The following is a 71445-nucleotide window of genomic DNA, read 5'->3' on the forward strand; positions in this document are numbered from 1 at the left end:
GATGTGGCCATTTTTTCAGATTCATGGCCCGAACACTTAGAATACCTGGAAAATCTTTGAACGCATCAGGCAGGCAGGACTAACTGTTAAGGCCAACAAGTGTCAAATAGGCCAAAACAGAGTAACTTACCTGGGACACCAGGTGGGTCGAGGAACCATAAACCCCCTACAGGCCAAGGTGGATGCTATCCAAAAGTGGCCGGTCCCAAAGTCAAAGAAACAGGTCCAATCCTTCTTAGGCTTAGCCGGGTATTACAGGCGATTTGTACCACACTACAGCCAAATCACTGCCCCACTGACCGACCTGACCAAAAAGACCCAGCTGAATGCAGTTAAGTGGACTAATGAATGTCAGAAGGCCTTTACCCAGCTTAAGGCGATGCTCATGTCTGACCTTGTGCTAAGGGCCCCGGACTTTAACAAACCATTCCCAGTAACCACAGATGCATCTGAGCGTGGTGTAGAAGCAGTTCTAATGCAGGAAGGACCGGATCACAACTTCCATCCTGTCGTGTTTCTCAGCAAGAAACTGTCTGAGAGGGAAAGCCACTGGTCCATCAGTGAAAAGGAATGCTACGCCATTGTCTACGCCCTGGAAAAGCTACACTCATACGTTTGGGGATGGCGGTTCCAGCTACAAACCGACCATGCTGCGCTAAAGTGGCTTCATACTGCCAAGGGGAACAACAAAAAACTTCTTCGATGGAGTTTAGCTCTCCAAGATTTTGATTTTGAAATTCAACACATTTCGGGAGCTTCTAACAAAGTAGCTGATGCACTCTCTCGTGAAAGTTTACCAAAATCCACTGGTTAAAAATATAAAAAGTCTTGTAGTTTACATTCTTAGTAGTATATGTAAAGGTGCATGTGTTGTATTAATCTGTTTATTCTAAAGTTCTAGGAAGAAATCACCGCCAGTGAGGTTCCGCACTGTCTGCGATTTGGGAGGCGTGTCATAAACAGATTGTTAAGGGTTAATGTCTCTTTAACCTGTAAAGGGTTACAAGCACTGAACCTGGACCACCTGACCAGAGGACCAATCAGAAAACAAGATACTTTCAAATCTCGGTGGAGGGAAGTCTTTGTTTTGTGTTTGTTTGTTTGTCTGTTGTTCTCTCTGGGTTCTGAGAGTGACCAGACATACCTACAGGGTCTCTAATTTTCTATTCAAATAGTAAGTACCGGTAGAAGGCAGTTTAGTCTTTTTGATTGTTTTCTTTATTTGCAAATGTGTATTTTGCTGGAAGGATTTTAATTTGTATTTGTGCTGGGCGGAAGGCTTCTCTCTAGTGTCTATAAGCTGAAAGACCCTGTAACATTTACCATCTAAATTAGAGACCACTTTTACTTTTTTTCTTTCTTTTATTAAAAACTTTTCTTTTTTAAGGCCTGATGGATTTTTTTCCCGCTTGTTGAGGCTCAAGGGAATTGAGTCTGTACTCACCAGGGAACTGGTGGGAGACAGGGAGAGAGAAGGGAGGGGGAGAGGTGGAATTTCCTCTGTTTTAGATTCACGGAGCTTGAATCTGTATTACCTCTTGGGGAGGGGAAAAGAGGAGGGGGGAAGGTGCATTTCCCTTTGTTTTAAGATTCAAGGAGTTGAATCACAGTGATCTTCCAGGGTAACCCCAGGGAGGGAAAGCCTGGGAGAGGCAACGGTGGGGGAAAGGGTTTACTTTCCTTGTGTTAAGATCCAGGGGGTCTGGGTCTTATGGTCCCCAGGGAAGGTTTTGGGGGAACCAGAGTGTACCAGGCACTCCAAGTCCTGGTTGGTGGCAGCACTACAGGATCTAAGCTGGTAATTAAGCTTAGAGGAATTCATGCTGGTACCCCATCTTTTGGACTCTGTTCAGAGTGGGGATTTATACCATGATACACCTGGCGGAAAATTATCCTTAAATGAGACACTGAATGGGAAGAAGAAATCTGGGAAGCAGGAATGGGTGAAAGAGACCAAAATGATGAGGGTTTACAGAAAAGCAGACAGGAGCTACAGTGTGATATGGCAGCAAAGGTTTTGTGCTGCACCTATTGAGGCACCACATCCCAAAGCAGGGAGAGATTAGTTCCTTTCTATAAAGCTGTAATGCAACATGAAGCCTCCCCTGATGCTGTTTATACAAAATCACACAGGTTAGTTTGTACATGATTCAACAGCTCAAGGGCAAAGATACCTCAAGGTGATGAACTATAGAAAGAAAATAAGAGAGAAAAAACTACCAAGGAGATGAGATTACATTTTGTGAGAACTGTTCAGTAGCAGCTCTTTTTGTATAACAATTCCCAGGAGGAAGTTATTCAACATCTAAGTCACTAGTATGAGAAAATGAAATAATACAAATCAAATGAGGCCTCAAGGAAACAACAACTCTTGCAGGCATCAGCTGTGCGTGTGACCCTAGCAGCCATGAGCACTGGGAATGCTACCCAGCTACCATCAGTCCCGTGACAGAGACTGGGCAACATTGAAAATACAGGGGTAGGGCGATGAACAATGACAGACCATGCTGACCACTTGCAACACAAATGAATACAATCATTTTACTGTTGCAACAAAATCTCAGGATCAGCTGTTTCAAAGGTCATGGAATGGGCCAACAGAGAGCATAAGACAAAACACCACTCATTTGTCATTTGAGAGCCACACAGCTCATGTGTTATAAACTGCATTAAAAACATTCTTTACAAAGTAAAGCAAACTCTCATAATCCTGTAAAACACTTAAGTGTTTAAAATGACAAAATGTAACAGACATCTATCCACCTCAGACGGCAAAAGGAGATGCACCAAAAGATAAGCAAAAAGCTATGCAAGCTTTAGGCCTGGTCTACACTTAAAAATTAGACCAAACAAGCTGTGTCACTGAGTTCTGTGAAAAATTTTGCACCCTGTCTGTTGTAGTTAAGTCAACCTATTTTTCCCTGTAGATGTGGCTAGGTCAATGGGAGAATTCTTCTGTCAACCTAGCTACTGCCTCTCAGAGAGGTGGATTAATTATTTTGACAGAAAGCCCTCTTCTGTCTACACTACAGCAGCACGGCTGCAGTACCATAGCCTTTCTGCTTTAGCAGTTGTATTGTAGACATACCCTCTGTGTGGCTCGAGGGCTTGTCTCTCTCACCAACAGAAGTTGGTCCAATAAAAGATATTACTTCACTCACCTTGTCTCTTTAATATTCTCAAGAGTCAGATAACCCCAGCTACTGTGCAATCCTCAGAGGCTATGTCTTCACTACAGAAAGCTGTGGTTTTGTATTGGGAATAGCTGTTGTGATGTAAAATTCTAGCAAAGGCAAGTTGAGTTATACCTTGATATAACTAGTGCAGGTTAACCCCATGCCCCTCTCCCTGCCTGGCTTGATCTCCACTAGGTACATCAAGGCAAAAACTACAGTGCTTTCTCTTCACTAGGATTTTACATTGCGATGGCTATGTGAATGGATGAGCATCATGGTACCTAACTTTTAGGTGCCTAGAAAATTACAGGCAGACTACTGGGATCCACAAAGCCTGAATTAGGCACCTAGGTTTCTGTACAATTAATGGGGAGATACGTACCTTAGAATGTGATCCACAAAGCCACCACAGTAGGCAGGGAGTTGCTTAAGCTAACCAATGGGAGACACTGACAAGTAGAGTATGCTAAGCCCTGACCCTCTCTCAGAGAGGGGTGCTTAAGTACAGGTTTCAGGGAAGTGCTCTCTGTGATCCATGAACCAGGGGAAGATAGGTGTTTGGCTCCCTAAGTTGTATTCTGGGCGTGATAGAGTATATGTACTGGGAGGCCATTTACTAGATTGGGCCCTTCAGGCAAGTTCATATACAAGTGAGGAGGGAGACCCCATCCCTTATAACAGTGATCCCCAACCTTTTTAGCTGGCGCGTGCCAGCCGAAGGACCACAGCGGCGGCAGAGCACTCGCCGAAATGCCGCAGCGGCGACGCCTCTCGATTATGCCACTTGCTGTCGACAAGCGACATCATTGAGAGGCGTCCCCGCCGAAATTCAGGAGCAATGCCTCTCAATGACGTCACTTGTCAATGACAAGTGGTGTCAGCAAGAGGCGTTCCCACCGAAATTCGGTGGCGACGCCTCTTGATGACATCACTTGTCGACGGCAAGCGGCGTCAGCAAGAGGCGTCCCCGCCGAAATTCGGAGGCGACGCCTCTCAATGACATCACTTGTCGGCGACAACTGTCATCATCGAGAGGCATTCCCACCGTGGCATTTTGGTGGGTGCTCTCCCGGGGGCCAGGATGCGGGCGCATTAAGATGCCCCCGCTGGCGCCATGGCGCCCGTGGGCACCGCGTTGGGGACCACTGTCATAACATTTAGTCAAGTGAAGAAGGTATTCATTCTGAATGTGGGAGGCCCCTCATTCAACTACCACTTCCCCCCCCGTTTCCAGAGCAGGAGAAAGGATTTGAACAGGGATCTGCCCCCTGTCAGATGAATGCAATAACCACTAGGCTATGGAGTCATTCTAATTCTTTGGCCCAGTTAATGTGTCGCACTGGCTGGAGTGTCTCATGACCATGAGTGCCAATCTCAGGACAGACTATCAAAAGGCAGGGCAGAAACCCCAGACTGGTGGTTCATTCTATAATTGTTTCACCAACCCAATAAAAAATGTGAACTCCAAAAGCACTGTAGCAGTTTTATCATGAAGCCACAGACAGTCTCCTTGAACATTCCAGTTCATCTTGCCACCCGGGTAAGATGGATTATGTGATAGATGGTCACTTTACATCAAAAATCACATACATTTTTATAGTTACAGAGCAATCATTTATAATATGGGATACAGACATTGTAAGTGGGATTAGTACATGAAACATCCCACAAGTGTTCCATAAAATCTAAACGCATTGTCTTAACGCTAATATCTGTTTTAGTAACCTAACACACAGGTAAGCAACACTGGTTTCCAGCTATGTATCTGTAAGGGTTCAGTGAGGCCTAACGACCGTGGCCTGAGCTGGCACTGGGTATGCCAGCATCACATAATTATTCTATTATTTAAATAAAGTTGAACTTAAATAACAGCAATTGAGGGAGACCCACAGCAGAATATGCCATAGCAAAGAGCTCTGGACACACCAGCTGGCTGGGTCCTAGAGTCTACTTAGAGCTCAAAGATGCTCCACACAGGGCTGAGGTCCAGGCTCCATTAATACTTCTGAAAGTTGGAGGGCGAGGGGCGGAGATGACTTGTGTTGAGTTTCATGGTGTTCTTTTTCAACAGAAAACTTCATTCCCTTATACTGTGGCTCCCATCCTCCACCCCAGCACTGCGATTTGTGGAGGGGCTGGGGGACAAATCTCCCAAAATGCATGAGACTGCCTTAGGTGTGTAAATAGCTCATTGTGCATGTGCTTGTGCAAACTGCAATATATGCACACATCACAGTTAGTGTATGAACTCTGGAGGGCTCCTGGCCCCAGTGACATCGCCTGTGTATTTCATAGGGCCAGGATTTCACTTTTGGCCTTTAGTCTCTTCATAGTTAAGGTTCCAGTCTAGGCCTCATTTTCACGTATTGACCTAGAACTCCGGAAACATTCTTGGCCTTAACATTTTTGCCACCACTCACAGACTATAGTAAAGATTATTTCCCTTTTTCCTTTTAATTTATTTCATTATTATTTGTTTTAAATTACAGGACTTTAAAAATTAGCCTTTTAAAAAATCTGGGTATGTTACTAATGTTTTATGTCTAACATAAACGGCATTTTCACACAAACATTCTGTACATTTTTATCTATAAAACCAAAAATAGGCAACTTTTAATATGAAAATGTTAAAAACAAGTTTATTAGCATCCTTAATCAGTATAATTAAAAAAAAAAAAGAGAAGTGAACAAGTGAAACTAAAGAATCACCAACAGGCCTTTAATAATCCTTGATATCTATATCTATCTCTCTGTCTATCTACATACACACTCCAAATTGTAAACTTAAGTAAGTTATGCAACCCGTGTTCCTATTATTGGCAACTTTATCATTCCCCTCACCATGTGGTTTGTTCCACACCCTCCCACTACATCTTGTTCCAATTTAGATGGGAAGTGATTCAGAGCAAGGACAGATCTGTTTGTGCAATTACAAGCAAAATAGCACTCCAATCCTGACTGGCACCTCTGGGCATTATTGGCATATAAACAAACCAGTTTCTCCTCCCGAAGGCCAGCATGAAAAATTTTCAACATGGTGCCACTCCATTGTTTAAAAGTGTAGATGTGAGAGGGGTTTGATGGGAAACACTCTATTATGTTCATAAGACTTCTGAGTTTTAAGTTTTCTGTGTGTCGTTCATGTTTGTGACATCTTGTGGTATAGGGTCATTGCTATGTTGTGACAACTTGTGATTTAGAGTCACTTACTGGTTAGAGGCTTATGTCAAATATTTAGGTCATAGTTAATTTAGCTAAGCAGTTGTTTTACAGGCCTCGGGCCTATGTTACAACATTAATTCTTATATTTCACCTCTATATACTAAATATACCTGGTATCTTTTATCCTTAGCGACACAGGGAAAGCTGCTAATCAAATGGACTCTGGCAAACATTGGACATAAAATTGCATGCACTGAGCAAGCCCCCTGCTCCTCATTGCCACTCTTCTCCTGTGACCCATAACTCTGGTGCTCCTAGTCTGTGCATTCCCAGTATATGCAGAGCATTTTTGCTCTGTATCTGTCCATGGTTAGCTTAGCAGCGCTGCTGGCAGCAGAGCTGATGTAAAGAGCAAAGACCTTGGACTTCAGATGTCATTTTAGATAGTGAAGGTGGGAAACAAGGCAGGCCACCTGATGATCAGAATGCCTTAAGGTGTCAGTTATGTAATGACATCTTTAATCATATACATTATACCAACAAACCTCTACCCTTATGCAATAAAAAATACTTGGGTATGAAGACTCACACAGATAATATTTTGTACAAAAGACAATCAGCTGAAAGGTGGTTGGTCTTCCTCCCCATAAACTGCCACAAACATCCTCAGCCAATATAAAATTTGAAATGTTGAGTCCTCACCAGGATTTGAGTCTGGTGCAGGTTAAAGCTCCATGCCTTTCACTTCATGTACAGAAACTACTGCATGTACTCGATTCACTAGGAGGAGCACATTACATTGTTTGTACCTGAAGAAAGGAGTGTCCACTTAAAATGAGGGAAAAGCTAAGACCCTCCAACACAAAGGTTTATGTCCAGTATTTCATAGGCTCATAGAGATTAAGTCCACAAAGGACTATTACACCATCTAGTCTGACCTCCTATATAACACAGGCCATTACATTTCACTCAGTTACCCCTGTATTGAGCACAATAACTTATGTTTGGCTAAAGTATATCTAGCATTCACAGGAATCCAAGTCAAAATTGTAAATTCAGCAGAAAAATTATAGTTGCTTTTAACACCTACAACCCATCTATGTGGAATTAGCAAACAGCGCAGAAATTCAAGAGGCCCTTTCAGCAAGAGTTTTATTCACATTTATTCTTTTTATTTATTATTTGTATAGTGGTAGCACCCAATGGCCCCAACTGGAATCACTCTACCGTTCTACCTCAAGCACACAGGAGGACATCAAACATGCCCTGAAGAGTTTACAATTGCATCAAAATTTATACACTGAATTCTTTTCAGTACATAAAGACTTAGACATATACCCCTTTACACACTGAAAATAATTCATTTAAAGTCTCGTTCTGACACAAAGTTTTATCCACATATAACTTTATAAATGAAATCAGCTTAAGCTCCTAAAGTATCTTCTGCTGCTTTCTTCCTCTCTCCCCCTCTCCCCACCCCCGTCCTCCAAAAGGACATTTTCAGCTAAAAACTTTAGCTCAAAGTTAAGGTTGCCAGATAACCTAAGTATTGCTTAAGCTATATGCCACATATGTTAGTTAATAAAACAAAGTGTGGAGATAATCTGTTACTGTAATGCAGATACAGGATGTAATCTTTAGGTATTTCTAATTTGCCTCTCACTATAATGTCCATTTATAATATAAAAATTCATATTAAACCATCCAAATATCATACATACATTGATCCTTTTTTCTCATTGCTCGTTCTTTCTGTGCTAGGTGACTAATACCAGTTTAATATTTTTGGTATGGCAGGGAACTCAAGTGTCCCAGGCTTCTACAGTGCATTTTGCTTTCTGCCCCCCTTCTCCCCTTTCCACCTCCCTTCTAAGGGGGTGAGAAAAGCCTCTAAGGAAACAAGCCCAAAAGGATGCCCGTGGTTGTTTTGGGTAGGCAGAAGGGGGAGAGCAACTGGGTATGATGATACATTTTTACAGAGGGAGGCAGAGGGGAAAAGGCAGAGAGCGGAGTAGGACTTGAACTGCTGTGCTCTTCACAGGCTAATAGGCGCCATTCTCTCTTTACTCCCTGCTCTCCTCCTGTGCAAGATGCATCGGTCCCATGCCCTCCTTCCCCAACCGCAACTATCCGCTCCAGGGCAGTTAAGTTCCCACTCTCAGAGGCTTCTCTCTGCTCATTAAGGGTAGAGGGAGAGAGGAGCAGAGCCTGAGGGCCTTGTGAGCCTCAGGAAGGCATGTGCTGGTGAAGGCAGTAACAAAGGAAGCTAAAAGTAGGGCCAGCTTAAACCAAGTTAATTCGGAAGGGGTGTCCACCAACATTAAGTGAATTTGGGGACCCTTGGCAGGAACCATCCCTCTTTCTCCAAACCCTTATCTTTCCATGAGATGCCCAGGTAGGGACCCACTACCCTTCTCTAACAGATTGGTTTATTTGATTCACTCAGCAAGAAAATGTCTTTAACATGTTTTAGTTAAAAAACATTATCTACCATCAGTCATGGCACAGCATGCAACAAAACACAGGTGTTCCACATTGTGGTTATTTGTTACACATTTTGATGTCTTCTGGGAGATGTGTGATATGGTGTAAGATGTTAATTTCATAACAACAAACAGAGCAGCCGAGGTAGGTATTCTGTACGGAGCATAGAATTTGCCCTGACATAGGAAGAGAGATGGAATATATGAGGCTATATCTGAGTTAAAGCAGTTCTAGGTAAAATGTTTATGTACTGTCTAAATAATGTAGGAATTGTTAGTCATGTTCAATTAGAATGGGTGGGTGGAAGATGTCTGGCACTGTCTGTCTGATGGGGTTTGCTTCAATAATTACATCTACTGGTGATGTGTTTGTCACAAGTAGAGATGGGCCAAGACCCAATTATCTGAACAGCTCAGCTTCAGCCCATTGCTCAGACTTGGAACAGAATTAAACCACATCAACTCCCTAAGAACGTTGAGGAGATCCAGACCCAAATCCAAACTATCCAGATGAGAGAACAGCTGTATCTAGTGATTATATACTTAAATGTATGCAGAGACTACACCTTATCTGACAGGGCTGAGAATTTCCCTTCCTGAAATGCTGAATGGCAGAGCTGTCTACTGACAGTTATTATTCCAATAGCAGCCACAGGCCTGAGCCCCATTGTGTCAGGCACTGTATAAACATAACAAATATGGTTGCAAGAGTACAGGATGAGAGGGCCTAGCCTAGGTCACCTGGAGCCAACTCCTCTGGAGATGTCTGTAGTATGCACACCAGAAAGTAAGCTGCCATAGAAGTATGGATTTTTTTGACTGCAACAACACTTAACTGGAGAGAATGAAAGCTCTCCTGAAAACACTAGTCTGAAATCCTTTCCTCTACTCCTGCAATGCCAGGGGTGTTCTAAAGAATGATGCAGCAGCACAGATCATGAGGGGAATTAGCAATTACCCATCTCACCATATGGGGCACCTGAGGAAGTGGTGCAGGAAGGGGTGCTCGCTTCCAGTACTACAATTCCAGCATCTCTCAGCAAGAGGTACAGGAGCACAACAGGGGACGCTGCCTGCATACAATAAAGAAATTGCCTAGTAGTCACTCCATTCAGTGCATATTTGTCACTCACAAGGGGCAAACCCATGTTTGAGATTTAAAGTTCCCTCTGTAGAACAGACCTAAAGTTACCCCATTTTTCTTAATGAACAGGAATAAGCGACAATGAGATAAGGAGCCTTTCAGCTCCAGAGCACCAGCCCATGTCAGTTACCAGCTGAGAGTTATTTGGTGAAATCATTTGATGGTCTCAGTCCAGTTGCTTCACAAAAGATGGCCCCCACAGGATCAGATGGCATAGTTAGTAGAGAGGGCAAGGATTTAATGAACCAGAGACACTCTCCCTGTTAGAGGTGGTCCTTCTAGGTCAGTGTGAGTGCTGTTTGTCCTGCTGATGCCTGTACTGTACCTGTTCTGCAAACTGAAGGCCTGCAATCTCCAGGCCTATCAACATGACTCCTTTTAGCAGCCCAGAATTCACTTACATTCCTCAGACAAATTTAATTTACAAGCAGTTACTGAGGTTAGAGTGGAGGAAATTGCAAATCTCCTTTAAGTGCTGAGACTTCCCTGGTTAGCGTGCCTGCAGTCAGGATTGCAAGGAGAATCAGTTAGTGGGAATGTAGCCTGAAGAGGACAAGAGACACACAATTCAGGAGGGTTATTTTTCCAAAGGAAGCTTTATTTGAGAAAAATGACAAAATCCCCAGACAAGTAATTACAGGCAATTCTATACAAGTTCCCAGTGTCTGTTGCCCAGTCCCCATACCACAAGAGCTAAGAGCAGAGACAGAGGCTGAGCAACATCAATGTGACTACAGAGCAACAGTCACCTGGGTGTAGTGCTAGCCTCACAACCTCATTTATGTAAGAGATCTCAGTGTGCCAACATAGCAAAGAGGTTAGCAAAAGCAGAGACAGGAGAAGTGCCTCCAAACATTCTTTTCATTCTCACCCTTTTTAAGCCTTAGCAGATCTGCTAGAGGCTTCAGACTGTGGGAAGCTAAGCTCCCTGTAACTATCTCTTCCAGCTCAGTCCCATCCTGAGACATCTTTGCTGTGGTGTTGTAACAGCTTCCCAGTGCTTAAAGGGATAAAGCAAGTGGGCCTTGGGTTCTGAACAGAGCTGTTAAAAAAGCAGAAATTAAAAACATCTTGGGCACTTGCAGGTGGAACTAATAAGGTCAGGATCTTGTAGATGGGGGAGGAGGAGGAGGGGCTAGTGAAGAAAGAGCAAAAAGCCTAAAAAGATACAAGATTTCTGGACAAATGATACAAAACTGTGACTTGTCTAATGGATTTAGAAGACAATAGAGGGTCTTACTTTCAATTTTCTCCTCTTCCTTCCTGGCTGCCTGTGGGCTTTTTTTTTTTTTTTTTTTTTAAATAGCAGAAGGATAAATTCAGACTAGAAAAACATTTCACAAAATAATTTCAGAAAACACAAACACCACAAACGCTGCTTTGTCTGAATGGCAGGGAGACCTCTGGGCTGGAAGGACGAGGGGCGTGTGATCAGGGGCTAGGCCCTGATGGTCTTTTTGCTCTAAGGGAAGATGAAAGAATTTTCATAATTCTGCCCAGAAACCCTTGTGGGATAAGTCCAGGAAATGAATCTACCTGGTCTGTTTAATCCAACATTGTGCTAGGGGCAGTAGGACTACAGAGGGCCTCTCACTACATACAGCACAGCTGCTCTCACCAGTTTAGGGAAGACATTTCTGCCATTGTCACATGTGCTCGTCAACTCAGAGACCCTCAGAAGGGGCACAACCGTGTTCCCATTGTGTACTGTACTCTGCTTCATCTGCACTCCCTCGGCTCCTCTGAATGCTAGCCGGGAGGGTGTCCCACACATCCCCAGAACACAAAGCAGGGCATGTCATGTATAGGGAATGAAGGTCCAACCAGCTACACTTGGCATTAACTCTAGCAGATGAGAAGAGGGCCTCACGAAGTTCCCAACCTACCATGCTCCCATTCTAAAGATGGGCCCAAGCCTGCATTGCAAATCTGAATCGGAGCAAGGCCTTCTACCTCCACACAAAGGTCCCTCAGTGACCAAGGCGCTTTCAGGGAACTGCTGCATCGTTTCAGAAAGAGAAGCAAATCCAAGACAAACACATGGGGACAGGGTGGGGCTGACTCTCAACAGCTTGTTTGAGTCAGGCAGGCTTCTCTTCAAGCTCAGCAACATCTTGCCCAGCCTGTTAACTCCCCATTCTCCAAATCCAACCCTTATCTGCCTGAATGCATCGACCCATCATCATAAAGATTCCAGCTCCCACAGGGAGAAACACCAATGTCTATGACAGAGGCTAAAATTCAATGCCCCCTCCCTGCTAGCACTGCAACCCCTGTCACTTTGCACCAAGCTCTGTTTGCATATGGTTGGGTTCCAGAACTTTGGAGTTCCCCCTTCCCCAAATTCTAGCTGCATGGCACCTAATGAGCTTAGCTGGTTCAAGTGGCTCAGAGTAACACAATGGTCACAGACAGATGGGAGACACCAAGCTTAGAATATAAAAGGAGAAAAGACAGCGTGCAAAACCAACTGCAGCTGTCACAGAAACAAATTTTATTTCATCACTGCCTCCGGAGTCCCCAAACCCATCACAACCTCCCCCGCCCCTACCATCCAACAGGAGGTCAGAAGCCCCTTTGTAGTCTCCAGTGCTTATACTCCCCTCCCCTCTTAAGGGACAGTTCCTGCAGAAAACCTCCACTCAGCATGTATCATCTGCAAGATGGCTCTGGAGGGCCATGGCTGGGTCCCAGCGATGTCCAGCTGGGTTTGAGAGGAGGGGAAGGGGAATTACCCCTTTACTCAATCAGCTTCTTGGCCTTGAAGAAGCGACGCAGATAGAAGACCTGCCAGGTGGCCAGTCCGATGAGACAGAACATGGAGAAGATGCTGAAGTACAGGACCCTGATGTTAGTCGACTCTGAAACAGACAAACCAGTACAAAGAAGCTCTGATGCCCAGAGTCAGGATAGAGGATCCTCTTGAGGGGAAGGTCTCCCAGAAATCATCTTCCCTCAGCTCTGTAGAACTTCAGTGGTGAAATTTCAGATTTGAGGGTGAGGAGGAGGGAACTGGGGGCTGAGCTGATGCAGCACCACCATGAGGTTATTTTCCCATGGTAGAATCATGAGCATTGTGTGGGAGAAAAGGAATTGACTTCTAGAAAGGGCTGGTTGAGCATCCCCCTCCCAGAAGTTTAAAGGTCTCTTGACAGTGTACAGAACAGACAGTGATAGCTGTAATTGCCTAATCTCCAAATTCTGTCCCATTAACCCAGACGTAGTTAGAGTATAGATCTTACAGCTGCAGTCCTCCCTGGGAGTACATGATCTCTTACCATTGGTGTCCCGCATCTCCTCCTCTCGTTTCTTCATGTAAGCAAAGTCATTGACAATAGACTCAGAGAGGTCCTCCAGGCGCCGCAGTTCCACTTCCAGAGGCTTCAACTTCTCCACTTTAGCAATCTGTTAAGGGGATAATCAGTAAGTCACTGAGCTAGAAGCAGCAGCTCTTACATGGGCCTAGATCTGGGACATCTCTCCACTAGGACAGTGCCCTCTGCAGGCCAGAAAACCACAGGTAACTCCAAACAGCGAGGTTCTCCACACTGTTACTCCATCTACCCCACCAACTCCTAGCAAGACACCTATAGCTGCTCCGGCTCACAGCAGGAACATAGCATGGGTGCTCATGCATGCATGTATTTAAACACATTCCCTTCTGACTCTCCCTAGTTCTCATTCATTCAGAATTGGTTTCTGGGGTTTGGGCTGGTAGAGTCTGCCACGTGGCAGAAAGTTACAAGAAAAGTTACATGTTCTTGTGTGGGTGGTGTGATAACTCCATGCCGAAGGCCTGCACTCAGGCCCTCCCCACATGCCACAGGAAGGATAGAGAAAAAAAAACACAGGAAATTCAGTTACAAAGCCCACTTTGGTACTGCAACAACTTCAGGGATGAAAATGTAAACACACCGACTCAGAAAGTTCTAAGTTCCCCTTCCCAGAAGCACCGTAACTTGACTATATTGCATTTAAATCTAAGGCATAAACACGAGCGCACTCAATATGTGAACATGACATAGACGGGGGCTGCTGGGAACATGGAGGATAAAAAATTGGTTATTGTTTTAAAATAAAAAAATTCAGATTTTTAAAATTTAAATCTGATTTTAAAAAAATGTAAATACAGGTTTATTTTAAAAAATACACCCATTTAAAATTAAATTTGAAATTATGATAACCTATATTAAGGCCTGAAGTTATTATAATCTATTAAAATAATTTAAATTAAATAAATAATACTAATTAATATGCCTGGTGCCAATTTAAAAAAAAAAAAAAACCACTGAATTTATTGAAGTTACTGGCTAAGCACCTGGAGTCAGCTTTTGACTGCAATAGCCTCTTCTGCAGGTGCAGAGAGAATATTTTCTTCATTTCAGTTCATTCATCTAGTTCAGGTTAATGACTAACTCCTTACAAGTTAAGAAACCAATAGGAGTCAAAACAGCAGAAAAACTAGTTTCTCCTTTTTCATCTATAGGTATGAGAGAATGAGATCTATTAGTTCTAAAATCCTGACGGACAGAGTGACCAGAAAAAATCACTTCAATTTATTAACTACAGATAATATTTCCTTACATAAGAATGGCCATACTGGGTCAGACCAAAGGTCCATCAAGCCCAATATCATGTCCTCTGACAGGTGCCCCAAAGGGAATGAACGGACAGGTTATCATCAAGTGATCCATGCCCTGTCACCCAATCCCAGCTTCTGGCAAACAGAGGCTAGGGACACCATTCCTGCCAATCCAGGCTAATAGCCATTGATGGACCTATCTTCCATGAATCTAGCTAGCTATCTTTTGAACACCATTATAGTACTGGCCTTCACAACACCGTCTGGGCAAGGAGTTCCAGAGGTTCACAGTGTGTTGCATGAAAAAATACTTTCTTGTGTTTGTTTTAAACCTGCTACCTATTAATTTCATTTGGTGGCCCCTTGTTCTTGTATTATGAGGAGTAAATAACACTTCCTTATTTAATTTCTCTTTACTACTCATGATTTTATAGACCTCTATCATATCCCCCCTTAGTCACCTCTTTTCCAAGATGAAAAGTCCCAATCTTGTTAATCTCTCCTCATACAGAAGCCGTTCCATAGCCCTAATCATTTCTGTTGCCTTTTTCTGAACCTTTTCCGATTCCAATATATCTTTTTTGAGATGGGACAACCACATCTGCATGCAGTATTCAAGGTGTGGGTGTACCATGGATTTATGCAGAGGCAATATGATATTTTCTGTCTTATTATCTACACCTTTCTTGATGATTTCCAACATTCTGTTCCCTTTTTTGACTGCTACTGCATATTGAGTGGATGATTTCAGAGAACTATCCACAATGACTCCAAGAACTCTTTCTTGAGTGGTAACAGCTACTTTAGGGGGGAAGGGTAGCTCAGTGGTTTGAGCATTGTCCTGCTAAACCTAGGGTTGTGAGTTCAGCCCTTGAGGGGGCCACTTAGGGATCTGGGGAAAAATCAGCACTTGGTCCTGCTAGTGAAGGCAGGGGGCTGGACTCAAGGACCCTTCAGGGTCCCTTCCACTTCTAGGAGATAGGTATTTCTCCATTATTATATATTATAGACCCCATCATTGTATATGTATAGTTAGGATTATGTTTTCTGATGTGCACTACTTTGCATTTATCAACATTGAATTTAATCTGCCATTTTGTTGAATTTCATCTGCCTTTGTTTAACAAATTAGTTACCATATATACTCATTCATAAGCTGAATTTTTTTAGTAAAAAAGGGAAGCACCAGAGAAGGGGGTTGGCTTATGAACAGGTAGAGAGGGGGAGAGGTGGGACACAGCCCCTTCCCGCAACAGAGGGAGCAAGGAGAGGCAGCACAGCCAACAGAGCCAGAAGGGAAGAGGCAGGGCCAGAGTCTCTCCGCTTCTGGCCACGCTGCTCTCCCCCACCAGCCTCCAAAGCAGCTGCAGGTCCGGGTCTCCAACCTCAGAGCACGCTGTGGCTGCGCCGCCCAGCCCAGCCTGCTGAAACATGCTGTGGCTGTGCTGCCCAGCCTACCAGAGCAGCTCCAGCCAGGTCAGAGACATCCTCCTCTGGCCCTTCCCAGATAAGGTGGGATGGGATGGGATAGGGAGAGTGTGGGGGGGTCCTGGCCTCAGGGTGGGGTCATGTGGTGGTGGTCACAGGGGTTACTCCCAACCTCCAGCTTCTCCTCCCCAAAAAATTTCCCCACCAGTTGCTGTCCTGGCCCATCAAGGTAAGCAGCTGGCGCACCGGGACACTTTGTCTGCTTAGGTTTACCTCCATGCCTGCGGACGCTCGAGGTAAACAAACCATCTCGGCCTGTCAGCGGCTTATCCTGATGGCCCGAGATCCAAAGTTTGCTGAACCCCTGAATTATAGTGTCGGCTTATGAACGGATCATAAAAATTTTCCATTTTTACTTATCCGTCTTGGGGGGAGTCAGCTTATAAACGAACTGGCTTATGACCGAGTATATATCGGAGATTTAAGTGTAACATGTATCTTGATAAACTTTCTTCTTATGTATTCAGCACATTTAAAATAATTTTAGTTAAATAAATTAAAAAAAAAATACTGTTTGTGTATTTTTAACTGAATTTGAATTTTTATCCAAATAAAGCTGGACAGAAATTAGATATAAAAAATTAATCATCATCTGGGAAATCAGAAATGCATCATTCATTTTCTAACATAATGAAAATGTAAAAATCAATACTCCAAATAAATATAAGTTCAGCTATATAATAATTGCTTAAACACATGTATAAATGCAATGTATGCTTCCTGGTTATTAAAAAGTAGCAGCAAATTTAGTATAAAGTCTATATTTATTGGAAAACCAACATGTTCTAATGGTTATCAATGAGAATCAATCTTTCTTTAGGAAAATAACTAAAAAGTAAAAATGCAAAACATGATTAAAATTGATGATTTAAATCAAAGTTTTCTGCTAATTTAAATAATGATTTAAATCAATCAGCTCTGGCTTGAAAGCAGATTACATTTCTCGCCATTGCTACATTTAAATTCTCCACCCTAGTGTAGAAGTAACACAGGTTCCTGCCCCGAATTCACCATTATTAGTATTGCCATCTGCTCTGTGGAGCCATATAGATGTGCTGATATACCTAGTAAGGAATTAATTTGTCAAAAAAATGTTTGTGAATCTTTTTTGATGTCTGTATTGTTACAGACATACTTGCTGACAGGTACTTTGAAATACATTACCAAAACAATTGAAAATCGTGTGATTATATTGTTATTTTGACAAATAAAATATGCAGAATTTTTTATTTTTTTGGCACAGAATTCCCTCATGAATACTATTTGTTTCTGCAAGTAATTGAGTCACTGTGTGATTAACACCACACAGCGTGAGTGTATCCCCATTGAAACAAATGCTTTGCCAGACTCGGGCGTTAGTGAATGACATAGCTCATATCCAGCGTAGTACTCAGCATGTCATTGTACAATCACTGGACTAGAAATTAAGACAATAGATTGGAAGTGCAATGGAAGTGGAAGCTCCAGCATGGCAGTGGGGAGCGCATGCCACTGGCTGCAGAGCTGGGGGATCACCCTGACACCCACACCCCCTTTGGGACATGGACTTGGCAGTGGGGCTGCACCCGACCCTAACACAGCGCAAGGGCCAGGCCTGCCCCACCCCAGAGCCCTGTTCCTCTGGGCCAGGTGCATGCATTAGCAAGCAAGAGGGGGATACTCTCATGCACACCCAGATCTGCCACCACAATCCAGGTGTGGGGCAAGCAGGCTCAGCCTGCCAGGAGCCAAGTGTGGAAGGGTTAGTGTGAGGGAGCCAGGTGTGGGGGATTGTGTTCTGTGGGGAGCAATCTGAGTGTGGGCAGCTCAGTGGGGGGGGGGGTGTCCAGGTGCAATCTGGATACACAGGAACTCAGTGGGGGGTTCCAGGTGCAGGGAGAATAGGTCTCGGGGGGGGGGGGTGGTGGTGAAGGGTGGGTGGTTTGGGCTCAGCAAGGAATGTCTGGGTGTGGGGACCATGGGGCTTGGAGGGGAGGGGGGGGAGTTAGGTGCAGGGAGCTCAGCAAGGAGGTCCGAGTGCTGGAGGAGTGAGGCTCAGTGGAGGTCTGGGTGCAGAGGGCTCAGCGGGGTGGTGCAGGTCAGCAGGGTGGAGGGTTCAAGTGCAAGGGGCTCAGCAGGGGATGGTCTGGGTCTTGGGGTGGGAGTCTGGATGCAGAAGGGTGGGGCTTGGTGGGAGGGTCTGGGTGCAAGTGGAGGGGGGGGCATGTGTGTGTGGTCTGGATGCCCTGGAGGTGGGTCTGACCCAACCCTGGCCCCAGGAAGGCCCGTGCAAGGGAAGAGAAAGTCCTTTCCCTCCCCTCCAGCCCAGCTGGAGCCCAACACATGGTAGGAGCCACTGGCTGAGGCATCCCCAGCCCTGCCATTCCCTTGCTCTGGGCACACCACGATACCGAGCAAGAGGGACAAAGTCTTGCACTCACGCCCAGCCTCCTGAAGCAGTGTTTTGTGTCTCCCCCGGCTGCTCCCAATGCCCAAACCAGATGCGCCCACGTGGGACCGCTGCCTGGGACAGGTGCATGAATTAATTACACCTCTACCCCAATATAACGTGGGTTTGCATACAACGCAGTAAAGCCCTGACATGCTGCTCTGAGCAGCGTGTTAAGGGTGCTGGGCCAGGCCGGGGCCAAGGGGTTCAATAAGGGGCACAGGGTCTTGGGGGCGGTCAGGGGCTTCCCCACCTGGTCTGGGGAGCAGGAGCTGTGGGAGGGCACTTTTGGGGGCCCCACAGTGGCCCGGGGGATTAGCAGGGGGCCAGAAGCAGCCCCCTCTGCTTCCCTCGCTTTGGCCCCAGCCGTGTTGCTCAGGGGAGGGGGCTTGGGGGAAGGGATCCTCCCCCACACTCACCAGCGGCGGTGGAAGCGGAGCAGCCCGGCCCCAGCCCACTCCACTTTCCTTGCCCCGGACCCAGCCGTGTCACTGGGGGGCGGCTGGGGAAAGGTCCTGCACTCACCTGCGGCAGGAAGTGGAGCACCACAGCTGGGAGCTGGCGGAGTGGAGCTGGCTGGGGCTGGGCTGGGCTGCTCCGCTCCGCTTCCCGCCGCCGGTGAGTGCGCAGGGCGTCCTTTCTCCAACCTCCCCGCACTCACCGGCGGTGGGAAGCAGAGCAGCCCAGCCCAGCCCCAGCCAGCTCCACTCCGCCAGCTCCCAGCTGCAGCGCTCCACTTCCCGCCGCTGGTGAGTGTGCAGGGCGTCCATTCCCCAACCTCCCTGCACTCACCGGCGGTGGGAAGCAGAGCAGCCCAGCCCAGCCCCAGCCAGCTCCACTCCACCAGCTCCCAGCTGCAGTGCTCCGCTTCCCGCCGCCAGTGAGTGCGCAGGGCGTCCTTTCCCCAACCTCCCCGCACTCACCGGCGGTGGGAAGCAGAGCAGCCCAGCCCAGCCCAGCCCCAGCCAGCTCCATTCCGCCAGCTCCCAGCTGCAGTGCTCCGCTTCCCGCCGCCAGTGAGTGCGCAGGGCGTCCTTTCCCCAACCTCCCCGCACTCACCGGCGGTGGGAAGCAGAGCAGCCCAGCCCAGCCCCAGCCAGCTCCACTCCACCAGCTCCCAGCCGCAGCGCTCCGCTTCCCGCCGCCAGTGAGTGTGCAGGGCGTCCTTTCCCCAACCTCCCCGCACTCACTGGCGGTGGGAAGCGGAGCAGCCCAGCCCCAGCCAGCTCCACTCCGCCAGCTCCCAGCTGTGGTGCTCCACTTCCCACCGCAGGTGAGTGCAGGACCTTTCCCCAGCCACCCCCCAAGTGACAAGGCTGGGGCCGGGGCAAGGAAAGTGAAGCAGGCTGGGGCCGTGTCGCTCCACTTTCTGCTGGTGAGTGCGGGGGGACATCCTTTCCCCAACCTCCCTGCACTCACCGACGGTGGGAAGCGGAGCGCCACAGCTGGGAACTGGTGGAGTGGAGCGGACTGGGCCCAGGCTGCTCCGCTTCCTGCCGCTGCTGGGGAGTGCCTGTCAGGGGGCAGGGGTGTGGATAGAGGTCGGAGCAGTCAGGAGACAGTGGGGTTGGGTTGGGGGTGGGGTCCTGGGGATGATTAGGGACAGGGGTCTCTGGAGGGGCGGTCAGGAAACAAGGAACAGGGAGGGGCAAAGCAAGTTTGATATAATGCGGTGAGATTTTTTGTCTCCCAAGAACTGTGTTATATCAGGGCAGAGGTGTACTCTGCAGGAAGAAAGTAAAATCTGCAGGGAACAATAATTCTGTGCTTGCGCAGAGGTGCGGAATTCCCCCGAGTAAAATGGACAGCACAGCGTATTCTGCTCAAGCTGTTTTATGGGCAGCTAACGGGGAGATCAAACCTGGGGATTCTATAAACAGTGGCTTTTAAAAAAAGTAGGAGCAAGAGAGAATAGATTTAAAAAGATATTTAGAGTCAGACCAATATTAGCTAATTGATGATTTCAGTAAAAGGCTTTACGCATACCATGCCGCCACCTCCTCAATTAATCCCCTTCCTATACAGGGGCCCACAGCACACAACCTTTCCTAGTAGCTTTGGGTACGTTTACACTGCAATAAAAAAACCTGCAGCACCAGGCATCAAGAGCCCTGGTTAATTGACTCTGGCACAGGCTGCAGGGCTAAAAATCGCAATGGAGAGTTTCAGGCTCAGGCTAGAGCCCAAGCTCTAAAATCCCACAAGGTAGGTCTCAGAGTCCTGGCTCCAGTCCAAGCATGAACCTCTCCACTTCAGTTTTTAGCCCTGCAGCCTGAACCCTGAGACAACTGACCCAGGCTCTGAGACTGGATGCCACAGGTTTTGTCCTGCAATGTAGACATACCCTCAGTGACTAAATCTCCGGTCAGGCACCTGATGAAACAAGTCTGGAAGTGAGTGAGACTCAGATGACTTCCTCTACGATGCTGCTCTCCACATCCAGAACTGAAGGATGGCGAATGGGAAGGCTCTGCTGGGAAAAACCTAAGCTTCTCACTGGGCCAAGCCCAGAACACCCCTTTACATACTTCCAGGACTGAAGGGGGTTAACAGGTCTCCCTTTAGTGCAGCTAAAGGGAGATCTGTTAATCCCCTGCAAATATACCCAGGGCTTCCAGGGCACCCACCTGTCCGCCATCATGCCACTATTCCATTATTAACCAGCATGGTGTTCTGAGGGCTTGTCTACAGTGGGGTTTTTGCAATGGTGCAGTTACACTGGTGCAAACTCCTACCTAGCTGTGGTGTGAAAATGACTTGTACAGGTGCAGCTTACCTGGTTTGAAATTGGGGTAAGTCACACCAATGCCAATCACTTTTTACACTGTTGCTACCCATCTATAACAGGAACTTGCATCTTTCTGAACGACCCTCTCCCCCTCTAACCCTGCCCATCCATCCAGAGAAGAGCAACAAGAATGATTAAAGGTCTTGAGAATATGGCCTGTGAAGGAAGGCTGAAAGAACTGGGTTTGTTTAGTTTGGAAAAGAGAAGACTGAGAGGGGACATGATAGCAGTTTTCAGGTATCTAAAAGGGTGTCATAAGGAGGAGGGAGAAAACTCGTTCACCTTAGCCTCTAAGGATAGAACAAGAAGCAATAGGCTTAAATTGCAGCAAGGGAGGTTTAGGCTGGACATTAGGAAAAAGTTCCTAACTGTCAGGGTGGTTAAACACTGGAATAAATTGCCTAGGGAGGTTGTGGAATCTCCATCTCTGGAGATATTTAAGAGTAGGTTAGATAAATGTCTATCAGGGATGGTCTAGACAGTATTTGGTCCTGCCATGAAGGCAGGTGACTGGACTCGATGACCTCTCGAGGTCCCTTCCAGTCCTAGAGTCTATGACTCTATAAATCCTTCTCTCTCCCCTATAAGACTTAATCAGCCACTTGTCTTTGTGGTAAGAATTTAATTTGATTCACACTTAGAGGGATACTGAAAGCTGAAGTTTTGCAGAAGGCCTCAACTGGCAGCACATTTCACCATTAGGGGCAGCAATACAGTCCTTTGAATCCAGCTCTATGTAAGTCACAGACTGTGCACTAGGGGGCAATGATCGAGCCCTTCATCTCCTTATATTGTGAATACTTGGAGGTAATGTGCAGTGCCAAGAAAGGAAAGACTCCCTTCTGCAGAAGGGGCCCCAGAAATGTGTGCGGGTACTGGACACCCAGCTTCTTTACTGGCCCTTTCTCTGGGCCAAAGAAAGTCAATAGGGCATAGGAGTTGCTGAATAGGGAGTTTCCCATGTCTGGAGGCCCTGTTTTCACATATTAGAATCGTAGGACTGGAAGGGACCTCTACAGGTCTTCTAGCCCAGTCCCCTGCACTCCTGGTAGGACTAAGTGCTACCTAGACCATCCGTGACAAGTGTTTGTTTAACCTATTCTTAAAGACCACCAATGATTGGGATTCCACAGCATCACTAAGTAATTTGTTTCAATGTTCAGCTACTCTTACAGTTAGAGAATTTTCCTAATGTCTAATCTAAAATCTCCCTTGCTGCAATTTAAGCTCGTTATTTCTTGTTCTGTTCTCAGTGGATAAGGAGAACAATTTATCACCCTCCTCTTTATAACAACCTTTGATGTACTTGAAGACTGTTATGTCCCTCTCAGTCTTCTCTTCTCCAGACTAAACAAAAACATTTATTTTTCAATCTTTCCTCCTAGGTCTTGTTTTTAGACCTTTAATCATTTTTGTTGCTCTTCTCTGGACTTCTCCAATTCGTTCACATCTTTCCTGAAGTGTGGTGCCCAGAACTGCATACAATACGCCAGCTGAGGCCATAGCAATGCTAGTCAAGTGGAATAATTTTTTCTCATGTCTTGCTTACAACACTCCTACTAATATTATGGGAATGCTGCCTCAAGTTCTATTTCAGCCTGACTGTGTAGACTGAGCAAGACCCTTCTCCTCTGCCACTCCAGCTGCTAGCACTTCTCCTTGTCTCTTTTCCTTTGGTTACTCTCCTAAAACAAGTGAGGGACACAAAGTGGCAGGAGGATTCTGTATACTGAGTAAACACCAGACAGTTGCACAGCTCCCTCTCGTCTTAATGCTAAGCTTTGCAGTGGGGGTGACTAGGAATGCCTGCGCACCCATACTCTGCCTAGCATACACCATGAGGTGGTAACATTGGGGCAGACTCTGAGCCTGAGTCTATTTCTCAATGCCTAATCTCTGGGAGCAGAACCTGACCTGCAGGTAGATAAAGCGAGTCAGCACTGTCCACTGCAGTGTGGACAGAAAGGAGGAGCAGTGACTTCTGCTTGTGGGAGAAGGGGAGCCTGTAGGGTAACTTGACAAAAAGCTTCTTGGAGAGCAACTCCTCCAGCTTTCTCTGTGGGTGCTGCCTCGGCCCAGCTGTGCACATCAGGTTCACGGCCTAACTCACTTCCCAGCAGGGAAAAGGATGGTCTTTACTGTAGGTACTAGGCTGAGACTTGGGAGCTCAAGATTATTTTCTTGGCTCAGCTACAGGCTTCCTAAATGACCTTTGGAAAGTCCCTTCCCCTCTCTGTGCCTCCTCTCTTCATCTGTAAAATGGGGATAATACTTAATCTTTAAATACATACACACAATTATAGTCCTGTTATCGTCCCACCTAGACACATTTACCACCAATCCCTATTTTCTCTTCTCCGAGCTCAGTATAATTTGTTAATATCCGGATGGTAGATGCCCAGAACTGACTGTAGTGTCTCAAGAGGAAGGATAGCTCAGTGGTTTGAGCATTGGCCTGCTAAACCCAGGGTTATAAATTCAATCTTTGAGGGGGCCACTTGGGGATCTGGGGCAAAATCAGTACTTGGTCCTGCTAGCGAAGGCAGGGGGCTGGATTTGATGGCCTCTCAGGGTCCTTTCCAGTTCTAGGAGATGGGTATATCTCCAATTATATATTATAAGTACTGTCAGACCAGAGGACAGAGAAGGCCTGTCCTCTACCTGCTCCAGGATGCGAGGTCTTTACCTATCTACCTCAGAACTGCACTATCACTTTTTGCTGCCATCTAACACTGCAAACTCCTGCCTAATTTGCTGCCCACTCTACTCCCTGAACCATTCCTGCTTCCCGGGTACATCTTTTCATGTGGTGTTCAGTTATTATTCCCACTGAACACGTACAAGAGCTTTCCCTAGCTTACGACTGATCTTCCCAGGCATCAGCCCTGCAGGGGTCAAAAGCCAGAAAATATAAGCTTAGAAAAAACCTGGCTAACAGTTTGAAAGAGAGCTACCAAACTTCCCTTCCCTCTCCCTCCCCAAACCAGCTAGTGACTGTCCCAGGTAATTGGTATCCCATGTCCAGGCCCAACACCTGACACAATCCTTCTCCCTGCCTACTGCTCAGCATGCCTCAGCACTTCAAGCCAACCTGCAGATTTGTACTGGCAGCTCTTCTGACTGTGAGAAACACTGAAATTGTCCCTGAAAAGGCAGCTGCCCCCTCCGAGGAGGTTGTGGATCAGCATCTCTTGTGGTTGTGAATGGAAATTATAAAGCTTCACATTTAGGAGGCTTTGCCTTTTCCTTGCATTGCCCCCTGCTGTTGGGGCAACAGAAACTACTGGTGTCAGCCTGTTATTGACTCCAATACCTAAACCCCAGCTGGCTGGCTGAGAAACTTACCTCTTGGGCCTCGGCCCACCCAGAATTAGAGCAGCCAGGTTTTTTTTAGATCTCTACCACATGAGACGCTAATAGAAGCTCCCAGCTGCAGACAGGCTTTCATCACAGCTGGGAAAGCAGTTTCCAATCGTAAGCCCCAGATCCAAACACAGCGTCACGTGATTGCTAGGAAGGAGCTCTGAGGTACCGGCAGCAGGCAAGGGACATACCTCCTCATAGTTCTTTGCTTCCACTCCATGCTTCATGTCCAGGATCACGAGCTGGTCCAGCATCCTCCCCGTTCCTGGAAGTGCATTGAAAGGATTCATTGTGCGCAGCTCTCAGGCTGCCAGGAACTCACCAACTCCCCTCATTGGAGAGAGATTCACAACACTCCTCCCCCGGCGAGTCTCCAGCCAGCTGCAGAAGCAGCACAGTCCTGCTTAAAATCACAGGACCTTCTGAATGAACCCTGGCTGATGGAAGGGCTCCCAGAGACAATGAGAACAAGCTGTAGCTAAGAGCACTAAGCGCACAGGACACAAGCCGCTGCCAGGCACCAAGACTGTTAAAGTGTGCCCAGACTCTGAATAGGGCTTCCCAAGGCAGGAGACACAGCCACCTCCACTCAGCAGACAGACTAGAGACACACATGAGTAGAGCAAGAGCTACAGACAACAGCCACCCCAGGGTGCAGGTCATTGCATATATGAAGGATGACAGCCAAAAAACAAGCTGGGGGAGAACAGGGGAGCCTAAAGCAACAGGCACAGGGCTACAGCCAACTACCACATATGGGAGAGGGCAGGGGGAAAAGATTACAAGTATACAGGATTTTCCAGAGCATCTCATATTTCAGCTACATCAAGCTGCCTGTTCCACCACATCACCCAACTAGGAAGTGTTCGCAGATGAGAGATCTTCCCTATCCAAATACCCGGTAGCCTAAAGCAGGGGTCGGCAACCTTTCAGAAGTGGTGTGCCGAGTCTTCATTTATTCAGTCTAATTTAAGGTTTTGCGTGCCAGTAATACATTTTAATGATTTTAGAAGGTTTCTTTCTATAAGTCTATAATATATAACTAAACTATGGTTGTATGTAAAGTAAATAAGGTTTTTAAAATGTTTAAGAAGCTTCATTTAAAATTAAATTAAAATGCAGAGCCCCCCCCGACCAGTGGCCAGGACCAGGCAGTGTGAGTGCCACTGAAAATCAGCTCGCATGCCGCCTTTGACACACGTGCCATAGGTTGCCTACCCCTGGCCTAAAGGAAGGTGCATGGATACCACCAGTTCTAATCTCACCTCTACTGATTATGCACTTCAGAGTCCTTATCAGGAAGAACAGTCAAGAATTCCTTAGGAGATACTCAGGTATCATTCCCGCAATTTACAAATAAGTTAAAAGCAGAGTTACACAAGGTCACTTCAGGCAGAGCTGGGAAAATATCCCAGATCTCTAATATAACAGGCAAAAGCTTTATTCCCCTCAGCTACACAGGCTTTCAGAATGAATGTGTCAAAGCTAGGTGTCTGGCTATCCTGCCTCTAACCAACCACGCTCTAACCATTAGCAAACACTTCCCTCTCAGAGCCGAGAACAAAATCCAGGATTCCTACTGTCCAACATTCTACTGCTGTCTACCAAAAAGTTGTATAACCCACTGGCAACATGTGTGTCTTGCACACTCTTCTAGCAGCTGTTCCACACTGAGTATAATGTATTCCTTTGGCCCAAGCGAGAGATGTCTCTGCTGTAGATCTGAAAGCCCGGGATTCAAATTTGGGGAGGAGGGAAGGTCTTTATGATTGCACAGGGTGGAATTTTTTGTCTAGTTCTTGTTTAAAAAATTGGTCAATATAATTCACACAGAGAGGAAAGATCCTTAAAACAGAATTAAAAACCATTGTAATCTGCCAGTGACACCATGATACGCAGCAAACCCTGGTGGTTTCACATTTCAGCAATTTGCCACACATTTTGTTTATGTTATGCAGACAGATCTGGAGGCTGAGAGGAAAGGGGGGGAGCTACTGCCAACAGCCACACAAGGGCCTTCAACACAGGCAGATCAGTGAGGGATTTTTTGCATATTATGTAACTTACAGAAGTTTGAGTAGGGTTTTGGGACCCTCAGGCTGAGGTGAGCAGAGCGAGAAGCCTGGTGGACAGGACAACAAACCTTGAAGCATGAGATGAGGGGACAGCCACCACGTAGCAGGAAGAGTGAGAGAGCCGGTGAGTGCAATAGGGGTGGGGAGCAGGCACTTTGTGAGGGGTTAACATTTTCAGGGGCTTCCAGATGGTGATCCCCTGGGAGGCTGCTAGGCCTGAGGCCCAGGGTGGTTTACATTGGGTTCCAAGGATCTTCAATAAACTCCCTGTTCCCTCTTGTAGCTGAGGAATTGGTGGTGTCAAGACATGAAACAAAATAAATGATCCTGGGGTTTTAGAGACTGGGAGTCCTGATTCACTCTGCCCAGCTCCTGCAAAGCCCTTCGTGAAGATGGGGCCTTTCACAGGCCACTTCAGAATAGCTGCTGCAGCTACTCAAAAGTGGGGAGAGAGTAGCTGGGCCTGGGGCAACTTCACCAGGGTCCACACAACTACTCATGTGCCAGCTCAAAGGGGAAACATGCAACTTAACCTGTGTCTCTCAGACGAAGCTGTTAAAGGTCTGTTCTCCCCAAAAAGAAGGTAGGAAGAGAACAGGCTGTTCCAGACAGATAGGGGTTCTGTGCTCCTAACGCAGGGTGCCAAGCAGAGAGGAAGACGCTGCCCCAGGCTTTGGCAGTGAAGTGATGCTCCAATTCCCCAGACAATCCAGCTCCTGCTATTCCATTGCTAGGTGGGATTGTGGCCAGTTCTCCACATGGGCCTTAATAGCAATTCTGACCTGAGCCTTGTAATGCAATAATTGTCAGACCAGGGCAAATGGATAAAGGAGGAGAGACACAGCCTGATGTACACCACCCACACTCAGAAGAGTTGCCAGGAGAGATCCCCATGTCTGGCAAGCTGCCCTGTCCCAGATCCTGGGGCCCTGCACAAGGAGCTGATCTGCCACCTTTCACTTCCTCTTCCCCATTTCTGTGGCTGGGGGTTGAGAAATCCTAGTTGTTCAGAACCCACCTGGCACAACGGCTCTGCGTTTTCTCCACCAACAGTTCCTACTGCCCAGCTTGCCCTCCCAGGAAAGCCACAGCTCTGCTAGTGATGAGCACCTCCCAGGCTGCAGCCACAGCTGGGACTGCTCTGCTCACAGACACCAAAGGGGTCCAGTAGGAAACTCCTTAACAGGGCAGCAGGGAGAATTGTCCAACTGAATTAGCTCAGCAAAATTCAATCAATTCCCCCAGAACTGACATTCCAGGGGAGCCAGGACCTTCCACTCCAAAAGACTCAAGCCTCCAAAGCGATGGGGGACGGTGCTCCTGGAAGAGCCATCTCTTGAATGAGATATAAAATCAAAGCCCTGATTTGGTCAGGATGTTGGTTATAACATCCTGATTCTTATGCAACATGGCACAGGATCTTCAGCATTGCACAAGAATCAGAGTGTTACAACCTACAGCCTGACCAAATCTCAAGCTAGGTTAGCGTCTGCCATTTCAGCCAGTCCTAAGCCCGGGGCAGAACAGCTCCTCCATCCTACACCAAAGTGCCTGCATTTAGATCGGGGGTGGGAGTGAAGCAATCTCTATGGCCAGTCCGTAAAGCTCTCTGGGATCCCGTACGATAAGGCATAAGAGGAATGGGATCACAAAAGGGGAACCATTGCAGAGACTGTGAGAAGAGGGGAGCACCCCAAGTTGAAGTAAGGCTACAGCAGGGATCAGATCAGCCTTCCCCAGATTGGGGATGGAACCCGCATGCTTGCGGTTTTCAGGGTGTTTGTTCTGAACGTGATCCCAGCTATTCAGCAGGGAGTGGCAAATGCGTCACACTCACAGGAAATGGCAGCCCCAGTGCGAGTTAGGCAACTGTCCCTGCAGCACAAGGGCAGGACTGACGTCCAGCTCACTTCCTCTTCCCTCTGTCAAAGGATCACTCAAAGGAAGAGACACCCTGTGCAACCACAGGCAACTATCACAGGGTGCTGCAACCCCTCTGGGAAGGGGCTCCCAGCCTAGCACAGGGCTGCTGCCACAGGGTGCACCCAAAAAAGGGACCACCCTCTACCATCAAAGAGGAGAAGGAAGAAGTGGGCAAACGGGGAGGACAAATGGGTATCAGCCTACTCTGTGCTGTCAGAATTGAGATGTGAGGAGAGGCAGCATGGGAACAGCACTTCTGGGATGCCCACCTGCTGCCCACAATTCCGTGCTGGTGACCCCATTCCTCTTGTGCCTGGGCCTGAAGGATCCCATAGTGCTCTGCAGGTGAGCCGCAAGGATCATTTCACCCCCAATCCTAATGCAAGCAACAGCTGTTCTGCACCAGTAACACGAAACTCCTCATCCCAGAGGATCCCATTCTTCTTGGCATGAAGAATCCCAAAGTGCTTTGCAAACTGGACATTGAAATTGCTTCACCTTGACCCCTCACCCAACATACTCCACCAAGAGTAAGGAAGAGGGAGGGCTGGGAGCAGCTTTCTGCACTCACCCACAGGGAGCTTGCTCTCGAAGCAAGCCTCGAACATATCATAGTCTTCAGTGGTGAAGGCAAACTTGCCCTTAGTAGCATCCTCCTTGGAGTAAAGGATGTGTCCAGCTGAGTCAGTTATCTGTAGGAGAGACAGACAGCAAGAGTGGCTCAAGCACAGACGCAGGCAGGAGCACAGTCCCTCAATGACACATGGACAAACTTAGGCTCTTCCTGTGCCCTCTTTAGGGTTTGCTGCACTTTGCTTCCATCTGCCCCATTTCAATTCCTCTCCTCCCCCAGGCTGGCAAAAACAGCAGACTTCTAGGATCTCATTTCACTGAGTTTTTAGTTAAAACAACCTGGACACAGACTAATTTAAGTTGTCTAATTCCCTGAATCCTTGTTCATTGACTTCTTAGGGTATGTCTACATTACCTGCTGAATTGGCAGGTAGTGATCGATCTAGAGGGGATCGATGTATCATGTCTGGTCTAGGCGCGATACATTGATCCCCGAATGCGCTCCTAGTCGACTCCGGAACTCCACCAGGGCGAGAGGCAGAAGCGGGCTCAATGGGGGAGCGGTGGCCGTCGATCCTGCGCCACAAGGACGCAAAGTAGGTCAATCTAAGTTGATCTAAGATACGTCGACTTCAGGTACGCTGTTCTCATAGCTGAAGTTGCGTATCTTATATTGATCCTCCGCCCCCCAGTGTAGACCAGGCCTTAGCGTCTCCTTACTTGCTAGGATTGTAAATTCCCAAAGTAATGCTCAGCAAAGCACAGAGATTCTCTGGCTCCTACAGCGAAAGGTAACGAGGGACAAACAGAACGGACTTTCCAGCAGCAGAACTGCAGAAGGGGCAAATGTGCGCCATTAGATCCAAATGCCAATATGCCCTGAGCCGGGCAATGTTTGGGTATCAAGGTCTGTAGAAGTGGCACTTCATAGCACAGCTCAGAAGCAGGACTGCAGATCAGACAGACTATATAAGTTGAAGGAGTAACTGCTAATTTGTGCTGCTATCACAAAATTATTTAGATTAGTCAACTCTACAGATGGTTCTAACAAAGTTACATTAATTGACAGCACAATGGTAAGTGCCACTCAGGAAAGACATCACTGTGCATAGCTTAATTAAAACCTCTTCTCAGTGTGCAACAGTGTTAAAAAAAAAAAAAAAGCAGCAAACAAATATGCCAACTGATATAGTGAAGGTTTTAACACCACTGTATAAATCAATGGTATGCCCTTATGTGGAATACTATTCAGATATGATGATTCCCCCTATCTCAAAAGACAGAGCAGAAATAAAGGGGTGCTGAGGTGATGAGAAGTCTAGAAAGTATTCCAAATTAAGACATTGAGATCTTCAGGGCTACTTACAAAGGAGATAAGAAAACACAACAGAGACACACAAAACAGTCAATGAAATGGAAAGGCAACATATTTACAACTGAAAGGAAATATTTTTTCTTTTAAAACAAACCTAATTAATTTTCTGCCAGAGGATATCATTGAGGCCAAGAGTTTAGTAGGATTCAAAAGAGGTTCAGATATTTATATGGATAATGAGAACAACCAGGTTCATTAGGCAAGTTAAAAATAATAAGGGATGTAAACTCTCATGCTAAAGAGTACAAGCCATAACTAGCAGGAGGTTAGGAAGAAACTTCCTCTGTGGGCAGGTTGTTTCATAATTGTCTATTATGGGGTTTCTTGCAACTTCCTTGGAACTCTGTAGTATATGTCAGTGCCAGAGGAGGCTGGATGGACTAGGTGAATCACTGCTTTGGTACTGCAGTTCCTATTCAGAGGTTCATCTTAATCCAAGCAGCAGAGAGACTACAAGATACACTTGGTCAGCTTCTTGGTTAGCCTACCCTGCACACCATTCACAGAACAACTATGATTAACCAAATTCAAATTATTCAGGATGATACTGTATTGAGTTTGCACACTGAAGTCCGGTGAAGGAAACAAAGAAAAGGACCTACTTTAAAGGGTCCCTTGTATTTGGAGTACTGCCTTTTAAAGTTGACTGGGATTCTCACTGCTGTACTCTGGGGGAAGCTCTGAGTGCTATCTTTCCACAGAAGCAGTTGTGTGGTACACAGGCCTTACCTTTTTGCCTTGTCTCTAACACTAGCAGCAGAATGCTGGGGTGGGGATGAGGGGGTGAATAAGCGTTCAAAATGCACTCCCTGCATCAGTACCCAGCCAGGGCCGGGGAAGCTAATGATCCGACCAGTGGACCAAATTCGGTGATGAATCCTGATCATGTGCCAACTGAGGCACGTTGCGCATATGCTAAGAAGTAGTAGAGTGCCCAGAAGTAGATTTCAGAGAGTGGCAGCTCTGCTGTCTGCTTCCATCGGTATTGGATACCCGTTATTCAGACTCAGCCAGACACATTACCCATCAAGCTGGGCATGGGAGGGAAGCAGCTTATAACCCAGCCAACACTCTTATGGAAGGACAAGCTAACCTGAAAGGGATTCTTCTTAATGTTCAAACGTTATTTACAGTAATGCCATCCCTTACAGACAAAGCATTGTTCTCTGTCTTGACAAACAGCCCATCAATTCCCCACACTGCCTGCTTAAACAATGAGAGAGCCGCAAGTGACTAGGCCCAAGTGGGACGTCATCCACCCAAAAGCATCCACTCTGCAGCCAGCTGGCGCATTGTGCAGATTCCTCTGGAAGAGACGGTACCACTGTTAGTGCTGGCATTTCACCCAGCTCAGTGACAGGAACCATCTTCAATACAACACACAGTAACTACCAACTTTCTACACCTTGGTGACCTAGTGCTGAGAGGCTGCTCTGACAACCTGACCTTCCAGGCTGTGGGGAAGGTGCCACCTGGAGATATCCTGTCCTAAACAACTCCCCCTGGCTCCCACTGCACAAACACACTCAATAGAAAAGGAGCCCAAACCTAGCATCCTTAGAACACAAGTGTTGGCCACAGCAGTCCTGCATGACAAGGGAAGAGGACAAGAAATGCCACAGACTATTACCAAGCCTGAAGTGCTGCAAGAGGTTAGGGACGACCTTCAACCCAAGCTTGTTTAACATTCTAATAAAATAAATCACATTTCCCTCTGCCAGTGATATTAACCTCAATGCCCCATAAGGAAGCAAAGCCAGAACACAACCTTGGCACAAAAGTAATGCTGCATCAGGGACCCGGCTTTCTGTGGCAGACAGAAGTCTCAGAAGAGGAAGTGGAACCAGATGTACAAAGGATGGGTAAGCAAAGAACCAGGATACACTGGATCACTGAGTGAGAACAGAGGGGAGAGCACAATTCTGAAAAGGCTGCAAAGCACAAACTCTGCTCGTACGGGGCTCTGTAATCCACCACACCACCATGAGCTTTATCCATGCCATGTGTTATCAGAAAAACAACTGCAGAAATATTTGAGTTCTTAAGCCACTGTATATCCATCCTTCTTACAATGAATCTAGAATGCAATGAATGTACAGAGCTGAGATAGAGAGAGCGAGTGAGCTTAGGCCAGATCTACACTAAAAAGTTAGGTTGAGCCAGCTACGTCACTCAGGGTACGTCTACGCTACCCGCCATATTGATCTATCGGGGATCGATTTATCGTGTCTAGACGCGATAAAAATCAATCCCCGATCGCTCTGTCATCGACTCCAGAACTCCACCGCGGCGAGAGGCAGAAGCAGAGTTGACGGGGTAGCAGCAGTGGTCGACTCACTGCCGTCCTCATGGCCAGGTAAATCAACCTAAGATACGCCTACTTCAGCTATGCTATTGGCGTAGCTGAAGTTGCATACCTTAGGTTGACCCCAGTGTAGACCTAGCCGCAGGAGTGTGAAAAACCCTGAGGGACATAGTTAAGCTGAACTGTGGACCTCGCTACCACCTCTCAGGGAGGTGGATTAATTAAAGCAACTTGAGAACTCCTCCTGTCACTGTAGTGAGCACCTACACTGAAGTGCTAGAGCGGTGCAGTTCCAGCAGTTTAAGTCTAGACATAGCCTAACATTTAATAAAATAAAAAATGATGTAAAAGAGCCTTTCTAGACCTAAAAGTAGCATAAGGGCCAATATCCTGGGCCCTTCCTGAGTTCAAGGCAGATGTTGTGTCCCTCACTGTGAAGCTGGAAATCTTCCCTTTCCAGTGGGATAATGCTTCTTTTTCTGGCCCTGAGGATTCATAAGATATTGTACTTAAGTTTATCACAAATTCTCAAGCCTTCTGGACCTCAGGCAGGGACAATTAGTGGGGAAAATCCCACATTTAAAAAGAAAGAAGAAGCGTGTTTCTGAAAAACTGATTCACAAGGTGAGACCACTGCTCAGATGGGTGGGAGGTGATAGTGAAGTTAGAAGTGGCCACCAGAGAGGACATGTTATTGGGTGAGATGCAAGCAAGACTGTCAAAGCTGCATTAGAATGGCAGTTTGTCATGTGGATGGTATATGTGTATTATTCGTGCACACACTGCTTGGCCTTAACCTCAGCTCCAACAACCCTTTCACATCCCCTCACGTCCTCCTTGTGCTCCCACTTCTGTGCTTTCTTCCTCATATGGAATGCCCTCCAAGCGCCAGTGCGCCAAACTGCCACCCTCCCCTCAGTAAACCTGCCATTAATACCCCTGGCAACAGCAAGAAAGGAATAGTCTCCACATAATGCTATCTCCATGACCTTCTCCTCAATCCCGCCACACTGTGCCACATGCAGAGAGGGAGCCCTGATGTGGCCCTGTTACTGTAACCCTCTTCCCATCTATATTCCCGCTGTGCAATGTGAAGAGTGAACCCCAGCATCACTGTCGCTGTCACTCTCCCCTCAGTTCACAGAGATCAAGCTGCACGTGGCCCTGTGGCTGGTGACCAATCCTCCTAGTGTGCCATTTGCACAGATTGAACCTCGATATGCCCCTACGGCTGTAACACATCCCCCAGTGTGCCACGTGCACAGAGTGAACCCTAATGTGGCTCTATGGCTGTGGCCCATCCCCCAGTCTGCCATGTGCAGACTGAACCCCAATGTGGCCCTAAAGCTGTCAGCCTTTCCCCATTATGGCCATGTGCACTGTGTGAACCTCAATGTGACCCTATGGCTGTGACACATTCCCCAAACATGCCATGTGCACAGAGTGAACCTCGACATGGTTCCATGGCTGTGACACATCCACATCAGGGTTCACTCTGTGCACATGGCACACTGGGGGGGCTCCATGGCTGTGACCCCTCCACCCCAGATACACAGAGTGAACCTCAACATGGCCCTATGGCTGTGACACATCCCCCCACCCAAACATGCCATGTGCACAGAGTGAATCTCGACATGGTTCCATGGCTGTGACACATCCACCTCAGGGTTCACTCTGTGCACATGGCACACTGGGGGGCTCTATGGCTGTGACCCCTCCACCCCAGGTGCATAGAGTGAATCTCAACGTGGCCCCATGGTTGTGACACATCTCCAACCTGCCCCAAACATGCCACGTGCACAGAGTGAACCTCAACGTGGCCCTATGGCAGTGACACATTCCCCCCCCCCCCAACATGTCATGTGCACAGAGTGAACCGCAATGGGCCCTGTGCCTGGTCCCCTCCCGGCGTGGCAGTGGCAATGGCGTCGCGGGGGGGGGGGCACTTCCTTCCGTGGGTCCCGCAGAGCTCAGCTCTGGGCCGAGTCACGCCGCTCCCCGAGCCGAGCAGGCCCGGCCGGACCCGGGGAACCACTGCCCCGCGGGGACTCTGTCCACGGGGACCTAGGCCCTCACCACGCGGACAAGTCGGGGCTGCCCCCGGCCGCCCCCCGCACCTTGAGATTGGCGGACGGGCCGCTGGCCGCCCCCGGCGGGACCCCGATCTCGTACTCGCCGGTGACCAGCGTGTCGCGGTGGATCTCTTCGCGCAGGCACTTGCGGGCCTTGCCCGGCAGCTGGAAGGAGATGGGCCGCGCCGGGCCCAGGAGCAGCAAGAGCAGGGCCAGGGCCGGGCCGAGCCGAGGGCAGCCGGGTACAGGCAGCGGCATGGCGGCGAATCCGGGTCCCGGAGGCCGCGCTCCCTCCCGCCCCCCGCACCATGTGACCCGCCGCCAGCCCGCCTGTGTGAGGGGGAGGGGATGTTTTAGGAAGACCCGGGGGGAGGACAAAGCCGGGGGGATGAGGGCTTGTTGGGGGAGAGCAGGAGCGAGTATGGGAGAAAGCAGGGCATTAGGGAGAGGAGGGGACTGGAGACTTTGTGGTGGAGGGCGGCATTAGCTGTGTGGTAATGTTAAAAGTTGAAGCTGACCAGGTGATAAAATAGAGCACTGAGCGCCTCAGACAACAACTGAGTGACCCTAGGAGACAGACAGACAGAATCAGAGAAATGTGGGTCTGGAAGAGCCCTGGAGCGCTCAGCAAGTCCAACCCCTGCGCTGTGGCAGGACCAAGTCAACGTACGTAGCCCATCCCTGACCTGTGTCTGGCCAACCTGTTTTTAAAAACCTCCAGTGATGGGGGGTCCACGACCTCCCTCTTCCAGAGCTTTTAAACTGTCCTTATAGTTAGAAAGTTTTTCCTAATATTTAATCTAAATCATCCTTGCTGCAGGTGAAGCCCATTACTTGGCCCACATATCATGGCCATTGAGAACCCAGTTGATCACAGTCCTTTTTATAACAGCCAGTAACATATTTGAAGACTATCAGGTCCTTCTTGAGGTCATCTTTTCTTAAGACTAAACATGCCTATTTTTTTAACCTCTCCTCATAGGTCAGGTTTTTTAACCCTTATCTTTTAGGTTCCTCTCCTATGGACTCTCACCAATTTGTCCGTATCTTTCCTAAAGTGTGCTGCCCAGAACTGGACACAGTACTCCAACTGAGGTCTCACCAATGCAGTGCTTAATTTTAATGAGAGAGGTGCCAAGGCACAGGCAATTAGGTGCTGGGGCTCAAGCAATTTTTTTACATTCATAACTGATGCCGCAAGCCCAGAGGTACTGCGGCTATCAACTGCCAAGCTTAGAGGTGCTGGTGCTTAGCCCTGGCAAACCATGGCACAAATTAAGCACTGCGCCAATGACTAGTAGAGCAGGACAATTACCTCCTGTGTCTCAAGCTATATCTACATTTAAACGCCAGTAGCACTTCAGTGTAGACTAGGGCTGGGCAAACTATGGCCCGGGAGCCGCATCCAGCCCTTCAGACATCTGAATCTGGCCCTCAAGCTCCAGCTGGGAATCAGAGTCTGGAGCTTTCCCTGCTCCAGCTGGGGAGTGGGGTCGGGGCCTTGTCCCGCTGCACATGCACCATGGCTCTGCGCGGCTCTTGGAACAGCAGCATGCTCCCCCTCTGGCTCCTACATGTAGGGGAAACCAAGGGGTTCAGCATGCTGCCCATACCCCAAGCACCAACCCCGCAGCTCCCATTGGCTGGGAACCACGGCCAATGGGAGCTGCAGGTGCAGCGCCTGTGGACGGGGCAGCGTGCGGAACTGCCTGGCTGTGCCTCCGTGTCAGGGCCAGAATGGGGACATGCCGCTGCTTCTGGGAGCTCCTTGAGATAAGCACCACCCGAAGGCTGCACCCCGACCCCCTCCCACACCGCAACTCCCTGCCCCAGCCCTGATCCCCTTCCTTCTGTCCAAACCCCTTGGTCCCAGCCCAGAGCACCCTCCTGCACCCCAAACTCTCATCCCCAGCCGCACTCCAGAGCCCACACTCCCAGCTGGAGCCCTCACCCCCCCTGAACCTCAACCCGCTGCCCGAGCCTGGACCCACCTCCCACACTCTCAACTCTTCATTTCTGGCCCCACCACAGAGCCTGCACCCCCAGCCAGAGCCCGCACTCCCTCGCACCCCAGCCCCCAATTTTGTGAGCATTCATGGCTCACCATACAATTTCTGTACCCAGATGTGACCCTTGGGCCAAAAAATTTTCCCACCCCTGATGTACAACAGCGATGGGAGGAGTTCTTTCATCATTGTAATAAATTCACCTCCCTGAGAGGCAGTAACTAGGTTGATGGAAGAATTAATCCGTTGATCTAGCACTGTCTACATGGGGACTTAAATCAGCTTAATTATGTTCCTCAGGGGTGTCGATCTTTTATACTCCTGAGCAACATAGCTTGGTCAATCTAATTTTCTAGTGTAGCTCAGATCTTACATATATGACACTCCTGTTAATGCTATATCTAATTTATCTAAATATTCTTTAACCTGTCCTTTTCCTGTTTTGGATTGCATTCCTTCCCTCTGTTGTTAATATTAATTGTGCTGCATAACTGGTCACCATTAACCTTTTCAGTGAAAACTGAAACCAAATAGTCTTTAAATCCCTCAGCCTTCTTCCTGTCATCAGTTATTAGCTCTCCTTCCCACCTACATAGAGGGCCTACACTTTCCTTCATCTTTCTATTGCTCCAAAAGTATTTAAAGAACCTCTTCTTATTTCCTTTTGTCCCTTGCTTGATGTAACTCATTTTACTTAGCCTTTCTGATTTTGTCCCTGCATGCTTGTACTATTTTTTTGTATTACTCCCTACTAATTCATCCATGTTGTTGAAGGACTCCCTTTTTGTTTTTCAGGTCATTAAAGAGGCATCCATATTGGCCTTTTCTTATTCTTCCTATTTTTCCTTTGCATCAGGATAATTTGCAGTTTTGCCTTTAATGTTGTCTCCTTGAGAAACTGCCAGCTCTTCTGAACTCCTTTATCCCTTAGATATTCTTCCCTCGGGACCTTAACTACCAGCTCTCTCAGTTTGTTAAAGTCTGCTTTTTTGAATTCTGTTGTCCTTATTTTGCTGCTTCTCTCACTTCTTCCTTTCTTTACCATCATGAAATCTATGATTTTCATGATCACTTTCACCCAAATTGCCTTCCACCTTCAGATTGGCTACCATTTCCTCCTTTTTGGTAAGAATCAAGTCTAGAATGGCTGTCCCTCTGGTTACTTCTTCCACTTTCTGAGACAAAAAATTGTCCCCAATACATTCCAAGAACTTTCTGGAAATTTTGTGTTTTGCCATATTACTATTTTAATGGATATGTGGATAGTTAAAAGTCCTCCGTTACTATTAGCTCTCTTGTTTTGGATATTTCTGTTATTTGTTCTAGAAATGCCTCATCCACCTTGTCCTGATTTGGTGAGCTATAGTAGACCTCTACCAAATTGTCACCCCTATTTTTTGCCCCTTTTATCATTACCCAGAGACTGGTCTGCCTTTCACATTCTTCTGGACCTCAGAACAAGTGTATACATTCTCGATGTGTAGTGTACCACCTGCTCCCTTTTTATCCTGTCTGTCCTTCCTGACCAAGCAGTTCCCCCCCCCCGACCTATATTCTAGTTATGAGACCTATCCCACCAAGATGGCGGAGATGGCATTGTTCTGTGTAGCTGGCTGCTAGTGGACCTGGAATGATCGCTGCTGGCAAACGGACACAAGCCATGAAATGCTGAACAATTGCATATCCCAATTCTGAGCTGATCTTAACCTAGCTTTGACAGATTCCTGAGGGTTTGAGGTTTTTTATACTTTGGCAATATTTGCCTACTTTGTTCTGCCTTATTGAATTGATTGTGTTAACAGTATGATCACTGTTACATAACCAAACAGATTAAAGATCCAAAAGATTTGAAATAGGCTATTGAAAGTAGGAGCTACTGCAAGAACATTTTCAGATACAAATTAAGGGTTTTGGCAGGTCTGCAGAAAGTGCAACATTTTATACCTCCACCTTCCCGTTTGTTAGCTGCATGTTTAAGTGACTTCCTTTTGGGACTGCCTCAGCATAGGAGGTGTGCTGAAGCATTACATCCTATGTCTTTGAGGCTCTGGATGGAATGGAATTAAGTAATTTTAATTTACTATGGGATGAAAATGATCAACACCACAATGTGAAACTGCATATGCAGTCTGCCAAAGAAAAGGGCCTTAAATGGAAATTTAAAAAGGAAATTGAACAAGATGAAGTGCTAGATTGGACTGAATGAGATTTGTTCTGCAGGACATAGGGTCAGTGACAAAGTCCCCCAAAAGAAGACCTTACAGAGGTAACAAATGAGTGGTCCGCTCAAAATGCTGCTTGAGGACATTACAGCATGGCACTGGGATGATTGACAAGAGCTTTTAGGAATTAAAAAAAGTTGTCACTGAAACACCTGTAGTGAGATATTTTGAGATTAGCAAAGAACCTAAGACTGAAACTGATGCACATGCATGTGGGTTGGATGCTGTCCTGCAACACAGTTGTTCAGTGGCAGATGATTAAACACAACAGATCTATGTTCAGGTTGAAGAATAAATGCTTGCAATTATTTCTGGTAGTTAGAAGGGTTTACAGCTGAGACTGAAACAGAACATAAACCATTGCTTCAAAAAATGATAATGAAATTCCAAAAGTACTTGTTAAATGTGGAATTGAGGCTTGTTGAGGGCATTATAGTTGAGCTTGGCGGAATTAGATTTTTATTTTTTATAATTTTGACAGATAATATCAGCATTTCTTTTTAAGCTTTTTTATTATGGATTTAAATGTTCACAGTTGCACAAAATTATGGGGTTTTAGCATTTTTCAATGTCTTTTTACATTTTCATATGTCCAAGAAATTATGGGGGGGTGCAGACTATAATTAGTTAATGACAGTAAATGTTGAGATTCAAAAAGTTGAAGCTTTATAACTATTAAAACACAAATTGTCAACATGACATCAAAATATGCCAAGTAAATATCCATAAATCACACTCTATGTTCTCAAGCAGCATTTGTCTTACTTTGCCTCTCTGTAAATTTCTGTTGTTATTGATGGAAACATTTTTTCACTGTTTTGTTTGTGTATGCTGTAATTGATGTTTACTGACATTTACCGATAAAAATCTAATTCTTCCAAATATAATTATAGTGGATCTGCTTTCATGAGAACATAGAAATACTGAAAGCAAGATACTGTAGGAAGAAGAGTTTGAAGTAAACACAACTCAAGTACTATCCATTTTTTAGACACAGTTTGACAAGCTCAAACAAGAAACACAAAATCATCCAATATTGTAAAAGTCCGAGACAATAATTCTAGATGGATGGCCAATAGAAAAAGTCCAGGCACCTCCAATCTCAGAGTCCTTTTGGAACTATAGAGGTATAATTGCTGCATATGATGAGATTCCGTACAAAGGACATTATGTTATAATACCGCACAGCATGGGGGAAGAGAACACTAAACATAACCCAAAATGAGAAATGTAAAAATGAAGCCTGAGGTGGTGTATTCTTGCCAGGCATGAATGCAACAATCTAAGATAAGGGATCTGCAAATGAGATCTACAACAATAAAAACAGATATCAATGCAAAAGAACTGCATGAGATTCCTTGTTTGCCTTTAGTCTGAGGTTGGAGCAGGAAAGATTATTTCTTATTAGTGATCTTTTTTTTTTTAATTATCTGTTGCATACAATATTAAGTAACAATGTAACATATTGTAAAACACAGTTTGTTCACTATGGGATTGCAGATGAATCAATACAACCTTAACTTTGCCTTGTCACAGGCTCTTCCAACTTCCTTTATAGTTAAAACTCACTGAAATCTTGTGGCTGGACTACACTGTCTTTTTACATCTTTTTTTTTTAGGATTAATATTTTTTCCATTATTCTACATAGCTGAAAGTTTCTTCTTCAGGAGAAACCTTATGCTATGTAATGATACCATGCAATTGATTAAATTACGATAGTGTTTATGGAGCCAGATTAGACTAAACTGATTTTTAAAAGCACATTAGATTTTTTTTTTCACCAGGAGTTGACCAAGGAGGCAGGAAACCCCTTCAGTTTTGTTTTTAGGATCACAATCTGAAAGACTACAGCAAGTGCATTTAATGCCATTGTGTTGGAACAATGCTTGTGTTTGACTAGCCCAGTCACACCCAGACGGTTGGCTTTCATCATTTCTCAGAGCAGCTACCCTCTCTATTTATGTACAGTATTGCCATGCTCCTAGAATGATGCAGATAAAGGCACTGATTGCAGGAATATGCACAGGAGGTAGAGGAAAAATCCACCAAATTACAGCATACTAAATAAAATATCCAGAGTCCCCAATGCTTTAGCCTGGAACGGGTGTGTCACTTTATTGTCCATATTTCTTAAAGGACGTACTTTTAATTCCTCTACTAATTAACAGATGCACTTTATCAATTCTCAGAAACTTCATTCTGTACCCAAAGAGTGAATGCTGTAATTTTGGGGAGGGTACATGGTATTTTTCATATATAATAAAGAAGTTGAATCCCTACTTTAAATGCAAAACTTTGTAAGTATGGAGTCACTACTGATGCCTTCATAATAATATCCCCATATCACTCTGGGAACAAGTTGTATTAAACTTACTGTATATGGAGTGCAAGGACACCGTGTATTTCAAAGGAATCTGCATGCCAGGGACAAACACAGATGCAGTAAGTAGTACCAAGCTGAGCTTTACATAGAAGGCCACGCTGAATGGATCTATCCAGATTGCAGCCACATCTGTGCTACTCAAAAATGCCTTGCTGGTTATTTGCAGACCTATATTAGGCACAGCTCTCTAGCAACCTCCTAAGAGTGGGCAGCATCTAATTGGTGGGCTGCAAAAAATTCCCAGTACATTTAACAGCAGGGCAGTTGCATTCTACACAGCTGTAGGATGCTTGGAAGTAGAGGAGGCAATTAAATGGCATGTTTGTTGGATGTCATCCACAAGCTGCACTCTGTGGTGACTTGAGTGTTAGATTATCAATATTCCCCCTTAGGAAAAGGGGAAGTTAGCCTAGTGAGGACTGAATCAGCAGGGCACATTCATACCCTCTGCAGAGATCAATGTGCAAGAAGGCAGGAATGGGAAGCAGTGAATGAGCTCTGGGAAGTCCCTTTTCTCCATAGGCACATGAGGGGTGCACTTGTCCATGGCAGAAAATCAGCATGGCACGTGGAGACAGGGAGTATTAATAACCTTTCTAAAGAGGGACTTCTCCCGGGCTTGGTGTCTCATCCAGACCACAGCAGATGTTGTGACTGTGCAAACGTGCAACTTCTGCATTCTGGAGTTCCGTAGGCAGAGACAGGCTCAGCAACTGGGCTGGGTTTAGGACCTGGAAGAGAGAAATAGAAGTCTCAGAGACACTGATTTTATCCATGTCAGTCAGTGGCAAAAAGACATCCCTAATTGTAGCCATCAAAGACAAATGGCCCTGGTGATGTCTAAAGCGGTGTTGAGAAGAATGTGGTTAACAGTTTCACACTCATTAATGTCTGATATGGACGCCGCAACAAAAGCAACAATAGTCTTGTAGCTGCAGTAAGGATGGAAACAAGGGTGTAGGGATGGATGAGCAGGTGAAGCAATGGAGGCACATTTTCCCTGCCATGGGACTAAGAGGAGCTGATTAAGTGTGAAGAGATAGGAGCAGCATGGAAGATAGTTTTCCCTGCAGTGGGAATGGAAAGGCTCCAGAGACCCTCCTTAATGTCAGCTGGACATGGGGAACAGGTGCCAGGTGCCTTCGTATCGAGGAAGGTGATGAAGTTCATTCCAGTGCCAGCTTTGTACCTGAGTCAGCTCTGAGTCAGGAAGGCAGCTTTGGGGCTGGGGGATTTCCAGGGGCTGTCAAGGCTGAAATCCCCTGGGATGTCAGACTAGACAGGGTGCTCTTCCCTCTGACCTCACTGAGAGCCTCTTCTTCCTCTTTGTGCAGGGAGCTCCAGCTGCAAGTGCAGGTTATTTCTGGGTGTAGGGACAATTGTGAATGAGCAACATTTGAGGCACTCCTGTTGCCAAAAATCCCCATTAGACCACACGAGTGCCAGGGCTCCTTGCCACTGTCCAAGGGAAGAGTATTCATTCCCGAGATCTTCCTAATGAATTAAATATCCTGTGGGAGCTTGGCTCCAGTGCAAAGCTCATATGTGTACCCTGCTCCCCAAGGGCATTCTCAGGAGAATCCCAGCCACTAAACTGTAGCAGAGGTTCAGATTATCTCTGCCCCCTGTCTATCTAACTAGCACAGATACATTGGTGTGCACAACAACCTTGGACAATCCCAGGGGAATCCCAGCCCGAAATTTAATTCCCACTAGGAATAGATAATAATTATGCTGCTCTCCATAATAAGTGTTCATAATAGTCTCCATTCAATTATTACTTCTTCCAGCACTAACTGTTGTTGTGCAGTTAATCCCCCAGGAGACGGATTAAGGAGCAGAGGATCTGGGAGTGCAGGATGTTTTCTGGTCGTCTCAGGCTTGCTGATGGAGGCACAAAGGTTACATGTCTTTGGAGCTGTGCTACCCTCACCTCAGTTACAGCAGGTAGTTCAAAGCTTCTTACCTGCTTTCAGCTTCCCTTGACTAGGCCCCCCCCCCCCCATATAAAGAAGTGATGGTGCTGCATGGTGAAGATGCCGTATAACCAGGCAGTGTGGATAGGACACAAGAGATGTGATGGGGATGGTGTACAGCTGGGATGTGATGAACCGTTACCCTCCTTCTTAAAGGATTTTCCCCACAGTAATGGAAGTAGAGATTTTAATAAAATGGGGAAATGCAGTATTCGAGTCCCTAACAGCATGGTAACCTGAGTAACCTGGGTAACTGGATGGTTCAGAACCCTCCCTTCCCAGTCTGCTGGTTTCTTTAACTTAGCCTGTATTCAAATGCAGGTAGTGCAGGTAGCATTCAGGCAGACGCCCTGCACTGGGCTCATTGTTAATGGAATCACATTATGTTAAGATGCAGCAAGTCTAGTTACTGTAGGTGGCAGCCGTTACGTTGCCTCAGGGCAGCACACAGGTTCCCACAACAACAGAAAGATCTGGACCTCGGAGTGAAATTATTTAAAGTCCTTTGATTCCCAGACACAACTTTTGGAGAGAACTTCTCATGAGTATTGCCCCTGGGAACACATAACAACAACATATTCAACTTCACATACATACTGCTGGACAGCCAACCTGTACACAGGAGAGAACAGAGGGAAGTAACAGCTGATACTGTTACATCCTTATTATCACTATTAGTATTATTTATTATTTGTATTACCATAGAGCAGTGGTGGGCAACCTGTGGCCCACCGGCCGCAAGCAGCCCGTCAGAATAATCCACTGGGGGCCACCAGACAGTTTGTTTACATTTGCACAGCCACCCGCAGCTCCCAGTGGCCGCGGTTCGCCGTTCCCGGCCAATGGGAGCTGTGGGAAGCGGTGGCTAGCATGTCCCTGCAGCCCATGCTGCTTCCCGCAGCTCCCATTGACTGGGAACAGAGAACCATGGTCACTGGGAGCTATGGGCAGCCATACAAATGTAAACAGACTGTCTGGCGGTCCGCCAGCAGATTACCCTGACAGGCTGCATGCAGCACCATCACTCCAGACAGTCTGTTTACATGCGTCCCACAGGTTGCCCACCACTGTCATAGAGCCTAGGAGACCTAGTCATGAACCAGAACCCCACTGAGCTAGGAGCTTTACAAACACAGAACAGAAAGACCATCCCTGCGCCAGAGAGCTCACAATCTAAGTATGAGACAAAAGACAACAGATAGATACAAATAGACCAACAGGGGAGTACAAGGAAACAATGAGACAATATTAATCAGCATGGCGGGCAGTGGTGTCAGTACACCAGCGCCCTAACCATTGTCAAGTATTTTGTAGGTGTCACGGCAAAGGGGAGTTATAAGGAGGGATTTGAAGGTGGATAATGAGATAGCTTTGTGGGTGTTTACAGGGACCTCCTCTGAAGTGTGAGGGGCAGCATGGGGGAAAGCATGAAGGTGCTTATTTGCAAATTGAACTAATGATTCATCTTCATCATTCTTTGACACTTGGATTTCAAGGGGATGGTGCCTTAAAATACCATAGATAGCTTGGTTAAGGACATGATAGGGAGAGATGGATCCTCACTAATGACTGTCCCCCACAGGAAGTGTGTGACTCCCTCTGCCCTTGGCAAAGTGGAAACATTTTCCTTGTCTCCCATTTCCAGCCAGTCAGGGTCGTTTCAGGACAGGGTTGAGCCCTGATGGATGTGGAGCACCCACCAGTCAAGCCTCACTTAGCTATTTTTCACCTTTCCTTTTCTGGGCCACTAAGCCTCAGAGACTCATGGGAGAAATGAACAGAGATTTCTTTCCTTCTCTTTGACTTTTCAAGTCCAGAGTGAGAAGCTGCTGCTGTGATGGCCTAGCTTTATTCTTGCCGTGCTTCTATTTATACCTCTGATTCCTGCCAAGCAACCAGCTGAGTTCTGAGCCATCTCTCCAAGGCCAGAGGCTTCCAGCACTGTCGCGAGGTGGGGGTGGAAGGCAGAACCCCCACGGATGGAGGCATAAATTATTTTCATTAATGGATATATGTGTCTCAGACCAGAAAAGCATTTTTAAACCTTACATCCTTTTTTTGTGTCTCTGTAGCTAATAATTAGCACTGAGATTTTCCCTAGGGCTTTTGTCCTTTTCAAAGTGCTTTACAAATATTAATTCCATCTGTCTTCACAAACTCCCGTCCCAGCACCAGAACATGGGTAAAGAGCATTATTCTCAGGTAAAGGAAAGGGAAACTAAGACACACACTGGGGAAAGGACTTGCCCAAGGTCACAGAGCAAGTAAGCATCAGAGCTGGGATTATAACCCATTGCCTGGCTTCCTATCCTGTGCTCAGATCACTGGACCTGACAACTAAAGCTGAGGCCAAAATGTTCAGACTTGGAGCCTGAGGTTAGACATCTTAGGGGGGAGGGATAGCTCAGTGGTTTCAGCATTGGCCTGCTTAAACCCAGGGTTAGGAGTTTAATCCTTAAGGGGGCCACTTAGGGATCCAGGGCAAAAATCAGTACTTGGTCCTGCTAGTAAAGGCAGGGGGCTGGCCCCAATGACCTTTCAGGGTCCCTTCCAGTTCTATGAGATAGGTGTATATATTATATTATTATTATTATACCTATATCAGGCTTAGGCACCTAAAATAAGATTTGACCTGATTTTTAGATATACTGAGCATTCCCAGCTCCCACTGCAAACATTGCAAGTTGTGTTCAAGCACCTCTGAAAACTGAGCCAAAGCTCATTGAGGTGCCTCAGTATGGATGTAGGTGCCTATCGTGGGACTGTGAGTGCAACCATTGGTCTCAGCTCTGTTTGAGAAGGTTCAGTCTCCACACACAGCATTTTCTGATTCTGTTTTTCTGCTGCTTTCAAAGTAACAAGTATCAGAGGGGTAGCCGTGTTAGTCTGGATCTGTAAAAGCAGCAAAGAATCCTGTGGCACCTTATAGACTAACAGACGTTTTGGAGCATGAGCTTTTGTGGGTGAATACCCACTTCGTCAGATGCATGTAGTGGAAATTTCCAGGGGCAGGTATATATATGCAGGCAAGCTAGAGATAATGAGGTAGTTCACGATCCATGGTCTACAGCCAAGCACTGAGGTACAACCGCATCTGCTCTAACCCCTCAGACAGAGACCAACACCTACAAAATCACTAAGCATTCTCAAAACTACAATACCCGCACAAGGAAATAAGGAAACAGATCAACAGAGCCAGACGTATACCCAGAAGCCTCCTACTGCAAGGCAAACCCAAGAAAGAAACCAACAGGACTCCACTGGCCATCACATACAGTCCCCAGCTAAAACCCCTCCAATGCATCATCAGGGATCTACAACCCATCCTGGACAATGATCCCACACTTTCACAGGCCTTGGGTGGCAGGCCAGTCCTCGCTCACAGGCAACCTGCCAACCTGAAACATATTCTCACCAGTAACTGCACACCGCACCATAGGAACTCTAGCTCAGGAACCAATCCATGCAACAAACCTCGATGCCAACTCTGCCCACATATCTACACCAGCGACACCATCACAGGACCTAACCAGATCAGCCACACCATCACTGGTTCATTCACCTGCACGTCCACCAATGTAATATATGCCATCATATGCCAGCAATGCCCCTCTGCTATGTACATCGGCCAAAATGGACAGTCGCTATGGAAAAGGATAAACGGACACAAATCAGATATTAGGAATGGCAATATACAAAAACCTGTAGGAGAACACTTCAGCCTCCCTGGCCACACTATAGCAGACCTTAAGGTGGCCATCCTGCAGCAAAAAAACTTCAGGACCAGACTTCAAAGAGAAACTGCTGAGCTTCAGTTCATCTGCAAATTTGACACCATCAGCTCAGGATTAAACAACGACTGTGAATGGCTTGCCAATTACAAAACCAGTTTCTCCTCCCTTGGTTTTCACACCTCAACTGCTAGAACAGGGCCTCATCCTCTCTGATTGAACTACCTCATTATCTCTAGTTTGCTTACATATATATACCTGCCCCTGGAAATTTCCACTACATGCATCTGACGAAGTGGGTATTCATCCACGAAAGCTCATGCTCCAAAATGTCCGTTAGTCTATAATGTGCCACAGGATTCTTTGCTGCTTTCAAAGTAACATGTAATTTGTGTCCCCACAAAGTTGCAAGGTTCTGGGAGGCTCACCACCAGCTCTGTGGGGCATCTCTCCAAGACACAACTACTGCAAGGATCACCCAGCTGCAGCACAACTGCTCTACAGGTCACCCCTCTGAAGCATGCCTGCTCTGAGGCTCATCTGCTCAAGAGATCACCCTCTGAGCTTCACCTGCTCCAAGGCTCACCAGGTGTCTCCGAAGCAGGCTCGCTGGAGTTCAGAGCAGTGGGTGATTAGCTGGGAAATGCCAGTTTGTGTGTGAATATGCAGGCTTCTTTTCCAGGAGGCATGGGCTCTGTTTGGAACATTCTCTATAAGCATCTAACAGCAGAGTTCCCAACCCCCTCCCCTCACTCTCTTCCCCACCCTGCCCCTCAGCTCACATACTATCCCTAGTGACATATTCTATTTGAAAGCTCTGGCAGCCTGTGCAGCTGATGGCAGAGTCCTGAGCCTGGCTCCCTCTGTCTCCCTGGAGTCCCTGTGCAGACGTAGGTGAACGTCACTGCCTGCTCTAATTTTATCCATGTTTGATGGAGGAGACTAACTGAGCAGCAGGGAGGCAGCTATTTTGGTTTTCTTTGTGGCTCTGGGTTATATAAAGCATTCTGCCATGACCTGCATTGCTTTGGAGCTCTCTCACTCTCTCTCTCTCAGACACAGCATGTCATCAGCTCAGATTTTTACAACCTTAGTTTCTGGAGGCTAAGGTGTATGTGCATTCATGGAGCCTGTGTCATGCAGGTGCATTGTATGTGTGTGCACATGGGGCTTGGATGTCATCAGCTGTTGTGTGGAAAGCATGTGAGCATTTGCAGAGGGACTCTGAGTCCTGTCCTTTTCTTGCATGTGTGTTTTGTGTGCCGGGGCAGCTCTAGCTTTTTTGCCGCCCCAAGCATGGAAGGCAGGCTGCCTTCGGCGACTTGCCTGCGGGAGGTCCCCGGTCCCGCGGATTCGGTGGCTTGCCTGCGGGAGGTCCGCCGGTCCCACGGCTTCGGTGGACCTGCCACTGAATTGCCACCGAATTGCCACCAAATCCGCGGGACCACTGGACCTCCCACAGGCAAGCCACCGAAGGCTGCCTGACTGCCACCCTTGCAGGGACCAGCAGGCCGCCCCCCACAGCTTGCCGCCCCAGGCATGCGCTTGGTGCTCTGGTGCCTGGAGCCACTGATGTTTGTATGTGCGTGTAGCATGTGTTTGTGGAGCTTTAGATCTTCTAACACCACCATATGGGAGTGTGGGCCCATGTGCCAGCCATAAATACATGCATGTATAACAGCACCTCCCACAGATTGTCAGCAGGGTTTGAATCCAGGACCACAAGCATCAAAGCACAGACCTCTACACTACCACTTAAGCTAAAGAAGTAACTCCATTAACTGGCAGCAGTAGCAGGCTGTTATCTTCTGTGTGGACTATCTGCTATATGGAATTGAGACATATACTTTACAAGTGCATCTGTATGCATATGCTCATGAAGCTTGGATCCTGTTCCTCAACTATATGTGAGTATGGGTGCTGCTCAGGTTCCATCCCTGGCACAATCCAATCCTGTCCTAGCCAGGGTTCCAGTAAGTTCCCTAGAAGAACCATCTGTCCTTCACAAGATATTTAAAGGTGCATGAGGCAGCACAATGTGGCCTGACTCCTCTTAAAGGGACAGTACCCACAGAATCACCTTCCCCTCTCTCCTACAACTCAAAGGGAAATTTTGAAGAGAGAAAGCACTTAGGTTATCACCCCTTTATGAGAGACAGAGGGAACAGAGACTCATTGGAGACCAAAATTCTATAAGAAAAATGGCAGGTGGGGAGAGAAGAGATGAGATGAGGGGAGCAGGAAGGGGAGATGAAGGAAAATGTGATGGCAGCAGACCAGGAAATGGGGAAAGGAAGATGGGGATCAGAGTAAGGCAAAGGGAGGAAGAGCAGAGAGATGGGAGCAGGGCAGAGTGCTCCCTTGCTGGGTTGGAAGCCCACAATACATCCCCTTAGCATAGGTGTAGTTAGGGTTGCCAGTTTTGGTTGGATGTATTCCTGGAGATTTCATCACATGACATAATTTTTAATTAAAGAGTAATCGTTAATTCCTGGAGACTCCAGGCCAATCCTGGAGGGTTGGAAACCCTAGGTGTAGTTTGACTTCTATATTTGGAGGCAGGGCTGGCTCTACCATTTTTGCCACCCCAAGCAAAAAAAAACACACAAAAAAAAGCCGCTCAGACTGCTGCCCAAACTTCTGAAGCAAAAAAAAAAAAAAATGCCAGGACTGTGCCCCAAGAATGGATGGAATGCCGCCCCTTAGCATGTGCTGCCCTGTTTGGACGGGCAGAGGCAATGTGTGTGGGGGCAAACGGGGTCATATGGTCCCCAGAGGTGATGTAGGGAGGTCTTGGGGGTCATGTGCCCTGTCTCCCACAATGCGGAGAGCCAGGGGCCTGAGTGGGCTGGGTGGCTCCCACCAGCTTCTGATCTGCTGGCTCCTGTCATGAAGTGATGGTTTTCAAATAGTGGGGCATATCCCCTCACTCTCCCCTCTCCCTTCCCCCACATTAAATCCAGCCTTGTTCCTACTCTGATGCCATCTCTCATCTCAAACACTCCAGCACTTGCCTCCATCCCCAGGATCGGTAGCTTCCTCCTTGGCAGGAGCAAAGCTCTGAGTTGTGTGTCTCTCTTCTCTCATATCTGAGCTCTCTTTCTCCTCGCCAAGTCTTCCTTGAGCCTACTCCCTGAATCTGCTGCTTCACCACTGTAGCTTCCTACTGTGTAGCTCCCTAGAAGGCTCACAACCCAATCCCAGTCTGCTCAGATCATCTTCTCCCCCCACCACACACAAACACAATCACATTCCCTTTCTCACACACATCCAATTCCTGACAGGGCTCCCACCTCCTGACCTTAATCAGCCACATATAGCACTTGGGTTCCTAGGTGCAGAAGAAGATACACCCCTTCTGAAAGAGCTGGCACACAGTCTGTAGTTCATCTTCAAGAAAGGCACATGCATTCTCAGATCCTCCTCTGGGCACATGCATTCTCAGAGCTTCCCTCCCACTTCCTCTGGGTACATGCATTCTCCTCTGGGCATATTCATTTTGAGAGCCTCCCTCCCACTTCCTGCTTCTCCTCATGGTCTGAATGCCCAGTGTACCCTCTGTTCTCTAAACCCCATAACAATAATTCTTTCATCTGGAAACCGCACCTTGCCCCCACTGTCTCTTCTTACACCCCTGACTCACTCCTTCTGCTTGGCCAACTCCGACTGACCTCAGTTCACCCCTTCCTCCTCTGTCAGAGGCTGACCCTTTGCACATAAAAAACAATTAATCTTGGGACTTTTCAAAGGTCCACAACCCTTGTGTGGATTTGGACAAACAACTTCATTTGGAAAAAAAACCCATTAGCATCTTGACGCTAAGCAGACATCACTCCTGAACCAATCAGTAGCAACTTGTGTGGACTGAGCCCCAGTCAACTTGTTGTGGTCCACATTCCAATTTCAGCCAAAACCAGAGAAAAGTCTAGGGACAGACTGCCCAGGTGGGTTGCAAAAGAGACACACAGCTGCCCTAGCCATTTCTCAGCACTATGTCCATCAGCCTAATATACACAGTAATTAGAAAGGGCAATGTGACAAAGCCCTGTGGTATACTGAATGAGAAAGCACTTGAGGCAGATAAGCAATTACTCAACATCACTCTCAGGTACCCCTGAGGGAGAAAAGTGTGGAGCCACACAAACTCAGCTCCATCCACCCTTGCCTGTGTCTGTCAACAGGAATATCATCTCACGGCCAGCAGTAGCAAACCTGAGGATTCAGACTATTGCCAGAACAGCCGAAACTTTCTCTACAACCTGCCTTGAAAAAAAGGAGGGGAGCCTGGGGATAAATGGCAATATTCCCACCACCAAGATGGTTTGTTACTTCAGTGAGAAATGCTGAAAGGAGAGAACAGAGTCACCAGTGGACTCAGCTCTCTCACTAGGATATATGAGATGAGAGGGATAAGGTCCATCTCATAGGTTGTAACTCAATGCTCCTCCATTACTTTAGGGGTCAAAAATTGCCAAAATCTCATAGGGCAGAGCCCATGCTAGAGAGACATAAGCCTCAGCTAGAGAAGACTGTGTTTATCTCCTCAACTCCAACATGGATCTAACACTCTGGAGGCAGCCAATCCCCAGCCCCCAAGAGAAAAGTACCCCCTTACACATGGGGTGAAATGTTCCCCCTTCTACTAAACATAAGAATGGCCATACTGGGTCAGAACAAAGGTCCATCTAGCTCAGTATCCTGTCTTTTGACAGTGGCCAATGCCAGGTGCCCCAGAGGGTATGCACAGAACAGTTAATCGTCAAGTGATCCATCCCGTCGCCCATTCCTAGCTTCTCGCAAACAGAGGCTAGGGACATCATCCCTGCCCATCCTGGCTAATAATCATTGACAGACCTATCCTCCACGAACTTATCTTGTTCTTTTTTGAACCCTATTATAGTCTTCACAACATCCTCTGGCAAAGAGTTCCACAGGTTGACTGTGTGTTGCGTGAAAAAATACTTCTTTTTGTTTGTTTTAAACCTGCAGCCTATTAATTTCATTTGGTGACCCCAAGTTCTTGTGTTATGAGAAGGAGTAAATAACACTTCCTTATTTACTTTCTCCACACCAGCCATGATTTTATAGACTTTCTTAGTCATCTCTTTTCCAAGCTGAAAAGTCCCAATCTTATTAATCTCTCCTCATACAGAAGCTGTTCCATACCCCATCATGTTTGTTGCCCTTTTCTGAACCTTTTCCAATTTCAATAAACCTCTACCTCAATATAACGCTGTCCACAGGAGCCAAAAAATCTTACTGCATTATAGGTGAAACTGTGTTATATTGAACTTGCTTTGATCTGCCGGAGTGCACAGACCTGCCTCCCCCCCCGCCCGGAGTGCTGCTTTACCATGTTATATCCAAATTCGTGTTATATTGGGTTGCATTATATCAAGGTAGAGGTGTATATCTTTTTTGAGATGGGGCGATCACATCTGCACGCAGTATTCAAAGTGTACACATACCATGGATTTATATAGAGGCAATATAATATTTTCTGTCTTATTATCTATCCCTTTCTTAATGATTCCCACCATTCTGTTTGCTTTTTTGACTGCCGCTGCACATTGAGTGGATGTTTTCAGAGAACTATCCACAGTGATTCCACGTTCTCTCTCTTGAATGGTAACAGCTAATTTAGGCCCCATCATATTATATGTATAATTGGGATTATGTTTTCCAATGTACATTGGGAAAATACACTTCACAACCCCCTCCTCATACTCTTCTAGCATAGATTTGATGCTGCAGATGCAGCCAAATTAGTTTGAATCTGAGTGCAGACTTATCAGCAAAGTGACTGGAAAAGCCAGGACCTTGGGGGCACTGTGGAGAGAAGAGGAAATTATCTTTGCCTTCATCACACTCCTGGCAGAGAACTTCAAACATTCTCTATAGTTCAACTGGTCAGAGTCAGAGTATGATTCCTGCTTCTGGCACTCTAGCCTCCTCTAAGCACCTTCTTTGCTTGCAGGTAGTCATATGCCATGGTGACTGCACACCTTCCCACGTGTCGCTATCCCTGAGGCACACAGGGAGCAGCGGAATGCCTTCTGACATACATTCATTCATTATCTATGACATGCAGACAGGTTGTGGCTTGTCTGAAAAGTAAATGGTAATTCCCGTTCTGACCTTTGCCTGCCCAGGGCTCTGGGATGAGGGTATCCCCAGACGTAAGTTCTGTTAATGGGTGTGGTGCAGAACCAGCCCTTAAAAACCAGTGTGAACTGAACCTGCCGCCCTGTGCCTGCCAAGTCAAACAGTGCTGACGTAAAACAACTTATGATAACAACAGCCTGGCTGTTGGAGAAGGGTGGGAAAGAAGCTGACTTCTAGTTTGCTGGCCTCAGCAGGATGAGGTGCTGGGTATTCCCACCGTGCAGGTGTCTGATGTACCATATGTGCCTCTAGACAGAGTCCCTAGGTTTTGTCCTTTCTCATCTATCAGCTGTACTTGCACAGCTTGTCATGCCAATACAGTATTTTCATTTTTAGGAAACCTCCTCGCCTGTATGACCCACCCACCTGATGGCATCATCAGGGCTGCCGAGAGTGGGTTCAGGCCCCAGTGAAAAAATTTTTTCAGGCCCCTCCAGCAAGGGCGGACTGGCTTAACAGGGCTGACGAAGCTGGACCCCGGGCCCCCTTCCGGACTGCTGGGTCCCGGTAATTTGTACCGGCTTCCCCCGCCACTCCTTGGCCCTGGGCATCAGATGAAGAACTACCGGTAGGTGGGTCTCCCCAGCCTTATCAGACAGGAAAATCTGTAGGGGATGGCTGATGGACAAAAGCTGTGCAGGGACAGCTCAGGTACTTGAGGATCCCAGCTAGCCAGCTCTGGCCCTTCAGTGCTGTTTCCCCTCTGCGGGGGCAGAGGGCTAGCAAGGGTTATCACAGGGAACGGGGCCTACCTCAGATATTCTACAAGGGTCAGGCCCTTCTCAAGGGACTTAAAAGCCAAGAGTGAGATGGACCTTTTGGCTTCTTCTTGGTGAAGAAAAAGCCCAGAAAGGTCTGGAATTTTTAGGTTTCAGAGTGGCAGGCATATTAGTCTGTATCTGCAAAAAAGAACAGGAGTGCTTGTGGCACCTTAGAGACTAACAATTTTATTTATTTATTAACTTTTAGATTACACTTCCCAGTGCTTAGGTCTTTTTCGACATCTCAGGATCCAGGACCCCTGGTTTGGCATTGGCGGGGGGGAGGGGGGGGGAGGGTCTCCCCTGGTTTTGCGGGGTGTGGCCAGGGGATCTCCCAGCCCTGGGGAAGGGAGGCAGGGGGAGGGGATGACAAGCAGAGTTGACAGTGTAGCAGGGGCCCAATGGGCCTGGGAACTGACCAGCACGCACCAGAGTCCGCGGCTGCGGAACAGATACACCTGCAACTCCTCGCCCGTCTAATCACAACTACAAACAAACAAACAGCCACTCCCGCTGCCATAGTGACTAGGCCCTACCCTCCTGCTGCTATGGTAACTAGGCTCCACCCCCTCCTGTTCCCACAGGGACCAGGCTCTAGCTCCTCCCCTCCCCGCGACAGGTGACGCCGCGTCTGCGTCGTCCGTGAGGGCTGAAAGAGGAGGGAAAGGGTGATGACGTCTCCCGGCCAGTTGCCATGGGAATCACGCACCCACGTCAACATCTTTGTATGTTTTCAACGTTCCGTCGTCTCCAGGGCAACGTCAGGCGGCCGGCCTGGCTCCAGCAACAACGCGAGGATTGGCCGGGAGGGGTCTTAGCAGATCGGGCGGGTGCGGTGGAGTTTGCTCGGGGAACCCCAAGTGTCCGGGCCGCGTGTGCAGAGGGTGGTGGATTCCGGGGATGCCTTATCCGGCCCTGACCGGGGTCCTGGAGGGAGAGAAGGCTGGTCCTCGCCCTGCCCTGCATCGGCTTTTCCTCTTCTAGGAGCAAAGAACGAGACAGCCTCTCCCCCTCCCCCCGGCCTCGATCAGCTGTGGGCCTCAAGGGGTCCCCTCGGAGACTCCACGGTCTCCTGCTCATAGGCGCCCGTGCCCCACACCCCCTCGGGGTGTGTATGTATTGGTGTGTGTGCCTGTGCACTGAGCGTTGCTGGCCATGCACCTGTCTGGATGTATGTGGGCTCATGTGCTTTGATTGTGGTTGGCCATGCACCTGTGTGTTTGGGGGAGGGGATGCTCATGCTTGCCTGCCTGTGTGTTGAGTGGGGTTGGCCATGTACCTGGGTGTGTGCTTGAGTGTTGAGTGTGGTTGGCTGTGCACCCATGTGCTAAGTGGTTGTCAATGTACCCGTATGTGTGTGTGCATGAGTGAACATCCATATGAATGTTCATGCTCCTGTACATGTGCCGTGTGTGTGCGTGACCAATGGGTTAATGTGTGGTCATGCACATGCTCATTCCCTAGTAAGGGAGCAATACCATTTTCCTCTTGAATTGTAGGTACTGGAGCTGTCTAGTATGGCAGATGCTTTTCTCTTTCTCCCAGTTGCCTTCTCCTAACCTGCCATTCACACTCCTTTTTTTTCTGACTCAGTCCATACTTCCTCTTAGCAGCAGCAGCCTTTCATTATTTCCTTTGCCCCTCGCGTAATAACAGTAATCAGTATAGATTCCAGCAGGAGGCACGTGCAGGTAATACCCCAGTCCAGAGGGACTAATACCATTTATTGGGACAAGTCAGTTTTGGGGGGTGGTTGTGTTTCCTGTTCCTTGTCCGTGTGTCTCCCACTCTGTAGAAAGCGGGAGCCTAAATATTTCCAGACAGGCTCAGGGATGGGCACTGACCTGTGTTTGATTCAGGTTGGAAGGCAGCCAGCAGAGGTGGGAAGGAATAAGCTGGCATCTGCTCCACTGGGTGAGCTCCCAACTAGAGGGCGGAGTGGCAGAGCAGGTTTAATTTAGCACATCATGCACAAGACTTGGCCTTGATTTGTACATGCAAATATCCTTCACCCGAAATTAAATCACTAAGAACACCCAGCACATGGGAGAACCAGAGAACAACACGTGTGTGAATCCTAGTACTTCCCACCTCAGGGTGCAGTCAGCAGGCAAGGGATGTATATTTAGACAATGAACACACACAGGAAGTTGGTTTTGCTAGGCAGTTGGGTGAGGACCCCCCTGCTTCCCTCTTGGCTTTATCTTCCAGTGTCTTGATTCCAATCTCCAGTTCATATCCCTCTGCCCCCACTTTCAACCTGCATTGGACACTCCACAGCATTGGCTGTGGGATATCTGGTAGAAGCAAGATTTTTCTACTGAAAAGAATTGCAGAATCTCTATTTACAGAAAATCACCACAGCAAAGAGTTGAAGATGTAGGTGTGACACTTTGGGGGGTTACCTGAGAGGTGTCTGGGGTGAATCACTATCTTGCTGCATGAGGGAGCCCTGTGTGAGCTCAGCAGGAGAAACACTCCCTGCTATTGGCAACACAGGCTCTGCTCTGGGCTCTGTGAGCCCCATTCATTTTTCCATCAGGCTAGCAGTTTACGCCCTACTTTGTTAGATTTGAGTGCCCACTCTCTTATCTTCTGGATTCCTGCAATGTACACCATTCTGCTATCTCCGAGCAAGTAGCGTGCCCCAGTTCACTGCTTTCACTTCAGTTTAACACTTTCCTGAGCACAAGGCAGTTAGATGGGTCTATGGTGAAGTGAAGTTTATTTAACCGAGTTTGAGACTGAGATTCAAACAAAAGCAAGTAACAGGGTTTGGAAATATAAGGTTACAGGGAAAAGAAAAACATAAAATGCAATCTATAGCTTATACTTATTAAGCAATTACTTTCCCATCTAATAAAGTATTTCTCACAAAATGGTAAATTCTTACTGTGCTTGTTCAGTTCAGAAAGCTGGGATCCACCTTTCATGAGACACCCTTTGCTGTCAGAGTCTCTCCGAGCAATGGATAACAACTTGTGCCATTTCTTCTGCTTTTATAGGTTCAGACTGTTGTTTCAGCCCAGTGGGCCCCACTCTCTGGAGAGCTCTGCTGGGGTTCATTTATCTTTGCAAATGCTCAAATCTCCATCTGGCGAGACACAATAAAGTGCTATCTCCACAAATGTCCGTTGTTTTCAGCATTTATTGAGTTAGGCCTATGACCCCACCTCACTTCAGGTGACAAGTTTTGCAAAATAATACTGTAGTCTACATTTTACAGCTCTCTTAAACTAGTTTTTATGCAAACATCTTGCAATAACCATGATCAGCTTAATTTGCAGTAGAAACTACACACAACCCCTTCGGTGAAGTGTTAAGAAGATGCTCAGACACAAGGGTAACATACCTACCTGGGTATGTCTGCATCACAGTAGGTAGCTGTGGGGTGTCCTCCAGTTTTCCTAGCTGCTCCAAGCCGGTGTCTGTTTAGTCACAAAGCACAGAAAGTTTAGGCTTTTATCTCCCCACAGAAGTTGCTAGGATGATGGTGTACTTCACGTCGGTGTATTAGGTAGCAGATTCACAACCCTGGAATCTGATGGGTTGTTTATCCCCAAACTAGGCAGCAGTATTGCCCACCTCAGGACACAAAAATGTTGACTCAGACCCCAGAAATCCTGATTTTTTGCAAAGATTATATTGTGGTTTTGGTCTATGTTTTGGTTTTTGAACTCCCCCTGCCCATCCCCAGTGTAGGTGTGAAAATTAGTGTCACCTACTCTCCAAAATGTATTGGGTAAGGTGATTTTGGCACCTGCTGAAGGAGCTCTCACCCCCACACCTCTCCATCCCCTGCCCAGCAATTTATTCTGCCCCCCAACCTTCAGATAAATCCTGCCCCCCATGCCCCGTATCAGTTCTGCCCCCTCAGCCCCTCCAGCCCTGTCATGAATTCTGACCCCACATTTGTTCTGCCCATCCCCCTGTTCCCACACATGCCTAGCCTGCCATCAGCCTCCATCAGTACAGCCCCCCAAACTCCCAGTTGTTCAGCCCCATCACAGTTTTGCTCCCCAGCCTCACCTCTGCTCCTCCTGGGGCTCTTCCAGGCCTAGGGGAAGGGCTGCAGTGGGGATCTCCTCATACCCTTCCAGGCTGGAGAGGAGGCAGCTCCAGGGGCTCTTAAGCTGCCCTCTGCCCCTTTCCAAGTGCTGCAGGGAAGGGGGAGGAGCAGAGGAACTGTCCTGTCCCCATTGCTCACAGGGGAGAAGAAAGCAGAACCCCCCCCCCCCGAGTTACTGGGCTCTTCAACTCTCTCCTCCTCCCCATCCCCGTGAGAATGGCTTGGGGTTGCTGAGGAGAAGACAAAGAATGCTGCCTGCAGCAGTTCAGATTAGTTGTTCAGCCTCAGGCTGTGAGCAGACAACTCAAATTCACTAGGGTTCCCATTCACTAGGTGGCTGGATCTTCTGTCATCATTGCAAGAGTAGGGTCCTGCCCACCCCAAAACCTGTCACTCACAAAAGAATCTGAAGCGCTGGCAGTAGTAGGGTGACCAGACAGCAAATGTGAAAAAGCGGAACAGATGGTGGGGGGTAATAGGAGCCTATATAAGAAAAAGACGCAAAAGTCAGGACTGTCCCTATAAAATCGGGACATCTGGTCACCCTTGTCGGCAGCCCTGCAGCAGTGAAAAGGCAAAATTTCCTACACATTGCCCTACCACTGTGCTTCACCCTGGCCCTGGAGGGGCCACCTCCGAAGTGAGAGAGGAGCTCAGTCTCTGGCATGGGCAGCTCTATGTTTTTTGCCGCCCCGAGCACGGCAGTCAGGCAGCCTTCAGCGCCGTTTCTGCGGGAGGTCCGCCCCGGTCACGCGGATTCGGTGGCAATTCTGCGGGAGGTCCGCCAGTCCCGTGCCTTCAGCATACCTGCTGCCGAACTGCTGCCAAAGCCGCGGGCCCGGCGGACCTCCCGCAGAACCACCGCTGAAGGCTGCCTGACTCCCGCCTGCACAGCGACCAGCAGGCCACCCCTCTTGGCTGGCTGCCCCAGGCACATGCTTTCTGCACTGGTGCCTGGCACCGCCTCTGGCCTCTAGGGCTCATGCCCATTCAGTCCTTGGCCCTCTGCTGAGATTTTCCAGAAAGGGGCCAGTTAGTGTAGGGTGACCAGATGTCCCGATTTTATAGGGACAGTCCTGATTTTTGGGGGCTTTGTGTTATATAGGTGCCTATTACCCCGCCACTCCTGTCCCGATTTTTCACACTTGCTGACTGGTCACCCTAAGTGGAGGAGTTTGTGGTTGAGATGAACAGCTGTCAACTAGAAACAGGGGTCAGTCCCCCAATCGTTTCACATTCAGATGAGCTACCAAGAAGCCATGAAATAGTAAAGAATTTAAATGCCTACCAACTAGTCGCCATTCTGTCTACCCAACAAGAGACTGGCTTGGAAATGAGAAAGTAGACTAGAAAGGCTCTGTTGTCCCAGTCCTGGTCCCTTGTGCCACCCACGCCTTTTACAATAAGATTTTCTTCCTTTTTTCATACATTTTTATTCTTCACTATACTAACTGCAAAGCTGAAGGGCTTCACAGGGACACTGCAGGTAGGGGACCGAACACCGACGGGACTGGATGCAGCTTGGATATCAGGAACACAGAAGATATTGGTCCTTTGTGACAGAAAAGTCCTTAGAGTTGCAACTGTCCTTAGCTCTACAATGGTGGTGAGGTCTAGATCTGGTGCAGTCTGAGAGGCTTGTATTTGGGCGATTCCTTGCAGTGGAGCAGACACACATATCTGCTTGTTTTTGTCATTGTATTGGCACTTTAGTGTAGTAAGTAGTTTGTGGATTTGAGGCCATGTTTTACACCCCATTAATTCCCTCTCCCCCTTCACAAAGGCTGTGGGATCACTGAGGACATATTTTTTCACAGACCATGATGTCAAATAAATCTAATCCTTGGTTTGCTGTCAGGAGATTAGCCTCTGTGTCTGGGTTATAGGGGCAGGTTGTGCAGTATCTTGAGTTTCTAGGTCTGTGCTCTTTGGTGTTTTATTGTGTGCATGGGGCTGGGATGGCTGTATCACTCAGTGTCTCTTGCGCAAGTATATTTCTTCACAATACAGTTAGCCATAAACTATTTTAAAAGTTTCATCCATATTTATTTCAGTTCATAAATAGTTTTTAACAAATTTCAGTTTCCTCAGAGTGATTTTCCACTGTTTGTTCCTAGAGGAGGGACACTCACTCTAGCTGCGGCTGTGTCTCATCCTTTATTCTCTTGATGCTTTGCTGAGGCCGTTATTACTGCAGTGGCAGCATCTTTCCACACAGCTGACGACTGCCTCTGGGTGTGTATAATGTTCAGTCTTGCTGTCCAGTGTGATCTGCAGTTCATCTGGAACAAGCAGCAAACATCAAATCTCCCCATTTCTTTTTAGCTCCAACAAATTTGTGTAATCTCCACTGAAGGTCCATACTGTAACGTGGAATAAATGAGATTGAATCTCTCCAAGTTTTACGGCTTGGTCACTATCATGTGAGCTGAGTGATGGCAGAATTCAAAAAAGAGTTTTTTGTCTGGATTAAATACTAAATTCTTCCTTCTGTGCAGCCAGTTCAGTAACTTGGTATCTAAATATAATGCTGCATAGAAAGAGGAGAGGAAAGGGTTTGGGGCTTGTTCAAGTGTAGTAGGGTTGTTTCCCTAGTCAGGGCCAAAGCCTTGGAATTTCCCCCCCAGGAAATCTTCAGCTTTGTGGCTCTTTGTGCCTCCTGAAAGGACTGTGACTCTTCTCTGGAGCAGTTCTCCAGGGCACTTTGTAGTCTCAGCATTCAGGATTTCTTTTTTCATGTTCCATTGGAAGGATCAGAGCCTCAACCCCTTTGGGCAATTTAAGGTTGGGGAGGATCAGTAGCCATAGTCTAGGGTTAGGTCGATTGGGTTCCACTTGCCCCTTTATATCAGTAAATGGCTTTTCTGGATTTTGATATTGCTGAAGAGCTAGTTTTGGATGAGGCAAAACAAAAGATGCTCCCCCGCAAACAAAACAAAAGTGCCAAACAAAAGTGTCAACAATCTTTCACATCCTGTCCATTTCTTTGGCGTCTCCCACTTTGTTACCCTCTTGCAGGAAGATCCCCTCAACCAAGCTGAGCTGCCTCAGTCTCTTCTTGATTTCAAGAGTTCTTACCTTTATATAGTTTAAGAACATTTTGCCATACTGTTGCTAGAGGGCCACACCTAACTGGCAACAAATAAAGCAGGGTGTTGCTTCCCTCATATCTAATATAGATGGATGACTTCCTGAGAGTACAGAGTTCAGCATACAATGTAGCATTATTCTAGTAGCCTGGCCCTACTGCACAAGCACCCTACTGCTGCCTAAAGATCACGACAGCTATGGGACTTCATTATAGAAGTGCATAGGCAGAGCTTTGGCTGGTCTTGTAAGATGTCCTGATTGGGGGGTTAAAGAAAAGCTCACAGTATGAAGCTCTTTTGGCAAGCACATGCAGTGGCACGGGGAACTTCCAGTCCCATCACCTCCTAGCCAGTGCCATAAAGTGCTTTGAGACTCTTGGATGAAATAAAGGCTAAGTCTTACTATTTGAGTCCACAGGGTTTTCCTGTGTGCTCCTCTTGTTGTTCCAGAGAAGAGGGTGCATCTGTAGTTTCCCACCTTTGGATCACTACCTTGTTTGTTCAGCTAAAAAGAAAGTTATCTAGCTAGCTTAGGGTTTTATACTGCTGCCTGTCACTGGAGTACATGAGCACCTTCTTTCTCTCTCCGTCTAATCTCTCTGGTGCTGACTAATTTTATAAGTTTTGGGAGCATTTTATTTTGGATGTTTTAGGCCTGTCTCGCTGGTGGATTGATTTTAATTCCCTAGGGCTATGTGTGGTTATTATCTTCAGCACCATGAGTGTGCATGTCACTCTAGAGACAAATAAAAGATATGAGGCCAGATTGTCCATCCTGCTCCAGCTGCCTTGCATCACCACTGTTGGCATAAAAGGGCCAACGATCTAGCAGAAAAAAAACCTTGTAGAAGTCCCCTGCACAAGGAGCTAACCAGATGGCACAGAGCCATCAGAATGTCTCTACATTGCAGCCCCCATGGGAGGGGATGTGTCAGGGGAAGAAAGAGGTATGGTTAGAGTACACTGTGTTCCAGTGGCCATTGGCTGTAGAACAGCACCCAGGGGTCATGGTAGCTAAGTGTAACTTAGAGGTCTAAGGCTAGATGAGCCCACAGCAGGATAGAGAATATAGGAATCTCCACGGTAGGTTAAATTGCCAGACCACTTCCCAGCACCCAATAGGACTTGCTCCCTGACATTCCTCTGCCAAGGACAGCTTTGCAAGAATGGAGAATTGGGTCCATGATGCCTGCCCCAGGAGCTTAAATTCTAAGTTAGTTAAGATACAGTATGGCACAGAGGAGGATGACAGGCAAAGGGGAGGGTGGGAATGGGAGGGAGGTTTACACAGTGTAATTGTTGGGTAATTGACTAGTGCCATTTAGATGTTTAATCAAAAGATGCCAAGCTGTGTCCATGTGCAGCATTTTACTCCTTAGAGAATCAATCACATGCAGCTGCTATTATTATTAATTATTATTTAGACAGTGCCATAGGTGTACCCAGTATTTGAAAGAAAAATAAAAGACATAGTCCCAGCCCTGATAAGCTTTCAGTATAGGTTACCACTGTTGCAATCTGTAGCACCATAGAATCTTCCAATCAGATAGGGAGGGAGCTTGGTAGTTCAGTAACTGGTTTCTCAGTCAGCATGTTTCAGTCCTGCACAGCATTTTAAATCTGGCAGTCTTTTTTAGTTCCAGCAAGCAAAGTGTCCCCTTGTCACACAGTGACAGCCTGGAACACCCCCAAAATCAACAGCTCATGTTTAGCTACACGCACATTAGTGTCACCATATTGATGTGGAAAGTGAAACATGGTTTCATTCTGTGTGGTTAGTTGACAGAGGAATAGCACCAGGGCTGTTCCTGTCAGGTGCCAGGAGAAACACTACAGTACTGGGGTGAACTTTCCCCCAGTGAGCAGCGAAAACTAGGCTTAACTGTCTCCAGTCCCAGAGGCTGACTTACACTGTGCATTACATTGTACTACATTCCTCAGGTGCTTTTCTGCTGTGGCCTTTAAGTCCTTAACAAAGTCACATATGAACTAAAAATAAGAAAAGGATTGAAAACAGACCACACAATAAAAGTTCCAGTGCTAAATGATGCACTTTGTAGTCTGAGGAGATGGGATTCAGCTGCAGCGGTTTAAAGTAGGATCTGGTCTTATCCTCCCTGCAAAACCTTTGAACCACTAATCTTCTCACTCCTTCCCCACTTCACTTTGGGTATGCATGGTGCAGGCTGCTATTGGGGGTTGCTTCCACCTTTTATAGCCTCTGGGCCTTTATCTTGTATAAATGTAGATGTAAATGATGGGCAAGCTAAAGAAGGCCTGGCCACATGGACAGCCTGGTGCTGTGTTGCCCCATCCACAGAGATGGCACAAAAGTGTTTGTTGTCCCAGTTGTGTAAAGAGGCAGTTTGGTCCAGAGGACAGGGCACTGGACTGGCACTAAGGATATGTGTGTTCTACTCCTGGTTGGTTCTGCCATCAATCTTCTGTGCACTGTGTGGCCATGTAAGCTCTTTAGGGCAGGGACTGTCTCCTGCTATATGTATGTACAGCACCTAGCACAGTGGTAGCACCATCTCATTTGGGGAGCCTCTAGGCACTGCTATGTTAATACAGATTGTGTGGTGGTGAGCTGAGGATATCATAGCACAGGGATCAGCAACCTTTCAGAAGTGGTGTGCCGAGTCTTCATTTATTCACTCTAATGTATGGTTTTGCGTGCCAGTAATACATTTTAACCTTTTTAGAAGGTCTCTTTCTATAAATCTATAATATATAACTAAACTATTGTTGTATGTAAAGTAAATAAGGTTTCACAATGTTTAAGAAGCTTAATTTAAAATTACATTAAAATGCAGAGTCCCCCAGAGCAGTGGCCAAGATCCGGGCAGTGTGAGTGCCACTGAAAATCAGGTCATGTGCCGCCTTTGGCACACGTGCCATAGGTTGCCTACCCCTCATAGCAGAAAGAACAATCTTGGCCATGCAAGGAATGAGCTCAGCTCCAGCCATGTGGACAGTGTGGTTTTATGCTATGACTATATTTTGTCTCCATGGTTGTGCTTGCTGACATGAGTTGCCTTTCTCCTTTGCCTCTCACATGCTGCGGTATAAATGTATGCGCACCACACTGGGAGGAAACAACAAACCCACGTCATGTGTTTTCGGTTTCCTTGTCTTCATAGACACATGCTAGATATGTGCAGCGTCTGAGTACTTTCCATTTGATACAGAGTACACACAGTAGCTGTTGGAGGTGGGAACAACCAACTTCCATCTGCAGGCACCAAACACATATCAACAAATATTTTGTGATCTCAGCTAAGTGAACCCTCCTCCCCTTCCCCCTTCTTGGCACTTCTTTGATGGTTTGTTTTATCTAGTGAGCATCTCTTGGTACTTTACAGCAAGGATACATCTCAGAAAGTAGTTGGGCTGATAAAGACTCCTCTAAATACACAGAAGCTGAACTTAGATTTCAAAGTATGTACATTAGAGGCATTCAGATACCATGGGGATTGGTCTGATATAAACATCAGAATAGAATACAATTCTCCTTGGCAATATCTGAGGAGTCAGGCTGGGAACTCGGTAGAGGAAGGACCCAGCAGCAAATATTTACCCCGGCTGCTCAGTTTTGTGTTAATAAAGCCAAGGTTTGGGTGTGATGATCTTTCAGTGGCCTGTTGTTTCTACAGCTGTTTTACAGATAAGAATGGAGATCAAGCGCCTTGCCCCGCAGAGCTCAGTCTGCAGCGATGTTCAGCCCCCCTTTGCTGAACTAAATTCTGCCCAAAGCCCCTGTCATACACGAGATGGGAGTGGGACTAAAACTAAGGGCTGTTCCAGCTCTGCCCTCTGCCTGAAAGAAGCCAGGTCAGCTGCGAACACTGCTGGGGTAGTAATCCGGAGTCGCATCAGGTCTCTGGCTACCCTGTCGCTGGGGCACGATTGGAGGAGCCCAGCCCCCAGGGACAGAGCAAGATTATCCAGGGGCAGGGGTTGCAGAAGAGGTCAGAGCAGCTCCCCTCCACTTGCGGGAAGAATCGATGTAATGGGGCCGCCAGTACTGCTGCTCTGTTTCCCCCGCCCCGGTGGCCCAGATCTCTAAGAATGGAGGTGACCGCGCCGCAGCATCAGGCGCTGCTTTTAGCCCATGAGCTCAGGCAGCAGGAGCTGCTGCCAGCAGGATCATCCCAGCCTGACTCTGTGACGTTCCCTGCTTGGAGACTGCGCCCGAGGCTCTGTTGCTGTAAACACACTCTGCGCTGCAGCTTCCCTGTTACTATGTATAGCCGCGATCTCTTGGCTCCCGTGCAAGGCGAGTCTGCGGTCTGGCTCCTGGCTTGGCCTGACCTGAGCCAGGGCTGCCTGACATCCCCGCCGTGGGTGGGTGTCTCTGAACTTCACTGCCACAAAGATTATATCAGACCCAAACTCTGGGAAAGGAGAAACCTCCTCTGTCTAACACCTCCCTTGTTTGGCAGTCTCCCAGGCCAGCAGCCCCCTGTCTCCACACCATGGCACAGGGCACATCCTAGCAACTCTCTCGCCCTTCTGTTTGTATGTAACTTTTCTGGGAAGTTCAATGTACAATAAATAACAATAACCTCCCGGGTTGCACTTTAATCCTTCATAGCACCGGATAGACTTTAACTAACCACTCCTACTTGTGCTCAGTATTAACTTTATTCTCAGTTTATATTCTGCATATTTAATAACAAAATGAATAATAATTACGCGTGTAACATTTTCCTCACTGCAGGAAGTGGAGGACGTTATATTTTCCACATGTACATTCTGTAATATTCCAATCCCAAAGTATAGACAGAAATAATTCTGAGCCACGATAGAGATTTATTTACAATGAAAAGTGTGTGTTCTTTTAGTGAGTAACTGCTCCATAACACCAACTGGGATACACAGCATCGCTTTGATTTACTTTGTAGGTAAGTTTGTTGGGTTTTGTTGTATAATAAATATTGTTTTTAAGAAAGAATTTAATAGGGATATGATCTAAAGTATTCTGTGTTCACCTAGCAAGTATAACTTGCACCATTGTCTGCTTGGATACAAACAGATGTAGAATTGCTATTCAAATCTTTGCAAGAGATATGATATTTTCCTGGATGGATTAGAAACCTGGACCACGGTATGAGTTGGATCCAAAGCCCAGTAAAGTCAATGTGAGTCTTACTGTTGACTTCAGTAGGTTTTGGATAAGGCCCACTGCAAAATCACTAGATAACAATTCTTTTTATAGTGCTCATAAAACTAAATGCAGAAAATGTATGAGATATTTATTAAATATAGTTCCTCCAGTTGCAAGTTTTGTTATATAAACGCATTTTAAAGGTGAACAAAAAATGTGAAAACTTTTCTCCAAATACTTTAAAATGTTATAAAAGTGAAAGGCACAGTATTAGGCTCCCTGCAATGGTAGTACCACACAACAAAGAAAATTGTTACACAGATGTGAAGAAATCTACTTAGTTTATGACACTTTTTGTATACCATTAACAGACTTATTATATGGAATGCACATATTAACTTAGAAACTCAAACTTGGACGCCAGAATGAAATGTTAGATAAATTGTAACTAAGACAACACCAGATCCTTAAATGTGCTGGATAAAAATACAACACAAAATATGGGCTTGTCACCTCAAAAACTAAACGACCCTCCCAACTCAACTGTTCCTTTCTTCATCAACAACTCTTTAACCTCTAAACTATAATTTAAAAGTTCCCCTAACACGCAACAAAACACAACAAACCTTCTTCCCTAAATAATAGTAAAGACAATTGTTGTTTTCCATCCATCTTCAAAAAGCATCAAGAAAGCTACCTAGCTGACCCTGTGATATTAAAACAAACATTAACAATAAAATAAAGATAATGGAACTAACAAGACTGGCCTTAAATCCCTGCTCACTCACATTGTTTTCATGCCGCATTTCCCCTTTCCCAGCATTCCCCTGTATTTTGTCTATTAAGACAGCGGAGTCCCTCGGGGCAGGGAGCTTGTCTTCAGACTTGTCTGTAAAGTGACAAGCAAGTTTAATACCATGTGATCATAGCAACAGCCGAACTTGATTAGAAATATTTGAATGGGGGTAGGAGGAAGCAGGTGCAGATGGCAGGAGCTGTTCTGTAAAAGTCACCTCTGGAAAGGTGAATGAACTCTCCGTAGGCTTCTGTGACTAACCTAACACGGTTCTCCTTGTGGGAGGGAGGGGCGCTATTGCAGCAAGGACTTGAACTTATGCGTGGCCCGCTGCCTCAGCAAGAGGACCTGTTGCTGCAGTGTATTCCGTGCCGTACAATCTACCCTCTCTCTCACACACACACATGCTCGCGGGCGGGCGGGCGCGTCGCACTTGGCTGCAGCCTGGAGCGGTTCCCGTCAGTCACACCCCCTTGCACAGGATGTATCCCATATAAGGATATCTGCGTCAGTGGGTTCCCGAGCTGGGACTGTACCATTGTGGAAGGGGGGACACCAACAGCCTTCCCTATACCTGAGGGGCCTAGACCCCCTGAAGACCCTCAGTGTAACCACCTTGACATGGCTTTGGGGGCAATAGGGTACGTAAAAGATGAGGAAGGGAGCCGAGAGTTGTGGGAATAGCTTAGAGGCGGCGTATCCCCGCCGTCCCCCCCCACAGGCTTTGACTCTACCAGTGACGACATAGGAGCCTTTCAGAAAAGGAGAGTTTAAAAGGCGGGGGCGCCGCACTTTACTCCAGCTGCAGAGCTAATCTGAGTGACTGAAACAGAAAAGAGACGAGAGCTACGGCTGGGGACAGCGATAACCCGTCTGCACGGACAGAGGGACAGTCAGCCCGGACAGACACACAGACAATCAACCGGGACAGCCTCACCGCCCAGACCGAGTTTGGACAATCTTAGCCTAGCCGACATGATGTACCAGGGCTTCACCACCGACTATGACGCGTCTTCCTCCCGCTGCAGCAGTGCTTCTCCAGCCGGGGATAGCCTCACCTACTACACTTCCCCGGCCGACTCCTTTTCCAGCATGGGCTCGCCTGTCAACCAGCAGGTGAGGGACCGGGACGCTGGCTGGTGATTGCCTACGGGGCAGTGACGCCTGAGGGGTGGGAGAGTCGCAGAGGGGAATTGTCTGGGTCTCCAACCATCGTACACTGATAGAGGAGGCAGCTCAGGTGCAGAGATGACCGCCCCCCACGTCAGGAAGGGTCTGTCCTGCACGGGTGCACCTCTTCTCCCGGCTACCTGTGCATGGGGTGGAGGGAAGGAGGAGACAGCAGTCTAGTCCCCTGTCCTGGGGAGTTAGTGGGGATGGGCTACCTTGGGATGCGGGGGAAGCCGCAGTGTGGCCACGGGCCCTGCCCAGGGAAAGGGGATTGTGGCCCAGATTCAGCTCTGCAGCGGGTGTGTAAAGCAGTTTCATTGATAAAAACGGGAGTTCATTGAGGAGACTCCGGAGCGGCGCCTGCGTCAGTGCAGACGTCAGGGATATTTATAACAAACCCCCTTTTCATGTGGAGTCTGATGGTAGCGCAGCGCCTGAGCCAGCCTCGCTCCGGGGGCTGCAGGCCTGGCTTAAAATAGCACATAACTAAGCCTCTGGGGCACTGTGTCGGATACAGCCTGCTGAGGGGGTGCAGGGCGGAGGTTCCCCCTCATCTAGTTCTGTATTTCACTCCCTAATATCAGTTCCTTGTGTGTTCAGGATTTCTGCACGGACCTCGCTGTCTCCAGTGCCAGCTTCGTACCGACAGTGACTGCCATCTCCACGAGTCCAGATCTGCAATGGCTGGTGCAGCCCACCTTAATCTCTTCAGTGGCACCGTCCCAGAACCGGGCCCATCCCTACGGGGTCCCTACTCCTCCAGCCAGCGCCTATTCGAGGGCTGGAATTGTCAAAAGTACAGGAGGCAGAGGGCAAAGCATTGGCAGAAGGGGCAAAATCGAACAGGTGAATACACAGCTCTCTGCGATCACCCCAAAGAAGCATCTGGGCAGGGGGGGAAGAGGCGGGGCTAGTTCTGCTTAGTGGTTCTGGGAGAGCTGTAAAGACCTGCCCCGGCAGTTGCATTGAATTGGAAGGGGACAGTGGCAGCCAGGGATAACCCGGCTCAGCTCCCATAGGACTGTCCGAGGGACTGGAGTTCACTTTGTTCTCCTGCTCAGGAACTAACTTGACATGCAAGTCACACGCAGTCTGAGATCGCGTTCGATATGGCTCCGGCTGCGGAGACCCGGAGAGGGAGCTCGGTCTGGGGGTGGTGGGGCTGCCAGAGATCACCGGCAAGGAGTGGCAGTGGATACTAATCGTGCTCATTCTTTCTCCGCAGCTGTCCCCAGAGGAAGAGGAAAAGAGAAGGATCAGGAGGGAAAGGAACAAGATGGCAGCAGCTAAGTGCCGCAACCGGAGGCGAGAACTGACAGACACTCTGCAAGCGGTAAGTTCTCCCCCACCTCCTTCGTGCCCGGCTTGGGGTAGGGGTCGGTCTGAAGTAGCTGTCCGCCCCTAGGGGCACTGGGCACGGCTGATGCTCTGTCTCACTCCCCCTCTCGCTATGCCCGCAGGAGACCGATCAGCTGGAGGAGGAGAAGTCCACGTTGCAGACCGAGATCGCTAACCTGCTGAAGGAGAAGGAGAAGCTCGAGTTCATCCTGGCTGCGCACCGGCCAGCCTGCAAGATCCCCGAGGAGCTGCAGTTCTCCCAGGAGCTCGCTGTCTCATCGCTGGACCTCAGCGGCCTGGGGGAGGCGCCTGTGCCCAGCCCCCCGGAGTCCGAGGAGGCAGCCTTCGCCCTGCCCATGCTGCAGGAGGCCGCTCAACCCGAGCCCCTCCCGGAGCCTCCCAAAGCAAGCAGCAGCCTGGAGCTGAAGCCCGAGACCTTTGATTTCCTCTTCCCCCACTCGTCCCGGGAGACTGCCCGCTCAGTGCCCGACATGGACCTGTCCGGCTCCTCCTCCTTCTACACGGAGGACTGGGAGCCCCTGGCGGCCGGGGCGTGCGGGGAGCTGGAGCCGCTCTGCACCCCGGTGGTGACCTGTACCCCCTGCTCCAGCACTTACACCTCTACTTTCGTCTTCACCTACCCGGAGGCCGACTCCTTCCCCAGCTGTGCAGCCGCGCACAGGAAGGGCAGTAGCAGCAACGAGCCCTCCTCCGACTCGCTCAGCTCCCCGACCCTGCTGGCCTTGTGAGGGGCCGCAGCTCCAGGGCACTGACTGCAGGGCGAGGGACGAACCCGGCGGATCGCAAGCCTCCCAGCTGCTGCTGTGTGTGTGGGGAGGCCTTTCACCAAAAGATCCACCTTCTTCCTGGGGTGGGGTTCCCGGAGCGCTAGACCCCAGACTTGGGGAGGGCAAAGCGTCCTTCTGTTCCTGGGCGAGCGTAGGCCAGTCCGGCGTTAAAGGACCCTGCGGAGCGATCCGCAGCCAGGCCTCAGACCTCTTCCAGAGATGTAGCAAATAGCATGGAGTTTGTCTTGTCCTCAGTGACCCATCCATGAGAGCTGGTAGTCTGTAGCATGTCAACATGGCTGGGTTGGTGACTCCCCTTCCCTACTTAGTATTCACTAGCATTAATTAATCTCTTGGTTTAATGATTGGAATCTAACCTGGTGCTGGGTATCTCCAACTGTATCTAGTGCAGCTGATTTAACAATAACTACTGTGTTCCTGGCAATATCGTGTTCTGATGACTTTAGCAATGACCCATCTTAACTGGGAAAAGAGACTATATCTTATTTTCTAGTAGATAGAGATAAATAGCTATATCCATGTACTGTAGTTCTCCTACATCAATGTTCATTGTAACTGTACTGATCATGCATTGTCAAGGTGATCTGAATGTTCTGACATAAGTTTTCCATGAAAACGTTTTTATTGTGTCTTTAATTTATTTATTAAGATGGATTCTCAGATATTTATATTTTTATTTTATTTTTTTCTACCTTAAGGTCTTTTTGACATGTGGAAAGTGAATTTGGATGAAACTGAAGCATTGTTTGCTTATTATTGTTCAGAGACATTGTCAATAAAAGCATTTAAGTTGAATGCTATCCCTTCTTTGGGGTCTTTAATGGAACTTCTGTAACAGCCAAATGCTGTGAAATGCGACACTGGCTACTTAATAATGAAGAT

The 71445-nt window shown here is 47.4% G+C and overlaps 2 protein-coding genes across 2 annotated transcripts; one reads left to right on the forward strand and one right to left on the reverse strand.

Annotated features, from left to right (window-relative positions):
- Window positions 1–10542: 10542 nt before the first annotated feature.
- Window positions 10543–35226, reverse strand: TMED10 (transmembrane p24 trafficking protein 10). Its single transcript, XM_050955758.1, has 5 exons — window positions 34983–35226; window positions 29184–29304; window positions 24806–24879; window positions 13244–13370; window positions 10543–12826 (listed from the first exon to the last, which is right to left on the reverse strand). The coding sequence occupies exons 1-5, from the start codon at window positions 35193–35195 to the stop codon at window positions 12705–12707; spliced, it is 657 nt and encodes a 218-aa protein (XP_050811715.1). The 5' UTR covers window positions 35196–35226; the 3' UTR covers window positions 10543–12704.
- A 32603-nt stretch (window positions 35227–67829) lies between these two features.
- Window positions 67830–71363, forward strand: FOS (Fos proto-oncogene, AP-1 transcription factor subunit). The gene is made up of 4 exons (XM_050955743.1): window positions 67830–68362; window positions 69017–69262; window positions 69642–69749; window positions 69877–71363. Exons 1-4 carry the CDS (start codon window positions 68222–68224, stop codon window positions 70501–70503), a joined length of 1122 nt encoding a protein of 373 aa, XP_050811700.1. The 5' UTR covers window positions 67830–68221; the 3' UTR covers window positions 70504–71363.
- The last annotated feature ends 82 nt before the right edge of the window (window positions 71364–71445 follow it).

The sequence above is a fragment of the Gopherus flavomarginatus genome, chromosome 5 (genome assembly GCF_025201925.1).
Source record: "Gopherus flavomarginatus isolate rGopFla2 chromosome 5, rGopFla2.mat.asm, whole genome shotgun sequence".
Taxonomy (NCBI): domain Eukaryota; kingdom Metazoa; phylum Chordata; order Testudines; family Testudinidae; genus Gopherus; species Gopherus flavomarginatus.

Coding starts and splice junctions, on each gene's coding strand:
- TMED10 (XM_050955758.1), bottom strand. CDS start 35,195: ATGCCGCTGCCTGTACCCGGCTGCCCTCGGCTCGGCCCGGCCCTGGCC. Junction 29,305..34,982: donor GCCCGTCCGCCAATCTCAAG/GTGCGGGGGGCG, acceptor TCTCTCCTACAG/ATAACTGACTCAGCTGGACA. Junction 13,371..24,805: donor AAGCAAAGAACTATGAGGAG/GTATGTCCCTTG, acceptor TCCCCTTAACAG/ATTGCTAAAGTGGAGAAGTT.
- FOS (XM_050955743.1), top strand. CDS start 68,222: ATGATGTACCAGGGCTTCACCACCGACTATGACGCGTCTTCCTCCCGC. Junction 68,363..69,016: donor GCTCGCCTGTCAACCAGCAG/GTGAGGGACCGG, acceptor TTGTGTGTTCAG/GATTTCTGCACGGACCTCGC. Junction 69,263..69,641: donor GAAGGGGCAAAATCGAACAG/GTGAATACACAG, acceptor CTTTCTCCGCAG/CTGTCCCCAGAGGAAGAGGA.